Here is a 72089-nt window from a genome sequence, read left to right as displayed (position 1 = left end):
TGGAATAAAACAGAGTATTTTTTTTTACTAGGTAGTGTTTGTTACTATTCAGCAATCTGTGATTACATATGTTGTTGTCCTCTATAGATAATAAAGATTGTTGCTCTATTCCACATAGGAGGCACATCTTGGCCCTGTTTAGATGTTCTAAATCATGTGTACTGAATGAACATTGCGGTTTTGAGATCACCCTTCCCCCTAGTTCCTGTGCTGAATTTAGTGCGTTCATTAGGGATGTACGAAAGTCACTTACCTTTTTGTGGCTTCTGTTCATGGTGGTGGGGGAGGTGCTCCATCCCTCTCCCCAGAATCCTCGATGGGGGGGAGGCGATCCAGTCCTCCCCCCCCAGAATACTCGACAGCTGGCTCTGCTCCGCAGCGTCTCCGCAGAGCAGCTGGCCAGGCCAGGGCCGTCTGCAGCCAGATTTCCGGCCGCGGACTGGCTGGTGCAGACGCAAATGTCTGGGTAAAAAAACCCAAACACCTAGGGATGTCAGAGAATTCCGCCACGGATCTTGGGGAGGCCGAATGCTAGCACATTCGGCCCCCCGAAATCGGTGGCAGAACAGTCTGCCCCCCCGCCCCCCCGGGACGAGACTTACCTGGGGCAGATCTTCCTGGCAGCGGTGGCTGCGGCGGCAGTTCGGCGGCGGCTGCTGCGGCGGCCCGTCTTCCGAGCGGCTGCCGCCGCCACCATTTCCAGTTTTTTTTAAAAAAGACGTGATAGGCTACATAAAGATTTACGTAGCCTATCACGGCTAGGTTTTTTTTTAAAAAACGTGGTAGGCTACGTAAATGTTTACATAGCTTATCACGGCTGACTTAAAAAAACCCCAACAACAACGCGCGTACTCAAATGGCGGCGGCCACGGCCGCCGCCATTTGCATTCCTTATTTTGGCACGTCTTAGTCTACGTCAAGATTTACGTAGACTAAGACGGTGAAAATAAGGGGAACGCAAATAGCGTAGCATCTGCTATGCTATTTGCGTTCCCCTTATTTTCGCCATCTTAGTCTACATAAATCTTGATGTAGACTAAGACATGCCAAAATAAGGAATGCAAATGGCGGCGGCCGTGGCCGCCGCCATTTGTGTACGCGCGTTGTTGTTGTTGTTGTTTTTAAGTCAGCCGTGATAGGCTACGTAAACATTTACGTAGCCTATCACAGCTGACTGCAGGGACGCAAACAGCGGCGGCTACAGCCGCCACCATTTGCATCCCTGCTAGCCAGCAGCCGGATGTCCGGCTGCTGGCGGAGCCAGCCGGTGGCTCCGCAGAATCCCTGCAGAGCACAGCCGGCCGGCCAGGATTCTGGGGGAGAGGAACGGAGCACCTCCCCCACCGTCCAGGATTCCGGGGGGAGGGACAGAGCGCCTCCCCCCCCATCAACATAATCTGTGAAAGGTAAGTGACTTTCGTACATCCCTACAAACAACTATCACGTCTGGGTAAAAAAAAAAAAAAGGCGTACTCAAATAGCAGCGGCTACGGTGGCTGCCATTTGCGTTCCTTATTTTTCGCCGTTTTCGCATACATAAATATTTACGTAGGCTAAAATGGCAAATAAAAAAGGAACGCGGATAGCGCGCACGATGCTATTTGCGTTCCCCCTTTTTTCGCCGCAATAGTCTACATAAATATTTACGTAGATTAAAACGGAAAAAATAAGGAATGCAAATGGCAGCTGCCGCAGCCGCCGCCATTTGCATATGCCGTTTTTTTTTTTACCCAGACATGGTAGGCTACATAAAGACTTACATAGCCTATCACGGCAAAGACCAGGCTGCAAATGGTGGCCACGGCAGCCAGTCGAAAGACCAGCCACTGCCGCCGCCTCCGAAGCTGCCAGCAGAGCTGCCGCCGTCCGGAACATCCGCCTCAGGTAAGTCTCGTCCCGGGGGGGATCCACGAGGTGGTGGTGGGGTGGCAGGCCGTTCCACCACGGATTTCGGGGGGCTGAATGCCAGTGCATTCGGCCTCACTGAAATCCGTGGCGGAATTCTCCGTCATCCCTAGCAGTCATTAGACAATTCGAACAGAACCATTTGTTGTTGTTCAGTCGTTAAGTCGTCTCCGACTCTTCGTGACCCCATGGACCATAGTAGGGATGGACGAAAGTCACTTACCTGTCCTCAAAACTTTTCGCGGTGGGGGGGAGGCACTTCGCTGCTCCCCCCGCGAAGTTCAGGCCGGGGGGGGGAGGCTTTCCGCCTCGCCCGGCTGAAATTCAGGCCGGGGGGGAGGCTTCCTGCCTCGCCCGGCTGAAATTCAGGTCGGGGAGGAGGCGCCTCGCCTCGCCCGGCCGCGAACTAAAAAGTTTTTTTTTTAAAAAAAACGCAGCCTATCACGGGTGACTTAAAAAAAAAAAGCGTGTACGCAAATGGCAGCCCCCATAGGGAGCCGCCATTCGCGTTCCTTATTTGGTCGCTGTAGTCTACGTAAATCTTTACATAGACTACAGCGACCAAATAAGGAACGGGAATGGCGGCTCCCTATGGGGGCCGCCATTATCCGTACGCGCTTTTTTTTTTTTTAAAGTCACCCGTGATAGGCTACATGACGATTTACGTAGCCTATCATGGCTGACTTTGCAAATCTAGCCGTGATAGGCTACGTTAATCGTCATGTAGCCTATCACGGGGGCGTTTTTTTTTTCTTTGATTAGAATGGCGGCGGCGGCGGCTGGTCGAAAGACTGGCTGCTGCTCCCGCCCCGGACGAAGACCCAACGAACCGCCGGCCGGACCCGCTGCCGGGAGGGACATTCGCCAAAGGTAAGTCTTGTCCCGGGGGGGTGCGGGGTGCGGGGGGGTGCGGAGAATTTCTCCCCGAAACTTGTTTGGGGGGCCAAACACGTTGGTGTTCGGCCCCCCGAAGTTTCGGGGAGAAATTCTCCACCAACCCTAGACCATAGCACACCAGGCCTTCCTGTCCTCCGCTCTCTCCCAGAGTGTGCTCAAGTTCATATTCATTGCATCGGTGATGCTATCTGTAGAGATGTACAAAACATCTACCTGGCTCCGTGCCGGGCAATCCGCGGTAGGGGGGGGGAGGCGCTCTGTCCCTCCCCCAGAATCCTCGATGGGGGAGAGGTGATCCGGTCCTCCCCCCAGAATCCTGCCCAGCTGGCTCCGCTCCACGGCCAAGCTGCGGAGCCGCCGGCTGGCTCTGGCCTCCCGCAGCCAGACATCCGGCCAGTGGGCAGCCCTGCAGGGACGCAAATGGCGGCTGTCGTAGCCGCCACCATTTGTGTCCCGGTATTGAGACGTGATAGGCTACGTAAATATTTACGTAGCCTATCACGGCGGGGGGGAGAACCCCAGCGTACGCAAATGGTGGTGGCTACCGCCATTTGCGTACGCTGGGTTTTTTCCCCCCTGCCGTGATAGGCTACATAAATACTTATGTAGCCGATCACTGCAGGGGAAAAACCCCCAGCATACACAAATCGCAGTAGTCGCCGCCATTTGCGTACACTGGGTCCCCCCCCCCCCCCGCTGTGATAGGCTACGTAAATACTTACATAGCCTATCATGGCCTCTGCAGGGATGCAAATGGAATAAATATGTAAGTATTTACGTAGCCTATCGTGGCTATGAAGAGGAGGAAGTGAATGGTGGCCGCAGGACGGCTGCAATTCGCAAAGCAGCGTGGACGGGAGCAGGTAAGTGCTCCGTTTCACCCACCTATTGTGGGTTGGGGGCGGCGGGGACTTCGTTCTGTGCACCTTTCGTGGGTTGGGGGGGCTATTATCCCGGTTATTTCTTGACTTCCTACTTTAGCATTCCAATCCCCTATGACGAAGAGGACCTCTTTTTTTGGTGTTAGTTCTAGAAGGTGTTGTAGGTCTTCATAGAACCGATCAACCTCAGCTTCTTCGGCCTCAGTGGTTGGGGCATAGACTTGAATTACTGTGATGTTGAATGGTTTGCCTTGGATTCATACTGAGATCATTCTATCGTTTTTGAGATTGTACCCCAGTACTGCTTTTCCCACCCTTTTGTTGACTATGAGTGCTACTCCATTTCTTCTGAGGGATTCTTGCCCACAGTAGTAGATATAATGGTCACCTGAATTAAATTTGCCCATGCTTGTCCATTTTAGTTCGCTGATTCCCAAGATGTCAATGTTCAATCTTGCCATCTCATGTTTGACCACCTCCAGCTTACCTTGATTCATTGATCTTACATTCCAGGTTCCTAAACAATATTGTTCTTTACAGCATTGGATTTTCTTTTCACCACCAGACACATCCACAGAGCTGAGTGTCCTTTCGGCTTTGGCCCAGCTGCTTCACTCTTTCTGGCACTACTTGGAAATTCCCTCTGCTCTTCCCCAGTAGTATATTGACACCTTCAGACTTGAGGGGCTCATCTTCCGGCGTCATATCTTTTAGCCTTGTGATACGTTCCATGGGGTTTTCTTGGCAAGAATACTGGAGTGGGTTGCCATTTCCTTCTGCAGTGGACCACATTTTGTCAGAACTCTCCACCATGACCTGTCCGTCTTGGTGGCCCTGCACAGCATAGCTTATGGCTTCATTGAGTTACACAAGCCCCTTCGCCACAACAAGGCAGTGATGCATGAAGGGGAAACAGAACCATACACACATACAAGTATATGCGCATACACTTTTCCATCTGATTGGGGGCCCTGAAAAAGCAGGGTGCCTGACGGTACCTACAGAGACTATCCATGTACAGTTGCGCATAGATCATGCTATGTTAAGACTTCAGAATGCTCTGAAGATGGTTGAGGACAAGGAAAGTGGGTGTTATCTTGACCCAGCACCCATTCATGTTCAGTCCTCATGATTTTGGATATCTGAACAGGGCTCTTATTCCCAATCCAGAATCCCATGTGAGATCTGCTGTGCACACACAACTCCTAAGTATGGGGCAAACCCATGAAGAAGGCAATTCCACATATATACAGGTACTGAGTGCCTGAATAGGACTTAGACCTCTGGACTTCACATTTTTACTTGTTGCACCTGTCATGGCAAGTGTACTGCTGCCATCTCTGAAGTATGATGAACCAGATAGAGCTCTTTTTTTTTTTTTAAACACGTTGGAGCTGCAGAGGTGGGTGGGGATCATCCTGCCATTTGTACAACAATCCCCTCCCTCTTCCCAGCTCTACGGGTGGAGGCTGTTTGTTGCCTTGCTGAGATGCCCAGAACTCCCTTAGCCTAGAGCACTGTGGCGTGAAGCAGCCAAAGGAAGGAACATGTTTAGTTTGGCTGCCACAGCCAGCCAAAAATGGTGGACCCCTGCCAGAGCAGTTGTGGTGACGCCTTGTTGACAAAGAATGTATGGGGAAATTACACTCTGAAAAGGAAAGAAAGGCACTGAATCCAGCAGTGTAAGGTTAATATTCATAGGTGATCTCTAACTTAGCTTTTTTAAAGTGCTGTTTTCAAGTGCCATTTGAAATATGAAGGCACAAAGCCAGTTCTCAATTAGGTAATAAATAATGCATGTGCCCATTATGTTTTTGTTGCATAGTAACAGAGCGAAGGTCCCTCTCTGCATTCAATGATTATTATTTTTTAAAAAGCAGTTTATATTCTGGCATCCCGACAGATAACTCTGCCTCCTGTTAAGTCTCTACTGAAAATATAAAAGCCGTTTCCCTTCCCTTATTTCTCTATTCCTTTTGGGATCTTAACTTGCTTCAGCTGGGATACACTAAACGTTTGGTCTCTGAATTTTAAATCCTTTTTTGGGAAGAAAACATTAACATTTTCTGACTTTAGCAAATACATTAAATACATATCTAGCCCTTTCTTGAAATGTTGCTCAGGCAGGCTTGATACAGTTTGTCTCTAGAAGGCATTTCACAGATAATGTTATTATGCCAGGGTGTGTGCTTTTTAATTTTTTTTAATGTAGCATCTTTTTGGAAAACAATACTTCACATTCCTTGGGAAATTATATCACTGCACATAGAGTCAGTTTTTTAGGCAATGCAATAGCCTGATGTGGTGTGTCTGAATTGCAACCAGTGGAGGCTGGTGGCTCCGATGTCAGTGGGATAGTGAATCTGCTCCAGCTTTCAGTCAGAACTCTAAGGGAGCTATCCAAGGTGCTTTGCCTTGCCTCCACTGATTACAACCTTACATTGGACAGGGACGGTTCCAGTCTAGATGCCAAACCCACATGTACTTCTGATGTATCGCACAGGTAGTGCTACACAAATGCAGTTTCTGTTCCCCTGCATGCATATGCGTGCGTACCTGTCACGAGTTCCTGGGACTCAAACTGTGCAGCCTGCCCTGAGCAAGTGAGCCACCAAATGGCAGGTTGCAGCCATTTACAGACAGTGAAGTTCCCTTGGACCTTGGATGGACACCGCTCTCCCAGGTTTGCCCCTGGACCTGCCTGGACAGGAAGGAGTGTAAGAGGGCTTGGATTTCAAGTACTGGCACAGTCTCATTCATAGATTTTGTAATGACAAGTGAAACAGAGTTGGAGGGTGGGGAAACCCCTTTTGTAGGAAATGGTGTCAGTTTTAACAGCACTTCCTACAGCTAATGCTTCCTTGAGGATGAGGCTGTCAGAATGTTTCATAACTCAAATCTCTGTCTTTGGATTGCGTTTGCTGCGGGAGGGAGCCACTGGTGGGACGGATTTCCCCCTTTCCCTCTGCAGACCCACACACCTCCCCCCCAAACTGCTCAGGAATGTTGGGGGACCCCTGAGAGCAGATTTGTGGTGTGCACAGGGGCTACAGATGGAGGAGACTATGGGGAAGTCCTGTTGCACAAGTAGAAGTCCCTTTACGCAGGGCATGCTCATAAAAAGAGATGATTTGTTCGAAAGCATTTTCACAATAGGGCAATAATGGCTGCAAATAAAATTGCATACTGCCTTACGCAGTTTTATTTTCCACGTTGCTTCTTTTCAGCGTGCTCGTTGATGATGTAATATTGAACAATTATTATGCAACTATTAATTTAGCTGCAAAAATAGATTGCTTGTCAGTAGTTATATCAATGTGGCACTTGGATTAAATAATGACTCAGCCTGTGACTGTGTCCACTACTATTTGCAAAGTGAGTGAAACTGCATTTTGGATATTAACTAGCCCATACATTTATCAAATAATTAGAGACAATGAAGCACAGAATCTGAGAGGGAACATCCAGAGCAATGCTTGAATTATTGTCACTGGCCAAGATAGTACAAATAGTTTCACCTTTTAATGGAAAATGGATGGAATCAAATTAACCTCTCCCTAATACGTCTCTTGTCTCAGACAGCAGCTTGTACTTCTCTTCCCTGTCATATGTACAGAGGTGCCATTCCCTAGCAACTAGAAAATGCTAATTCATTACTTTGATTAAATTGTCTAGCTAGGCTAGGCTAGGTCTCAAAACTGCCTTCGAATGCCTAAGACTTATTTCTTCAGCAAGAAGCCTCTGAACAGTTCATCTCTGCATCTCAGACCGACCACCAAACTTAAGCCCACCTTAAATGTAATTTAAGGAAGAAGAAGAAAAAATACACATAATCCTGCACATATTCAAAGTCGTCAGCTACTGCATAATACAGAAAAGTTCTTCATACATTTAAGGATTCACAGATGCTTCTGTGAAAAATAATCAGAGGAAAATAATCTTGTAAGCATTTGTTTAGCATTAGGAATTGTTTTTAAAGATGTGGCTATTTTTCCGGCTGCTTATTTAGCCCCTTGAGTGTTATAACAATCATCTGTCGCTGTTACTACTAATTTACACTGGCTGTAGTGGCTCAGGAGAAGAAATTTCCCCTTGAGAAATTAAGATCGACTTTAAAAAATAGTGTCTCTGTTGATTAAAAAAAAAGATTGAGGGAAGAACCTCATTCCTTTCCGCACAGCTATTATAATATTTTGAAAGCTACCTATGTTTCTCAGATGTTTTAACAAGTGTCTCATTACTATATTTCCTGATGGATATAATTGCAGCCACATTCATTAAGGTTAATTATGATTTTACACATTTTTGCCCCCAAAATATCAAGAAAAGAACAATGATTTCAAATTATTTAAAATAATGTGGTTTGTTATGGAGTAACTAGATAACCATGGCAGCCATTCCCAACCTGGTGCCATGTTGATTGGGGATGATGGTAGTTGTAGTCCAACTCATCTGGAGAGTACCAGGTTGGTGAAAACTGTCTTAGGCTGCAATCCTATTGCTACTTCCCTGGGAGTAAGTCTTATTTAACTCAATGGGGCTTACTTCTGAGTAGGCATGTGTAGGCTTCTATTGGTAAGGAGTCCTGCACTTCCAGTGTTCTACCATTTTAAAGTATAGACCTTCTGCCTTACAACATAAGAACATAAAAAGAGCCATGCTGGATCAGACCAAGGGTCTTTCTAGTCCAGCACTGTGTTCACACTGTCCAACCAGCTGCCCATGGGAAACCCACAAGCAGGACATGAGTGTAACAGCACCCTCCCACCCATGTTCCCCAGCAACTGGTGTACATAGGCATACTGCATCTGACACTGGAGGTAGCATATAGCCATCAGGACTAGTAGCCATTGATAGTCTTTTCCTTCATTAATGTGTCCAATCGCCCTTTAAAGCTATCAAAATTGGTAGCCATCGTTACAGCTTGTGGAAGTGAATTCCATAGTTGATATGAAATAGGTGATATGGAATTCACAAACTTGATATGATCTGTCATATCAATATGGCATAGAGAATCTTCTTGGTGAGGCATACAAGCTGTTCAATTTTTTTTATGTGGGTTGGATCCATAATATCACTTCCGCAAACAGAATGGCAACTTCCATTCATGGAAGGGACTGAGATTCAGTGCAGCCTTCCACTAGAAAAACAGAAGAAACCGATATTTGTCAAGCTACACCAAAACATATGCCAATATAACTAGCTGGGGCCACCTTATGCTTCCGCACACCCACACAAAATATCATGATAACAGTAAGGGGGAAAGGAGTGAACATAGCAACAATAACAGCTAATCCCTCAGTGTCCCTGACAACTATGTCATCACACATGAAACATGATGATGTTTATTAATGAAGTCCCAACATTACCCATGCATAGGTGGCACTAATAAAAATACAGTGCAAAATGCATTGTACCCATTCCACATACAACTCACAAGCACACTTCACTGAGTAAATAAAAGTGCCTCCCACCCCCCAGAGTCTCCCATGGCAAGAAGCGTCTTTGTCCAATCCAGATGTTGGACTGGCTGCCTATTAGCTACTGAGCCATTGACAAGGTTATGTTATTATCATATAAAGCCTTAAACAACTTGGGACCAGGATACCTAGCAGACCGCCTTTCCTTATACATACCCAGATGAGATTTAATATCTTCAGAGGAGGTCCTGCTGGTCATTCCAAAAACAACGGAACATCACCATGAAGAACCTCTATGGTGGGCCTTCCCTGTAGCACTACCCACCCAGTGGAAAACTCCTGGGCAGTTTGGGAGACAGAAAATGTAATGTCTTTTAAACACCTCCTGAAAACACACCTTTTCACACAGGCTTTCCCTGGGCTGTAACTGCTGCTAGGTTTTACCTTGGTTTTACCTGGTATTTTTAAACTTTTGACAATTTTATATTATGTTTTTCAAGTTGTATTTTATGGTTTTATTTGTGAACTGCCCAGACAGCCTCAGCTATTGGGCAGTATAAAAATGTAATAAACAAATAAAATAAATAAAATAGATATTACAGGCTATACAGGACACGAGCCTTGCAGAGCCAAGGGTTCCACACAGCTAATATTCATAACACATGTAACACCTCTGTAATATTGATGTTTTCTGAGAACAAACATCTGGGAAGGGAATTAGCCAATAAGGAAGAACTGAAGCTACAACAACAAGGACACAGGAAGCAACACCATCACCTTGTTGGTGGCTCAGTGGGAACACCCCCCCCCCGAAGTAATGGAAAGCAGAAGTGGAGGGTTGGATTCCCATCCCTGGGGAGATGGAAATTGGGCTTTCACAAGAGAGAGCTCACCTTTTAGGTGTCCTGCCAGTTACAATAATTGCATATGGAAAGGCACTCAGATTAGGACCAGCATGGAAGTTTGAACGTTTGGCTTGAAAACTACTCTGTATGTGTGTGAGAGAAAAGAGGTGTCCAGTATGGGTGTGGATTTTCCTCCCCAAAAGATTTGGATAATGGGGGCTTACTGTTCGTGATGGCAGTCTCTCTCCCCACCTTACTACTTTATCTTTTCCACCACCTGTGATGGTAAATAGAAAAAGTTAGCTTTCCCTGTCTTTTCAATGCATAAGCAAAGCGGGAATCATAATCCACTCAAAATTAGCATAGTCAGTATGGAGCAGGGATGTGTACGTTCATGTCTCATTTTTTGGTTTAATTAATGGAGGGAACAAGAATTCTGTCTTGCCTTTATGGTATTTGATAGTGTACATGTGGAGAGATCACACATGGATTATAGTTCATTGCCACTTCCCTCTTGTATGAGCGCATTAATTACAGGACTCGTGTTGAAAGAAAATGTTCTAGAAAGCAGGAAAAGAAACTAATGTACCAAATTTGGTAAGCTATCAGGAGCTGTCACCTACTTTGGCTTGTTAATTGGAATACTTGTCTGCTGTGACTGTTTTAAATTTCAGTGTAAGTGTTTTGTCAGCTTCAAAAATGTCTCTCATTAAATCATTACCTGGCTAGCAATTAGTTCACCACTTCATGTACAACAAAGTGGATGGCAGTTCGTTAATAAGAAGGATACTTTTAGTAGAAATAGAGATAATGGTATCCTTTGCAGGAAGACATTTGTGGGTGACTTATTGCCTGTTGACCTATCTGTGAATTAGATGAACAGAGTTCATTTTTATATAGAAAAGTTCATTCTTTGATTTTCTTGCAGCAAGCCATTTATGAAAATAAAATTTGTTCTTAGGATACTCACTAGCTATTGAAGATGAAGACTATTAATACTTTCATTGTTAACTTACATATTTATTGTGATCAGTCATCAAAAGCCCTTGTCACACAAATATCTAGGGTAACTGAGTGTGTGTGGGAATACGTGAGATCATGGTGACAGGCCCTATTGTACCATTCCCACTCCATTTGTCTTTTCTTACTCAGAACAGTCAAGTTAAGTCTCACATAGCCACTCAGTGCAAGTAAAGCTAATGCAGAGTAAGGGAGTTGTCCTAATTCTAAACTAGTTTATTTACCCTCAGTGACATAATCATGAATCCAAATCTCATGGGCTTCACTGTCATGAAAGAGATGCATTGTAGGTGGGGCTACCTTTGAAAATGGTTTGGAATCTTCAGCTAGTCCAAGATAGAGTTGCTGTATTACTAACCAGGACTGGTCAATATGATCTGGTGACATCAGTGCTTCATGAGATGCACTGGCTTCAAGTCCATTTCCAGGCCTAATTAAAAATAATGGCACTAACTGTTAACACGCTGAACAAATTGGAGCCAGAGTACCTAAAGGAACGTCTCCTCCCATATGTATCTGTCCGGCCCCTTAGGTCATCTTTTGAGGCCTTCCTTGGGATGCCCCCACCAAATGAAATTAGGTACATGGTTACAAGAAAGAGGGCCATCTTGGTTTTGGCACCCCGCTAATGGAATGCCCTCTGGTGTTATCTTTTTGGCACCAGGCAAGACATTTTTCTTCTTCCAGCACATTAAATTGTTAGTTTTTTTAGTAATGTATTCATTGTTGTTAATCTGTTTTGACTTGTTTTATGATGTGAGCTGCCCTGGCAACTTTTTATTGGGTTGTATATAAATATAAAATAAATAAATAAATAAATAAATAAATAAACAAACAAACATTGATATGAAAAAATGTGTCAATGAAGGGTTTCAATGAAGGGTATGATTAGAGCTGCAAAAAGACTATTTTGGGAGAGTGCTGCCACTGGAGGGTACATATTGCTGCTGCCCAAATGGTACTGGGGACAGCCTATTGTTCTTTTTCTGAGGAGGGGCACTTACTGGGGACAGTATAGCTGCCTGGGAGGTGTGAATACTTTTGATCCCTTTCAAGCTCCCCAAATGATCAACAAAAAAGGGGCCTGTACAGGGCCAACTATAGATTTGAGAGGGGGGACAGCAAAGTGACCACTGGTACCACCTCACTGCTGCTCCCTAATCATACCCTCCAGTGCTACATTGGGTACTCTAGCCATCGTGGGAAATTTAACATGGTGGGAGGCTTCCTAGACTCAGATGTTGAAGCCAAAGAAGCCAAAAGCAGAGGGGAATGGATGGGCAACAGCACTAGCGGGCCCTGTCGGGGTGACTTGGGCCCTGACAGCTGCTCAAGGGAATGTATAGGTGGGGAGCCGCTATCTGGATCTGTCCATTGACATTAACAGTTGTGTTGTTGTAAGCTATGTCTCCTCTTCTGTAGAAGTAAAGTTATGCCATTGCAGGGTGCATGAATGGGCCCTGAGTGAACATGAGATTAATTTCATTTCATTTTCATTTATTAAATTTCTATACCGCCCAACAGCTGAAGCTCTCTGGGTGATTTACAAAGATTAAAACCTTACAATACAATATTATACATAATATAAAAACCATTTACATGCAAATATAGAAACACAGCACACACACTCACACACACACATATCTAAGCAAGTATAAAAATCAACAATCAACTTTGAATACTCTAAAGTGTCAGCAGCCTTCCCCAAACTGATGCCCTCCATAATGGGAGTTGTAGTTTAACATCTGGAGGGCACCAGGTTAGGGAAGGCTGAATGAAGGGTACAAAAATCTAGTCACTCAGTTGCCAATGGTATCTGAATAGTTGTGGTTCTTGGATGATTGAATACGGCAGAAAGCTGTTTTTCTCCTTCTCCCATGTGTGCTGCTGTATGTGTGACTTTGCTACCTCCTCTTCTAATGACTTCCTCAGCTGCTTATCACAATCCACGGTTTGTCACTTGAGAAAAGGCTCCCAAGTGATTTTTCCGGTTGAGCCCTGGTTGGCACCTCTCAGTGAATGTGTGTGAAGAGACCTGAACACACCAGCCAGAATGGGATGTCTCTTGTCATTGGTATTCTCACATCACCGTCTCTTCCCCTTTCTAACCTGGCACTTAGAATGTCTTGCTGTTGCTGACTCCTACGTTTTCCAAAAATGTTGGCATCCCTGTCTAAAGCTCTATATACTGTAAATGCTGAGTATTATAACATTACAAGAATGAGTAAGAATGCATGCTTAATTTTTTCCAATAAAATAACTTAAGTGAACTCAATTGTTATTTTGTAATGACCCAGTTTAGAACCGAAATATGAAATGGAATTATTTCCTGCGAGCTGTTTTTAGGATTCTTCCTAAGCTCAGCTTTTCTTTCACCAAACCACCAGCTCTGCCCAGTTTTCCCCTTAGCACCAATGCAAGTATAATGGTTTTTTTTCCCAACCAGTATATCATCTGCCAACATAAGGGGGTTTAGGAATGTTTGTATCTCAACCAACAGTTGTAACTGAAGGACCAGAGTTGCTAGGTTTGATTCTAAGCACACAGTCACTGAAGTAGCCACTGTATTTAGGATTGGGACATTACACTAAAAATAAGCTATTCTAATTAAATTATGTATGCCTGCCCAAAATACAGCATCAGTTAAAATCTATTCCAGAATTAAGTATTAAGCCTTAATACTTTATGGCTGCTTGAGTTACAACAATAGTAGGACAGAATATATTAACAGCAGATATGAGTCATGAGTTGGATCCTGCAACTCATTCACAGGCAATACACTCATTGATCTCAACAGGAGATGTGCTTTTGTAACAATGGCACAATCAAGCCCATTATGAGCAGTGAGTCACCCAAGGATTGTAAAACCAATCAGTATATAAGATGGAAAAGGTTATGCTTTTTTTTTTTCATATCTAGATACTTCTCATGGCCTGTCTTAGAATGTTTGTTGACTTGATGTCAACACTTGGGCAAACTGAACAAAAACCTATAAAAACCAGCTCTCCAAAGCTCTCCTCAGATTAACTCAGAAATGATTCAAGTGTTCTAGAAAAAACATCACAGAAAAACTGAGATGATTTTTCTGAGCCAATCCAAGGACTCAAAAAAAAAAAAAAAAGGCCCTGCCCATCCCTGCCAGCCCTTGCCAGCCCTGAAACCCCTCCCTGTCAGCCTTCAATTAAAGAGGGTCAGGGCTGCAAGCTCAAGGTCACGTGCATTGTCTCCACACACACAGGTCCTGCTCAGCCTCCAAGAGGACAACAGGATGTGTACAAGTACACTCATTTTCCCCTTCTCCTGTACCTATGGCAGAGAGGGGGAGGCCGATCCACAAGCACTGCTTGTGGTGTTGAAGTAGCACCATTCACACTTTCCCATCAGCTCGACCACACTCTATCTATGCATGCCAACACCTGCACAAAGTGTCACCGACTCTGGCTGCTAGTTGCTGTTTTCCCTCCCTCTCCCTCTTCTCTCCACAAGCTTCTGCCCAAGAGGTACCCTCTCACATTGCCATAGGCTGCATATATGTGCATATGCCACGGGGATCAGGAGGCTTCTGTCTCTTCCAGGTGTGGCTGTCAAACACCTCACTCCAGCCACACCTTTGCCACCCCCATGACAGTTAGTTATGCCATAGGTGCAGCAGTCCATGTTGTGCTTCAGAAGTACAAAGGCACTCTGCACCTGCCACCTTGCTGCCTGTCTGGGCGTTGTCCAAGGCACAGGAGCCCAGCTGTGGGCAGGCCTTGACAACCATCCATGTTTTTCTTCCCTTACGGAGGTAACATGTTTCCCACTGTTTCTCCATAAAGAACACTGACATGTGGAGCATCTCTACACCAGCTTAAAATCCTGCATTTAAAATGGGGTTTTCTGCTTCCATTTTAAATGAAGGCTCACAACAGGCTCCCTTTACATGTGCTTCCTTCCCCCCTCCCCATCCCCCCTCCTTCTCCCCCTTATCTGAGTCTTCCATATGTTTCATTGGTCCAGCTCCTCCTCTTGCGGCTTTTCCTTTTGCATGGAGGGAACTCAAACAGAACACAAGCGGGGTAGTTTGATAACTCATTATCTCCGATCTATTTAAAAATGGAATAAAGGTCATTTAGTGCAGGAGACGCCCTGGAGGTTCACGACATCATCTAAAGGGCCCACAAATTTCCACGAGTGAGCAATCTCAATAGCAGGATAAAAGCTCCATGGGAAGAAGCCCATGATGCATCTTTATGGCTTTCAGTGTTTCTTTTATTTGCTTTCAGAGCCTAGCAAGGATCAGAACCTTCAGACCAGTCCTCCCCACATTGGGTCTTTCCACATGGGGTCATGGCCCCCACATTGCACTGATAGCAGGGGTTGACCTGCATGTCTGCATGCCATAGAGACCTTGAAGGCTCCTGTCTGCTTCAGCTGTGGCTCTCAGACACTTCTGTGGCTAGTGTAGGCCCTCTACATCAGTTTACTAGGGAAGCATGTGTGGGGGATTTCATTCAGAGGGAGGAATGGGGAACTCTTTGGTTTCCTACCTGGGCTAGTTTTGTATTCCGAATGTGGGTTTGTTCTTGCACACCTCTCCATAAATAAACACATGATCTTTTGCACTGCAAGATATTGTTCTGTCTTGTCTTTGAAGTATGATGTGTGTGTGTGTGTGTGTGTGTGAGAGAGAGAGAGAGAGAGAGAGCAGGGGCTGGATCAGTGTTTTCATGAGGCTGGGGGATAGAGTTTCTTGTGTGATAGGGTGGCAAGAAACCTGTAGGATTCAAACTGGCAATAACTTGGTATTGCGTGTGGCTACATTACCAGGCTGCACCACTGTGGTGCTTGGCTTCCTGCCAGTCTCCCAGGACTTTTGTCTACTCTGTAAGCAGCATGTGGGGCTGGGTGATGCCACTGGTGTGTGTGTGTGTGTGTGTGTGTGTCGTGATTTGTGGTCTTTCATTGGCTGGCTGTGTTACTATGTGGGCCATGGGTGAGTTGTGGGTGGTGGCTTCTGGTTGGTTGCTGGCAGTGCCATTTCCATGGACAGTGCAGGTGGGGGTGTTCACCGCCCTCTGCTAGCACTGGGGATTTTTTCCCCTGGTGGCTGCCCCTTCCATCCAGAGCCAAAAGGGTTTGGATGCAAAGGATTTTCTGCTTGTTTAACTGGGGTGGATCTGGCCCCTGGCGAAGGATTGCTCTGTCCAGTGTCTAGCTTCTGACATTGATTTATATGAGACTGATAACAGTGTCACAGTCTTACATTTTTGATTGTCTAAACCAGCCACTGTTGCTTCACAAAAATAAAAGAAGTAGTTGATCGCAAATCAATAATACCTTGAATGCCGGACAAAGCCGATGTGGTTTTAAAAGCACACCCTTTAATATAACAAATTCTAAACAAGTAGCTATGATAGCAGATGTCAGCTATGATACAAAATAACGGTATTTAAGGTGTCACAGGACACTTAGGGTGCAACGCTAAGCATGCTGGCTGGAGACTGCTGGGTGTTGTGGGACTTTTTTTTGCTGGGAGTTGTGGGAGGGCACCAAGTTTGGGAAAGCTGAAATAAACCAACAAATTCAGGGAGGCATGAAGGGCATAGCAATGAAGAGTCAGGGAAACATCTCCAGGCATTATCTTTGCCAGAAAACACAGGAAAAGGCTCGCCTTGATGCTGCCTTTGGGAACTGAGCCAGCCTTGTAAATAAGCCCACAAAAGCCTGGGAAAATGAGGTGATGGTGGTTACTGGTTTTGTTGCACTTGTTAATACCCAATGGGCCAAGATCTGTCAGTTCTAATCTCATCTTGTCAAAATGAAATAAGAACCGTGAAGTGCTTTGATCACAAACAGCCTGATTCAGGGGTCAACGTACCTTCACGTGTTCTGGGGACTCTGGTGGACACACCAAGCTTCTCCACATATAAATAATTAACTCCAGCGGCAGTCCATTCCCTTTTCATAACATTGAAATGGATCGGAGCATCTACTCAGACAAAAGCTCTGTGCTGCTTGCTCATCAGAGCACTTAGGAGTTAGGACACAATCCTATGCATGTTTAGACAGAAAAAGTCCTACAACTTCAAGCATTCCCAGGCAATGCTGGGAGTGGCAGAACTTTTTTCTATCTAAACATGCATAGGACCGAACCCTTAGCATAATAGCACAAACATAAGACAGGCCCAAATCAATCATAATCTGCAATTGATTACACTGCAGCTGCTTTGTTGTGACTGTCCAAGAGGATTCGCATGTAATGACAAGTCACCATGGGAGAATTTCCCCATGGGTTTTTTGTTGTAGTGGTAGCCACCATTTTGAATATTTGTGCCATGGTGGGGGTGCGCTGTAGCTTGTTGTTATGTGCAAACCTGGTGATGGTGAGTTATTGGGGTGGCTGAGAAGCAACTCGCAACCCTGCATCAGCCCATGGGTTCTGGGTGGCTTGTCCAGCACCCAACAACCCACCTTTGCAAGGTTCATATATAACAGTAAGCTACAGCATGCCACCACCATGGCTCAAATATTAAAAATGGCAGTTGCTGTGGCAGTGAGGCCCCACAGGGAAGTTCCCCCATGGTGGCTTCTCATTATGTGTGAACCCGTTCTCTGAAGGAAACTGAATAAGATGTAATTTGTAAGCAAGTAGAATTTTGGATGCCATTACTATTGGTTCTTGCTCATGTGTTTACTTCTTGCTAGCAGTTCCTGGCCCTAATTCAGGAAGGAGGTGAAAGACTAATTTCTTCATTTTGTCAGTGCTTCTATATGCTGGCAGAAGAGAAACAATGAGGTTCAACAGAGGCAAGAAAGGGAGATAACGATGAAAATACACACTCCTGCTACCTATTTTGCACACCAGAATTGTGGTTTTAATTTATATGCAACATGCTTCAGTACGGCTTTACATTTGAATTACATCAGTGAATCGATGTACGTACAATGTAAGCATATGTTAGAATTGCTCAAGGTCATGTTTGGAATTGATTGGATTCTGGTATCAGATTGCAGAGTTCACATCCACTGGTTCACCCACCTTAAGGTGAGGCCTCATAAACTGTTATGCTTTCAGGGAAAAGTGGGAGAATTCAGCATCTCCATGGGGGAGTACAGAAAAGGTGCATTTTGGTCATGTATTAGTGTTTTTAAAAGGCTATAACTAGGTTTGCCATATTCCAGTTCCCCAGATAAGGGTGATTTAATCTGCATGTTATACAGATTATTTGCTAATTATGCAAATCATGTGGTGGATTGGGAACAGGTTACACAACCCATCCACCCCTTGCTGATAGCCCACTTGAAATCACCTCTTTCAAAGTTGCTTCGTAGGACAGAAACAGATGCTGTGGTTGTCTAAGATACTTTTACATGTAACGTGCATTTGAACCCTCAAAGGCTATATAAAAATTAAGACAATTACATACTGTAAGAAGTATAAAGCTGTAATCCTATGCAAATTTTCCTGAGTAGCTATGAAGCTCAATCAGAAGTTCAATCAGTAACTCACTTCTGAGTAAGCATGTATGAGATTGTGCTACTGGTGAGCACCAACCACAAGATTCGGCTTGGACCCAGACTCAGTGATTTGGAAAAAACCTGGGGTAGGATCCAATGGTGCCCTACTGCCAGCGGCGAGCACTGCTGGTTCCCGTTGTGTGCGCAGTCCGCTCTGGCAACAATGGCTTCCAGAAACATCTGTTTCTGTACGCTGCTTCCAGAAACAAGTGTGCTGCTTCCAGAAACTTGTGTTCCTGGTCATTTGGGAGCTTACCCCCAGAACTGCTATATCACCAATGTTGCCAGTGCTAGGGGCTGCGTGTGCACCACAAACTGGCAGTGCTCAGCACTAGCGGTAGGGCACTGTTGGATCCAGCCCTATAGATGCTTCGGACCAATTCCGAGGATGTTCAGTTTGACTCTGCATCTTGATTTGGAAATCTGAGGCTTTGTGCCTCCCACCAACTATCACTGCAAATCAACAAATGTTTGATGTCTTTGCTCTATGAAAATTGGATGAACTTTGCAAGCCTAGAAGCCCCTTCTGTTGGGGATCTCCCTAACAAAGAAAACAAAGAAATGCAGGAGTTTTTGCGTTAGGTGACTTTAAATTAGGTTTTTTGTTTTTCTTTTTTAAAAAGGAAACTGCCAGTAACTTCATTTCTTAAAAGAATTCAATGAAATTTGCAGGCATAGTTTCTCCTTCAGAAACGCTGAAGGGTTTCAAGTTTCAAATGAATAAATGCAGGGGTGCTGTGAAGCATTTACAGTTTGGGTCCTCCACCTCCCATACTGCAGGTGAAAAGGTAGTGTACTCATTTACATTTACTATAAATGCATTAATATTAATGATAATAATATACTATTCATATTTCTTATAATTAGACTATGGTTAATTAATGTGTACACATGGGTTTATTAAATTTTATAGTAATTTAATGGAGACAGCATAAAATATTCATAATACGACAGAGAGCCCCAAGGACAGTCATTATTAATAGATGAGGCATTCAGATGAATAGCTTAAAATTCCTGTTGTAATGCTCTGATTTGATAATAATTTTATTAATTATTTTCTTGTTTTTCTTTTTTATATACATATATAGGGCAGTATCCAATCCTCCTCTATCTGTTGCACAAGCAGGACCCCAACCCTTGTGCAACAGCAAGCTAGCTGTTCAGAAAGCAACCCTGGAAACTAGCAGAAATGCTTATTTGTATGGGCAGCACTTAGTTGGGTCCGGGTGGCGAAGGGAGGGATACAAATTAGACACACAGATGTAGCTGGGATAATAAATTGGCCACAGCTTTATTGAGTTTCACTTGAATAGGCTGCTGGTGACATAGGGCGTGCGTCCTGTTGTTGGCCAGCCTGCCTGTTGTGTGATTCCCCCTTCCTGGCCTGCATGCTGGGAGCACAGGTTAGGGATGGACGAAAGTCACTTACCTGATCCCGAAACCTGCTTTGCGGTGGGGGGGAGGCGCTCCGTCCCTCCCCCCGAAATTCTGGGCAGGGGGGGAGGCGCCCTGTCCCTCCTCACCGAAATTCTGGCCAGGGGGGAGGCGCCCCATCCCTCCCCGCTGAAATTCTGGCCGGGGGAAGCGCCCCGCCTCCCCGGCCACGAAAGTTCTTCTCCTGCCAGGACGCAAATGGCGGCGGCCATAGCCGCCGCCATTTGCATCCCTGGCCTGCAGTCAGCCGTGATAGGCTACATAAATCTTTACGTAGCCTATCACGGCTGACTTTGAAAAAAAAAAAGTGTGTACGCAAATGGCGGCGCCCTTGGGCGCCACCATTTGCATATGCGTTTTTTTTTTTTCAAAGTCAGCCGTAATAGGCTACGTAAAGATTTACGTAGCCTATCATGGTGTTTTTTGAAAATCTAGCCGTGATAGGCTACGTAAATCTTTTTGTAGCCTATCACATTTGTTGTTGTTGTTGTTGTTTTACTTTGAAATGGCGGTGGCGGCAGCCGGTCGGAAGACCAGCCACCGCTGCTGAACTGCCGCCGAATCGCCGCCGGGAGCTGCCGCTGCCAGGGACATTCGCCGAAGGTAAGTCCCATCCTGGGGGGGGGGTGGCGGGGGGGTGGCGGACCGTTTCTCCACCAATTTAGGGGGGCCGAATGCGTTGGCATTCGGCCTCCCAGAGATTCGTGGAGAAATTCTCCGACATCCCTACGTGGTGGTGGATGGCAGGCTCAGGGGCTCACCACAGCACAGACCGCTAATGTGAACCCCTTTCTACCACCCCAACTAGGAATGTACAAAAGTCACTTACCTTTATGTTGATGGTGGGTGGGGGAGGCGTTCCGTCCGTCCCCCCGGAATCCTCGATGGGGGGGGAGGCGATCTATTCCTCCCCCCCAGAATCCTCCATGGCTGGCTGTGCTTCACAGCAGCTCTGCAGAGCAGCCGGCCAGGCCCCGCCAGGCCAGAGCTGTCCGCAGCCAGATTTCCCGCTGCGGAGGGCTCTGGGGAAAAAAACACACAAAAACCTGCGTACGCAAATGGCGGCGGCTATGGCCCCCGCCATTTGCATTCCTTATTTTTGGCCGTCTTAATCTACGTAAATATTTACGTAGACTATGACGGTGAAAATAAAGGGGAATGCAAATAGCGTTGCCCTTATTTTCGCCGTAGTCTACGTAAATCTTTACGTAGACTACAGTGACCAAATAAGGAACGGGAATGGCGGCTCCCTATGGGAGCTGCCATTATCCGTACGTGCTTTTTTTTTTTTTTTTTTAAGTCACCCGTGATAGGCTACGTGACGATTTATGTAGCCTATAACGGCTGACTTTGCAAATCTAGCCGTGATAGGCTACGTTAATCGTCACGTAGCCTATCACGGGGCCGTTTTTTTTTTCTTTGATTGGAATGGCAGTGGCGGCAGCCGGTCAAAAGACCGGCTGCCGCTCCTGCCCCGCACGAACACCCGCCGAACCGCCGGCTGGACCCGCCACTGGGAGGGACATTCGGCGAAGGTAAGTCCCGTCCTGGGTGGGGTGCGGGGGGCAGGGGGGTGCGGAGGATTTCTCCCTGAAACTTGTTTGGGGGGCCGAACACGTTGGCGCTCGGCCCCCCGAAGTTTCGGGGAGAAATTCTCCGCCATCCCTAGGGGGGAGGCATTCCGTCCCTCCCCCCGGAATCCTTGACGGGGGGGAGGTGATCCATTCCTCCCTCCCAGAATCCTCCATGGCTGGCTGTGCTCCGCGGCAGCTCCGCGGAGCAGCCGGCCAGGCCAAGCCAGGCCAGAGCTGTCCGCAGCCGGATTTCCGGTCCCGGAGGGCTCTGGGGAAAAACACACACACACACCGCATACGCAAATGGCGGCGGCTACGGCCGCCGCCATTTGCGTTCCTTATTTTTGGCCGACTTAATCTACATAAATATTTACGTAGACTATGACGGCGAAAATAAAGGGGAACGCAAATAGCGTAGCGGGCGCTATTTGCATCCCTTTTTGATTCACCATTTTAGCCTACGTAAATATTTACGTAGGCTAAAACGGTGAATCAAAAAGGGACGCAAATAGCGCCCACTACGCTATTTGCGTTCCCCTTTATTTTTGCCATCATAGTCTACGTAAATATTTACGTAGACTAAGACGGCCAAAAATAAGGAACGCAAATGGTGGCGGCTGTATCCGCCGCCATTTGCGTACGTGGGTTTTTTGTTTTTTTTTTAAACCCAGCTATGATAGGCTATGTAAATCTTTACGTAGCCTATCATGTCGTTGTTTCTTTTACACAAGACAGCAAATGGCAGTGGCAGCAGCCAGTGGGAAGACCAGCCGCCGCTGCCGCCGCCACTGGAGCCACCGCCGGAGCCACTGCTGCCTGGAAGATCGGCCCCAGGTAAGTCTCGTCCCAGGGGGGATCGGCGGGAGGGCGGGGGGTGGCAGGCCGTTCCGCCACAGAGTTCGGGGGCCCGAATGCACTGGCATTTGGCCTCACCGAGATCCGTGGTGGAATTCTCTGCCATCCCTAACCCCAACGTGGCCAGCTTGCAGCCCCCATGCTGGGCTGATTTTGGTGCCACGTCCCCGAGATCCCTTATGGGAATCCCCACTGTGGGGGAGCAGGGAGCCCAGTCCCACTGCCCCTCACCAGTGGATCCAGCCAAATGCTGATCATGCCTACGTAGTTCGACAACTGTTATAAAATGAAGCATCAACAAAGAATTTACTGACCAGATCAACTTATTTACAATGCAGTTACTCTTGCAATGGGGAAGGCAAAAAACCCTGCACCATCTTTGCCAATTAGCTTGCAGGTAAAATTCCTTTGCAGCCCCATTAACTGCCGACTACTTCTGCCACTGCAAGACATATTGCCACTAGGGATGTCAGAGAATTTCGCTACGAATCTCGGGGAGGCCGAATGCCAGCGCATTTGGCCCCCCGAAATCGGTGGCGGAACGGTCTGCTCCCCCCCGCCCCCCCGGGACGGGACTTACCTTGGGCGGACCTTCCTGGCGGCGGCGGCGGCGGTTTGGCGGCGGTGCGGCGGCAGCGCGGTGGAGGCGCGGCGGCGGTGCGAGGGTGGTGTGTCGGCGGCGGCGGCAGCCGGTCTTTTGACCGGCTGCCGCCGCCACCATTTCCAGTTAAAAAAAACAAAAAACAAAAAAAGTGATAGGCTACATAAAGATTTATGTAGCCTATCACGGCTAGATTTTTAAAAAACACGGTGATAGGCTACATAAATGTTTACGTAGCCTATCACGGCTGATTTAAAAGAAAAAATACCCGCGCGTACGCAAATGGCGGCGCCCATTGGGCGCCACCATTTGCGTTCCTTATTTTGGCACGTCTTAGTCTATGTAAACATTTACGTAGACTAAGACGGCGAAAATAAGGGGAACGCAAATAGCGTAGCATCTACGCTATTTGCGTTCCCCTTATTTTCGCCGTCTACATAAATGTTTACGTAGACTAAGACGTGCCAAAATAACGAACGCAAATGGCGGCGCCCATGGGTGCAGCCATTTATGTACACGCGTTTTTGTTTTTGTTTAAATCAGCCGTGATTGGCTATGTAAACATTTATGTAGCCTATCACGGCTGACTGCAGGGACGCAAACGGCGGCGGCTCCGGCCACCGCCATTTGTGTCCCTGCTAGCCAGCGGCCCGATGTCGGGCCGCTGGCGGAGCCAGCTGGCAGCTCTGCAGAATTCCTGCGGAGTGGAGCCAGCCAGCCAGAATTTCGGGGGGGAGGGACGGAGCGCCTCCCCCCCGGCCAGAATTTCGGGGGGAGGGATGGAGCGCCTCCCCCCCACCACGAATGTCACCCTTCGAAAAGGTAAGTGACTTTCGTACATCCCTAATTGCCACCCAAACTGGGTGGGTGGGGAAGTCAGTGACTGTAATCATGCTGCAGCCACATCGGAGCCCTGCTTTTAGGGCCTTAGTTGAACTGGAGTGAGAACAAAGGAGAGAGATCTCACTCTGGTGGGTCCGCCCCTTTGGCCCCACCCCATCAAGCCTATTGGAGTGCTGATTGGCTCAGCAGGCCTCACCCTGGAAAGGTGCTGATGTTGCGGCTGAACAGCTGCTCCTCGCTACCCTTTCCTCCCTTGGCTGCCGGCCAGCATACCCGCACAAACCACAGCTCCCCAGTAAGTGGGGAACTCAGCTTCTGGATCAGGACAGGGCAGTGGAGCTTCCTTCTGCAACCATTTCCACTTGTTTTGAGTTGCTTTTCGAACTGCTAGCTCCCTGTTGTGCTACCAGTGGGTTTCACTGGCGCATAGGCAGACTTGAATACTGCCCATAGTATTTTTAGTAATTGTATTTGTAAATGTGATTTGTTGCATCATGTATCTTTGTGTTTTGAATGTTTGCAAAGGCCTTTGGCCCTAAGCAATAAAAGTTTGACCTGACCTACTATTTAGATAACACTACATTTAACAGAGATACATGGGGGAACTCACCATGGATTCAGATAATGGATGACCTATATTTTAGAATAATGGGTGTTTGACTTAAAGTACATACAAGGTGTATATATACACAGAAATCTCCACTGAACCTTTAATATGAAAATTGCTACCATTCCTCTATAATATATGGGCATGTCACACATTCAAATATTCATACACTTTTTAAATGATTGATATTAAAAGAAAGTGAGATTTTAGATGCATTTAAATAAAAGACAAATATCTGGTTGACATTAATGGAACTAGGATTTCTCCCTTAGGTATTTTCACAGGTTTATTACTTTATGTTGGCATTTTCTCATAAAATTTGCATAAAGAAAACATCATTCTAAATAAACATACCTGCATGAATTTAACAAATAAATCAAATTACGGTGTAGACTGAAACACTGATCTGTTTTGACTGAAATTATTATTCACTTCTGTGTCTTCCTTTTCCTTGTTATATGTATGTATACATATAAAATTGTTGCTTAAAAATCCAGCTATAATTGGAGTGTGCTTATCTGAGGATGCTCTAAATTTCAATCCAGCCTTCAATTATTCATACTTAAATGCCACTTATTTCAAAGTTGTAAATGTTTTCTCTTTAGGGTCTTAAGAAATGAGTGAGGTAATCAAGAATAATCTTAAATACAATCCCACCTAATTTTTTTGTGCACATCACAATGGTCATATTTTCTTCTTTCTTAGCTTTGTTGTTCGAAGACATGTGCTTGCCACCATCTTTATGATGAGGAGAAAAGCGCTATCCCCCTGCCCCCATAACCAAGTATGTTGATGGCCAGAGAAATATCTCAGGTTAGATGGGGAAGAAGCTTGCATTGTAATCCTAGTATTTCCTTGACCTCTTTTATTCAGGTTCTAAGGTTGGTCCCAGAGGCTCTGCTCATATGTCCGCCAGTAAGTTTATTAGGTTGATGGGCACAAGAGAGAAGGCCTTTCTGTGGTGGCCCCATCCTTATGGAATACCCTCCATAGGATGGGCACATTAGTCCTTCCCTGACTATTTTTAAATGGGTCCTAAAGACTTTATGTTTCACTCTGCTTTTAAATGAATGGTTGCATAACTTTATTTTATAAAATTCAGTTTTCACTGTTGCTGTTATTTGAAAGTTTTATGCTGCTGTTTCCATTAAAATATTTTATATTTTATTGTTTTAATTTTTTTCTGTAAACCATCTTGAGGAGGCTTCACCTTGAAAGGCAATATAAATTATTTTAATACTTTACTGTTCTTGTTCTTACCGCTGGACACCAAAGGTGGCTAATTTATTTGTAAGAACCCAGGGCTAGATCTACCCTATTGCTTCATAGCAGTACGGAAGTGCATTGATAACTGTCGGGGCACATTACACATTCGATATACCACTTTTGTAGTGTTATTTCTTGCTTTTTTACACATTATCTAAAATACTGCAACAAATGTCATTGTGTGTCCTATGAGGTATAAATGTGCAAGAGGGATATAGCATTACCATGATGGGATCGCAATGATATGACATAAGGTGTATATCTGGCCCAGGTCACATTAGTATAGTTAGGTAATTTTAGACTCTGGACATAGTGGTCTTACAGACTCTGTCTCTTTAAGTGGTAATGTGTATATTGCTTTACTTGTTTCAAAATGTGGTAAGCCAGTCCTGTTGTGTTTCAGGGGCCCCTGCTCATTCTGCTGAGTGGGGCCCCTGGAGCTCTGCCCTAAAGTCCTACCCTGATTGCATCATTACCAGGACCTATTAAGCCAGTGTGAAACAGATAGAACTTTAGTGGATTTTCAGCGCTGACCAATACTTAGCTTGGCAGCAGCAATGGATTCATAAGCACATCTTTATAAATTAGGAAGGGAATCTCCTTCCATCCCCCCACAAAGAAGAATCCATTGTGGACTGGGTGGCAGTGTGTGTGAGACCAGTGATTTCCTACATTTTATTTGTTATAGCTTCCAAGATGTTTTTTGTTCATGGACAGGTCTATTACATATGGGGATAAGTGCCACTGCCAGTTGGGTCACTATCTAGCATTCATTCACCACTTCTGAAAATGGGCTTATTTTTGAAGTAGAGTAGCGTCCAACCTGCTTCAGGCCGCTTCAGGATGTTCCCAACCTGCTCAGAACCAGACCTCTTCAGCCTGAATCACCCCAATCTGCTTTGGGATTCGGGCTGAAGTGGTGCATAGCCCTAGTGATAAGTGCCATCCCTATTGCCAGTACCTAAGGTCTGGTTTAGTATCCAAACCTTCAGCTGATACTGCTCTTACATTTTAAAAACTTTTCTCTTCAGTTACAGGTGAGCAAGTTCTTGGCTCTTTTTGGTAACTCACAGTGTGCTATAGACTGCATGTGTGTTTTATGTAGTTGTTTTGTTCATAGATCCTTGTTATACATTTCCCCCCAGTATATTTATTCTAGGTACAACAAAAACATTATACAATACCAGCTACTAGTCAGGAAGTCACTCAAATGAACCAGTCCATGTACACTGTATATAGTTTAATTATCTTAATGCAGGCCTACACAACAACATGCAACTCATCAAAACAAAATATGCAGCCCACTAAACCGTAATGTTGCTGCTTGTTTGAGGTCAGGGTGGGGGTGGGGGTGGGGGTTTCCACTTGCAGGATGCAAGACATGACTGTTGTGACCCGCCAAACCTATCCTAATGCAATGCTACCAATGACTGCACAAGTTCATATTTGATACCACACGTATGGCTGTTTGGTAGTGCTAACAAAAGCATTAATTTAAAAAACCCCCTCTCTTTAGGTCTGATGCTAACTTGATTGACTACAAAAGTCATTAATAATGGTTACGATAAACAAGGTGATGAGTAAAGCAATTCAATCAAATGTTTTCAAATGTCTTAAGAAAACTGCTAGGGACAACACTGTTGATACACTTTTCTTCTACAATGGTAGAGGGTTGTTTTTTAAGACAGTCAGATATGCATTGCTATTGCTCAGCAACCAAACTAAAAGGCTGTATGTGAATATGCTGTTTTGGCATCTTAAATTCTCCAGGGTATATGGATTGATAATAAGCAATATTACTTTCTGCTTCTGGGACTAGTAAAACCGTATTATCCCACTTCTCGCCATATACCTGCTGTGCTGAAATGGCCTGCTGAAGATGATGTTCTTACTCCTCTTCCTTCTCCCCTGCTCCCCTGGGAATGGTACTGGCGTGCCAGCCCCCAAGCTGGGCTGGAGCCCTGTGGCCCCACCTGAGGGACTCCCCATTCCTTCGGTGGGTGGGAAGGAATTACCCCCTTTCGCCTTGGTTTGGATCCAGCAGCAGAGTGAGGAGGAGCCTGGGCTGTGGCCCCTTGAAGTAGCCAAGGAACAGACTGAGGGAAAACGTACCCCTCCAGGTCACTCCTGCAGCTTCCCACTCCATGGGCCCAGCCAGCACCACTGATTAGGCTGTGGGAGGCACGGCCATGAGCAGCTGGCTGCAACTTTGGACCCCCTCCTTAAGAGCATGCTGCAGCGCAAACTGGGACCCCTGGTGAGCAGGGGACCCGGGCCTCTGCCAGGAAGTGTTGTGCTCTACTCTAAACATGCCCTAATCTTTTTCTTTCCTTAGCCCAGCACCTTATTTACTAAACCTAACCATGGAAAGATTTAGGTGAGATGTTTCATTTGCTAAATTGAATGACCTACCATCTGCTCGATTGACTGGTTGTCTGGCAGGAATTTCTGCGGCAGAGTGTCAATGTGTGTGTGGGCCTGAGGAAGTGGAATATCTGACTCACATATTTTTTCAATGTAATTTCTACAGTAGTTTACATAAAGCATTCATTGTACCTTACCCAAGAAGGTCTTTTAGTTTTTATGTCAAGTTTCTATTTGCAGATACCAGGCCTTGTGTTACAGGGAAAAACCAGCTATATTTCTGACTGCTGCTATTAAAACACATTGCAAATGTACATCAGATTATATATATATTGAAATTTATTGCTTTTTTATCCAATCAGGCCATCTGCATACAAAAACAATTCTCCTATCAACCAAAAGGGAAACCAAAATACAAATTGTTAATAAAATAATTAACAAAAACAAATTAAAAACATTTTAAAATCCTAAAACAATATTTGCCAGCATGTTATTATGATGTTTACAGATCTACTTTTTTAAAACAGTCAATGACTCTCGCCTCTCCAGGGCTCGACTGACAAACTTAGCAGTCCTATATGATGTATAATTATCTGTTCCAGCTAATAATAATCGAGTTATACTTGCACCGGGAGTATCCTCAAGCGCAACTAATAGGAGCTCAAGGTATTGCTTCCTCAAATCGATGTACAATGGGCATTCTGCTAGAAAGTGCATCATGTCCTCTACCTTGGTGCAACCAGCTGGATAATCTGCACTCATGCCATGATGAGTCCTATAACATACCTTCACCTCCATCAATTGGAGTGAGTTCAGTCTGCACCTAGTCATGAGCTATCTCAATTCATGTGAGGTGATGGAAATCAAATACAGGAGAACCTTCCCCGGAGAGGTCATGATGCTTTTATAGATCTTGTTAGAGTGAGTTTCAGAAGCAACAGCCATTGTTGTTTGGATATCAGCATCTTGTAATCTCTTTGAGATCTCCTCCCTAGCTCTATCATAGCCCCTTGCAAGCAAATATAATTGTGAAAAGCCCAGCTCAGAAATAGATGTGGTTATCTTGTCTGCCCATGAGCCCCTTCCCATTGCTTCATATGCTAATAAGACCAAAGGGGAGGCCAGTTGGAACACTATCTTTAACCAGAAAAAAGTGGCAGCTTTTTGGACAAGCATTCCCACTGAGTTACAGGCTGTTTCTAGTCGGACAATGGCCTTAGAAGTGGATCTAGGAACCCCGAGTCCTCTGGATAGAAATTTATGCTGCACTGACTCCAATGAAACAATATTAACATGGGTCCAGGCAGGTGCCCCATATAATATTTGGGGAAGTAATTTGCCCTTGCATAGCTCTATTAAAGGGGCCACCATCTTACCACCTGGTCCTGCAGCAAAACAAAGAATGGCATTACTAGTTGCATTAGTTGTCACTAGGGCTATTGTTTTCAAGTGCTCAGACCAAGATCCTGAACTTTGAAATGTCACTCCTAGGTATTTATATTTATTAACCTGGTCAATCCAATGGCCATTGGTATTTTTTCCTCCTTTTTCCAAATACTAAGATTTTAGTTTTTTCATAGTTGACTTGAAGGGCTTATCTCATACAATATGAGCTTAGGGCTCTTAAAAGCCTACGCATCCCCACCTGGGTATATGACAGGAGAACAGTGACATCTGCGTATAATAACACTGAAATAATCCTGTCCTTTAAGAGAGGTGGGAAGAAGTCTGGGCTAGATAAGTATCATTAAGATCTAGATTAAATAATAGAGGTGCAAACAAACATCCCTGGCACACTCCTTTATTAACAATAATGGGGTCTGAAAGATCACCTGAAGACACTCTCACACACAAGATAGAATTCTCATACAGCCCCTGTATTCTGAGCAATTTATGATCCACATTTAAAATTGTAAGCTCCTGCCAAAGACGGGGTCTAGATATAGAATCAAAGGCTGCTCAAAGGTCTACAAATGCAGCAAAAAGTGAGTGATAAGGGGGAGATGTATATTTCCCAGCCAAATATTTTAGTATAAAACAATGGTCTACTGTATATCTGCCACATCGGAAGCCTGCTTGTTCTTCAGCTAGGAGATTCTCCAAGAACACCCAGTTTTCTAGCTTATCTAAAAGATGTCTTGCATACAACTTACTTATAACATCCAGTAGGCTTATAGGGAGATAATTCTTAGGGTCTGACTGATTGCCTTTTTTATAAATAGGCACTACAATAGCCACTGCCCACTGGGGAAATTTCCCAGTTCTATCAATAAGTGTAAATAAAGTTGCTAACATTGGGATCCACCAATGAGGATAATCTATCAAGAAATCTGGTGAAATGCCACTCCTTCCGGAGTTTTTTCATGCTTCACCTTCCGTATCAGCATAGCTATTTCCTCACAGGTGACTGGGGGTCAACTAGGTGATTCTTGGTCTTCCTCCTGCAATGGGAGAAGACAGACCATCTCATCATAAAAGAAGGAATGGAAGTGTCATTCCCATTCATGTGTTGTGATAACAGAGTCAATGGATGGAGTCCCATAGTATCTTAAATCTGAAGTAAGGTGCCAAAATCTAGGTCTATCATTTCTTTCAAGTGCTGATGCTAGTTCCACCCATTGCAACCTGGCATGCTCTTGCTTTTTTTCTTTAATTGTATTTTTATAGAATTTATGCAGTGCCAAATAGGACTGTGGTAAAGGGACTATACCTCTATCTCTTAGGAATCTATGTTGTCTTTTGATTTCCTGCTTAAGTTTCCTACAGTCCACGTCAAACCATGGATTGCCCTCTTTTGGCTTCTGGTTCTTTGACTGGCCTTTCCAAAATAAGAGAGGTTCGACTGCTGCTATAATCTGGGCATAACATTCTGGTACTACTTCTGTCTCTTTGGAAGAGGACAAGGTGTTCAACAAGAGTTGTACATTCTCAGAATGCCATAAGCATTCCAAAGCATTTAAATTCACATTTGCCTATTTATGACGGTATGTTGCAACCCTCGTGCTTGGGACTGGGAACCTATTTTCGTGATTTGCCAAGTCATTTTTAAGACATTCCAGCTGGACAATCAATGGTTGGTGATCACTACATGGATATGAAGATATACACTCTAAAGAGCGTAATTAGCCCAACACAGCTGGAGGGACTGCAATATAATTAACTACGCTAGCCCCAAGATAGTTGATGAAGGTAAATTCCCCTGTCAAATCCTCGGACAGAGAGCCATTCAGAATGCGAAGTCCAGATTGAAAGATCATTTGAATAAACAGCTTCCCTTGGGTGTTAATTGTGTGGTCCTTTGACTGTCTATCCTCTATCGGTGGGAAGTCATCCAAGGAAAAATAGGGGACTGGCTCTATTGCATTCCAGTTAGGGCCAATCCGGGTATTAAAATCACCAACTAATATCAAGTGAGCTTCAGATACTTCGGTCTGCAGGCCAAGTATATAATCTGTAAGGCTTTCCCAAACATTTTTGCTGTGATGAGTTGATTTCCAAGAAGGAATATATACATTTACCATAATATATGATTTTGAATTGATTTTGAAAAATACAGCCAAAGCCTCACAGCTGATAAAAACTTAAACAGATTAAGCCTTAGAGCAGCCAAAACATTACAATTGCCTGGTGTGCACTACAATAAGAGAAGTTTAAACTGATGAATTAAAACTTAAAACACATTGTGATAATTTAAAACAATTAAAATTTTAAACAAACAAACAAACAAACGGAGGAGCCGTAAAAAATCTGCCACTGCTTGTGCCCACCGGAACCCGGAACCGGAAATCGGTACTTCCTTATGTTAAACAGCCACATCAGATTATATATAAACACTCTGAGTCAATAGCAAATTATCTGAAGTATGTAAATCATTCTCATTAACCCTGAAGGCTCTGTGCAATTGATCTGTAGACTATATAAACAATATAATTGATTGATAGATTAATGCACACTGTTAAGTTCAATCCATCAATACAAAACCTGATACCCACCCTGCAGGTTCACTTTCTGAAAAGTTTGCTCTTAATGGTTTAATATATGTTTTTATTTCATTTCATTTTAAAAATGTATAACAAGGATGTATGAACAAAACAACATGTTGGCCGTGGCATATTGAGCAGAGCTGGAGTGGCAGAAGAGAGAAATCGGTGCCCCAGCATTGCCATGCCAGCCGGTGCTGCTTGGACCTGCCTCAGAGCGAGCTCTGCCCCGTTGAGCCCCGGTCCCTCCATGAGAGCATTCAACGAGGTCCAGCTCTCAGCTTGGAGCACTCTCGTTGCCTCCCTTCCCCTTAGCCGGAGCAGCGGCTGCTTAGGGGCAGCCGCTGCTGACTAACATGAGCAAACTGTCATTCCAAGACCGGGCGCTGGATGCGTCTAAACCGCTTCCCATCTTCTGCTGCAAGGACTTGCCTGACCTGGCCGAGTATGCTTCCATCGAATGGGCCATGCCAACAGACCAATACATAGCATTGCTCTCTAAAGTAGTAACCATTAATTCCTCCGAAAGGCCAATAGTAACCAATTTAGATCATCAGGTCTTCAAGACAGAACACACATGAGTCTGCAAGCATTACTTGCAGTAGTGCCTGTGGCTGTAAGCACACTAAATGCAGCCAATATTTTAGAGGGGCCATCCATGCTGATGTTTCAACATTTGATAGACCGACTTCCAAATGTAGAACAGCATTGGCTCCACCTTGTGGTACCCCAAGGTGGGTTCTCAGAAATCTGTTCTGGACTCTTCCTAAAATACTGATTTTATCATTCGTCTAAACTGGAATCTCAAACAATAACTGAGACACAGACTTTGCTCTAAAAACTTTAACTCTTGGAGGAATTAAATAACCTCCTGTAGACTACTAAAATGGGCAACAATAGCTGCAGTAGTATTAAAGGTAAAGGTGTCCCCAACCAGTTGTGTCCGACTCTAGGATGCGGTGCTCATCCCCGTTTCTAAGCCGAAGAGCCAGCACTGTCCGAAGACGCTTCCGTGGTCATGTGGCCAGCATGACTGAACACTGAGGTACATGGAACGCTGTTACCTTTCCCGCCGAGGCGGTACCTATTTATCTACTTGCAATTTCTTGCTTTCGAACTGCTAGGTTGGCAGGAGCTGGGACTGAAGACGGGAGCTCACTCCGTCACACAGCACTCGGGTCTCGAACTGCTGACCTGCCGACCTTCCAGTCTGCAGTTCAGCGTCTTAACCACTAAGCCACCGCGTATTAGTATTAGCTTTGGCTAAAACCTTATTATGGTACTTGAAAATTTTAATGTACTGGTTGTCGTGCTTATCCAAAAATCATTTTTAAACAGGATTTTTTTTGTTTTTTTGGAGAAGACCATTAATGAGATCTATAATAGTTCATTATAAGTTGCCCACTAATGCAACAGGTATGTGAGATTAGCCTTTTCAGATCAAGCCGCAGCCTTGAGGGCAAGGCAGAATCATCAGTGTAAAATAGGACTGGCAGTGATCTAGAGAAAATTTGAGGAGAATGAGGCACTAGAATGCCCCTGATGCCTTGTGATGTCAACCTCCCTTTTTCTCTGTGTGCCTTCTCCCAGCATGGGGAAAGGGACTCAGCTAGTGCCTGGAGCAGCAGCTCTTCCTCCTGGTGTTCGCCAAGTCCCTCTCTTCATGCAGTGCCCAGCATCTCTGTGGATACTGTGCACCACATTTTATTTCTTTATTTAAAACATTTGTATCCTTCCCTATATCATTAAGCAGGTTCAAGACATGAACCTACTTGGCTCATGCCATGGAGAGCAGCCACTCTTTCTGGCTCAGGTTGAGCCCTGCCACCTTGCACCCCCCACTTATCTCTTAAATTGGAGGTAACCGCAGGGATGCCTTCCAAGGGGATTTCTCCAAGAGATGGGACTTGGGGACTATTCCACACCTCTGGAGGAACCCCAGAAGGCTCCACAGGCTGGAATGGAGTCAGTGATTCTGCATTTGTTCATTAGATCATTAATATACACCTTTAAAAGGATTGGTGTCAGTATACAACCCTGTTTTACTCTGTGAGAAAGGCTAGCTGAAATGGTCTGGTGGCTGTCTTTGCCACAGTGGGCCTGAAGGGAAGATTTTTAATTAAAAGAAGAAGTCTGGTGGTTGTCCATGGTGGTCATTGCCATTTTATTCCATACTTTTTCATGAGGTATCATATCAAAGGTAGATTTAAAGACAATGAAACCAGCAAACAGTTGTCTCTCTAGGTCCTCTGGTATACTTCTCAAGTAGATGGGATAGTAGAAAGCAATGTCTAGAGCCAGCTTGTTCATGAAATAGAACATTTTTGCATCTATCCAGTCTATTACTTTATCATATATTTGTTGGAGCATATAATTTACTAATTATACTTAGAATTATAGAAGACTTACTGGCCTGTAACAGGCTGTATTACTCCTAAGCCCATTCTTAAAAATTGGCACCCACCCTGCTGTAGTCAGTTGGCATGCCTCTTGTTTAGCTCATGTAAAAAGAGCTGCCAGAATGGGGGCCCTTCAAATGATGTTCCTTCTAAGCCAGGGTCCTCAGCAGGGCTCCTGAGGGCAAAGGTGTGCCCGCAAAGCCTTTAATGGTGCTCTTGAGATGAAGTATATATATACAAGGCATGTCTGCAAACTTCCTGGTTGCTATATATTTTTAAGCCTATGGACCTCTACTTGCAATTTTGACATGTCCCCTTGCTCTCTGATTGGCCAATGGAATAGGTTATGTCATTTTTACTCCCATTCTGTGCCCGCCAGGAGGAGGTGTGAGCAGTGGGTGGCTGTGTTGGAAGGGAAAGCTAAATATTCCCCTTGAGTGCAAACCAGCAGAATGGGGGTGGGACAAGCGGGCTGGGATCCTTTCCATCTGAGAAGGCAAAGACAGGACATTTCCTGCCTGCTTGCTTACCCGCCTACCTGCATTTTTGGGAGAAGGGGATGGTGCTTGGTCTCCAACCCTCTATTTTTGTGTGTTGGGAGGTGCGGTGCTGGTCCTCTGTGCCCTTCTCTTTGTTGGTTGTGGGTGAGTGGGTAAAGCAATGGAATTTCCAGCCAGTTCACTCATCTGCCCACGTTGCTTTACCTCCAGGCTTTTGTGTTTGGGGTGGTGGTGATGCGGGGGCATTTCCCATTCTCCCCCATGGCTGTCTGCCTTGTGTTTGCTGTGGCACTCTGGATGTTGTTTGGTGCATGTGGGGAGCATGTGCAAAGTGAAGAATTTTGCCGTGTGCTCACTCACATGCATGCACTGTTTTTGTTCATTGTATGTACTAGATTTATGGGCTCCTAGGCTGCCCCACCCAGCCCAGTTTGTTTGTTTTGTGATGCTCAGTGATGGAGGCCTTTAATGGGAGAGGGGGGAACCCAGAGCCTTTCTCTGCTTGCTTGCCCACCTGACTCCTTTCTGTTTTGGTGGTGCCTGTCAGGATTGGCAGTGAGGAGGTGGCATGGTGAAGCTAGGGTGTTTCCCCACCATCTTCCCTCAGTTTTGTTTCTGTCCACTCCACCACCCCAATTTTCCTGGCCCTCCTCTGCCTCTTCTTAAGTCTGTCCTCCAGTGGCAGAGGGGCATCCCTGCTTCAGCTCTATCCTTTCACCATCATGTTTTTGGAGACTCCTCAACGGAACATCTCTCTCTCTCTCTTTCTCTCATCGGTGTGTGTGTGTTTCTGTGTGTGCGTGCGCTTATGTGATATGGAGTGTCTCTCTGTGTGTGACTGAAGTTAGTTATAGCCCATGAAATCTTATGCCAATTATTATTAACATGTTAGTAGTGTTTTTAATGGTGTCACACAAGCCTCATTGTTGTTTTTAAAGTTGACTTGTCCAGAAGGATTAAAAATGGGCACTCTGTTACTCATGACTTCTACATGTGATCTCCCCCAAACCACCTTAAAATTACAGCTCTGCAATGTGATCTGCAATTTCAGGTTCATTTGAGAGAGATCCCATAAAAAATCATGATGATCCATGCCTCTGATCCTTCTATAATGCTGTGGTTGTGCTGGTAAGTTTGGATGTTTGTATTTCTATGGCAGGACTATTTGGATGTTTGTTGTTTGTATTTCTCTGCCAGGAATATTTGGATTTTTGTATTTCTGCTATAACTGTTGATAATATGTGGGTGTTTTTATTTCTGTTTTATTTATTTGTTAGTAAATTATTTCATACTTGAACTATTTTGCAGTCGTGTCATCTTTCTGACCTGATCCCCCTCCCTGTGGTGGCCATCTTGTAAGCAGCCACACACCGCTCCATGGGGGCCATTTTGTGAGTAGCCATTCCTACATGGTGGCCATTTTGTCACTGGTGCCCATGGCACTTTGTCAGGATTCCAAATGCGCCCACAGGCTGAAAAAGTTTGGGCTTAGACTAGGGGTGTACGAAACCCTGCTTAACTGGCTCCGCTGGGTTCCGCTGGGGGGGGGAGGCGCTCTGTCCCTCCCCCCAGAATCCTCGCCGGGGGGGAAGGCGATCCGGTCCTCCCCCCTGGAATCCTCGAAAGCCAGCTGTGCTCTGCGGCGGCTCCGCAGAGCTGCCGGCCAGGCCCAGGCCAGGGCTGTCTGCAGCTGGATTTCCGGCCACGGAGGGCTCTGGGTAAATATTTACGTAGACTAAGACGAAGAAAAATAAGGAATGCAAATGGTGGTGGCTGTAGCCGCCACCATTTGCGTACGACTTTTTTTTTTTTACCCAGACGTTTTAGGCTACGTAAAAACTTACGTAGCCTATCACGTCTGGGTAAAAAACAACAACAACGCATACGCAAATGGCAGCGGCTACGGCCGCCGCCATTTGCGTTCCTTGTTTTTCTTCGTCTTGTTTTTTTTTTTTTTTACAGAGACATGATAGGCTATGTAAAAACTTACGTAGCCTATCATGTCTCTGTAAAAAAAAAGAAAAAAAAAGACAAGACTGCAAATGGCGGCGGTGGCGGCAGCTGGTTGGAAGACCAGCCGCCGCAGCTGCTGCCACCGCTGCAGGCACCGCCGCAGCTGCCGCTGCCACCTGGAACATCCGCCCCAGGTAAGTCTCATCCCGGGGGTGATCCGCGGGGGGGGGGGGTGGCAGGCCGTTCTGCCACAGAGTTCAGGGGGCCAAATGCACTGGCATTTGGCCTCACTGAGATCCGTGGCGGAATTCTCTGACATCCCTAGCTTAGACCCCTGCTCTAAGCAGTTCTGCCACAATTAAATCTTAGCCAGGAGCTTTACCAATTTCAACTGTCAAATAAGGGTTTCCCCCTCTGTTGCGGAAACTGGGGGTCATAGAGGGAAACTGTCAAAATCCAGATCTAGAGGACTAGCCACATTGACATCACTTTTAAATAATTAAGAACATTGTAGAAACAAGCTTCCCAGTTACTAGCAGAAAAACAATAACAAAGTGAAGCTAAATTGCCATAAGGAGAGACTGAGTCTCTCTCATGAGTGATACACAAGAGAGAAAGGGAAGTTTTCCTTGCAGTAGTGTTTCCCTCCAATAACCAGGGGTCTTTATAGTTTCTCCAAAACTCATAGAAGGTACATGGTATTTGGTTTAAATTATTTTTTCCTGGACTGATGATCAGGGTACCTTCATTTTGCCTAAAAGCAGCATATTCAGAATAAAACTGATAACTATTATAGGATAGACTTCTTTCATTCCATACTGCTTCCATTCCTCAAGATATAAATATATGCCCCCTTGGGTCTCGCTAGTCTCTCTCATTTACAGTGAAAGCTTATTGAATTTTCTATCAAGTTGAACTCAATGAAATCCTGCATAGTTACTGTATCTTTTCTTAGACTGATGGGTGTCACCCATATAATCAGTAATTTCATCTTCTGGGATCACATGACTGGATGCCTACAGGATCAAATCTTCTGGGCCCAACCTAGCATTTAACTCACATTCTAAAATATTGCTCAAATTTGTTCCAGATCCCTTCAGCTTTAGATTAAGTCTCTGTGGTGGAATATAGATGTTAATGGCAGCAAACCACTATGGAGTGGTAAAAACCCCACATTTATCTGTGACTGGATCTGCTTTTCTTTTCTTTTTTAACCTAATAGGAATTAAGAGGTAGAGGGGACTAAAACAAGTCAGGGCTGCAGTGTGGAGGATATTTTTAAAGCCCTTTTCCTAGTGCTGTTTCCCAATATAAATCAACCTCTCCTTCCAAGCTGCTGCTTTGCCCGGTATGGATTGTATCCAGTGGCAGGGAACTTGGGAGGAGAGTGATTCCCCCACTGCAGGCCTCCGTGCACCCTCCTTGCATTCTCACAATCTGCTCCAGCACAAAGGGCTGCAGCCGGGGGGAGGAGAGAGGGGGAAGTCCCACTGCACTAGCAGACTTAGGGCTTTTCTACGTGAGGCTTTTAACCCGCCACTTTACTGAGGCTTCTGTTTCTGGATTCTTTGCAGGATTAAGAATGGCTCCTTTACATGTGTTTTTTCTCCAGGGGTTTTCTTTCCCTTCCTTATGTTCCATTACACAAGTACTAGGTGGCACTGACTGTGGTATTGTGGAATTGCGCAATTACACTAGGCTTTATCCCACGATTCACAAATAATACCAGACTTTCCTTGTTACAAAAAAAAAGCCCCACTAAAATGGTTGTAAAGCATGGGAGAGGACCTGGAGGATGATGTAAAGCACCCTCATACTACTGTTAAGTGAGAAATCCCTAGCACACAATAAATTCCTCATGTAGAAAAGGCTCTTACGCTAGTGTAGCATTAGAGTTAAATCTTTGTTTCCCACAGAGGGCAAATAGCAGGTTTGGGGGTCAATTGAGATTAGGAAAATGGCACAGGGGGAAGCGTTAATTCCCCCATGTCTCCTTTTAAGTTTAAAAGATCAGATCTGATCATAGACCTCCTGCTGTCTTTTCTAGTTTGACATTTGGTGTGTAGAAACAGTGACTTGGCTAATGATCATCATCATCATTTACACATACGTGTGTCTGTGTTTACTATATTAATGTCTAGCATGCTAATCTGAGGGATTATATCACACTATTGTAAATCAATAATATTTTAGCTGCTGGAGCCAGAGAGTATGTGTTAGCTATGTGGTAACAAGAGATAGCTTTACAGATTGTAGGACTCTGCATCAGGTCATTCATTAATACAGAAACAAAGTTGTAAATCTTAGCTAGACCAGACAAAAACTGTGAAACTAGAAATTTGCAGTAGGCAGAAAGTGAAACATGCAATAAAACAGCAGCTATGAAAAGGGAGAGAAAAATATCGACATTAATTACCATACTAGAGAGACAGCAAGAGCGAGAGAGCGCACAGCACATTTCATAAATGCAAATTAAACTCTACGGTTTGTGGATCTGGAGGATTAGTCCTGAGGTGCAATATTTGATCAATATTAGTATTGCACTATTTGCAATATTCATGCAATTTCTATGAAAAGCTGACATGGGTCTCTGATTTGAATTTGGGGTGCCACAGCCCACAAGACCATTTTGCTAGCTTGTTTTCACTTTACATTAGAACAAGGACCTGTCAAAGCCTATGCCAGCCTTCCCCATCCTGGTGCCATAAACAGAACTACAACTCCCAGCATTCTCCAGCCGGCATGGAGTTGTAGCTCAAGACATCTGGAGGGCACCAGGTTGGGGAATGCTGGCCTATGTTCTAGAGGCTGGCAGCTGGCAGCTCTTCCTCTGCCTCTCCACTTGGTATGAACCCTTCTTTAAGGATTCGGGAACTTGTTACGCATAAATAAAATACTTGGAAGCTTACATATGCTTATGTTGGCTTTTGTAAGGCTTGAATCCATCTCTGCTAAGGTGGCAAACTCTATTCTAGTGTTACACTAACTTTCTAATGTTATGGTTAGCATGATGGCCAAGAAAATGTTCAGGGAAGAGTGGTAGTAAAAGTGTGAATGAATAATAGTGGGCAAACACTGGTGGTATAGTTAAGTAAATTACAGACTAAATCAGCATCATTTTTTTTAAAGCTTAAGCCACAGGACTAAATTAATTCAGTAAAAGGTCAGTGTAGACAGCTAATGCTATATATTTGGAAGACATTATTGTATTCCCTCAACTATGCAATATTCTTCCACGGATGACGTGTTTGATCCTTTTCTAGACATGGTTTAGGAATCTAATCCTAACCACACTTAGATTGAAATAAATCCCATCAGTTTCTGTTAGACGTATTTCCAAATAAATATGCTTAGGAGTGCAGCCATGTAGTGTGCTTCTAAGCATATCTACTCAGAGTCAGAGGTCAGTCCATGAAGCTGCACTCCTACATACATTTATTTGGAAAGAAGTCATACCGAATGCCATAGAACTTATTTCTGAGTAGAGTGTTGTGCTCTACGTTTTAAATTTGGTTGGCTCGTATGGTTAGAGATAGAATGATATGTAGCTGGAGTTTTAATATTTGTACTGTCTCTTTTAATTGTGTGTGACTGTGAACATGTGTATGTTTTTAAAATAGTGTTAAATATAACGTTTTAGGATGGCTCATATCTACCAATAAAGCTTGTTGTTGTTGTTGTTGTTGTTCAGTGTTAAGTCGTGTCTGACTCTTCATGACCCCATGGACCATAGCTACCAATTGAATAAACAAACCAGGACCTTTTCTTTTTATTATTATAAACATAGCACCGTAAGAAGATTCAATGTAATGATGACAACTCAGTATATATAAGATAAAAGTATACCCCAATGCAATTGTCCTATTTTCAAGACTTGATTTCCTTTCATGGTTATGATGTTCATTTATGTAATATAAGGCAATCTTACTTTCAGCTGCCACATAAGGTTATTATGATGATCTTGATGTTACTTGTTATGGACAGTAGGAGGGAAATGCTGGAGTGTTTAATTTCTGAAAATTTGTGGGGCAGGCTCAAATATTCCAGGTGATCCTTGATAAATAGATTGGGTTGGATCCAGAGTAGCATTTAACAGAGTTCCACTCATGCTTGAGAAAAGGTGGAGAGGTCATCTTCAAGCTTCCTCCTTCTGCCTGTACCTCCTGAAAAGCTGCTCTGGAGGGCTGGGGGTTCCTCTGGAGCAGCATGAGAGGCAATGCAGGGGGCTGCAGGGGGAAGTGGCAAAGATTGCCTCTCCACCCCCTTCCTCCAGTGGGGAGCCTCTACTGGATCCTCGTGTCTTCCATGAATGGAAGGAGCTGTTCTGTTCATGGAATGGTCAGTCTTGATCCAACCCATTGGGTGGTAGGACTCTGAAATTAATCTTGAGGCAAAAATACAACAGAATTAATTCAATCAGTTTGTTTAACCATGACTAGGGATGGGTCTTTCAATTTAGTTTTCTCTCTATTTTCATTTTTCCAGTCTTAAGTTTGAAACAATATGCCTCCACATCAGTTTGAATTTTTTTTTAATTAAAAGTTTGCACAAACACTTGTCACATTTTCATGCATGTTTCTCCTAATATATGCATCTTTTGGTATGCAGTTTTGCCTGATATACACATTTTTGCAAGGAATTTTCCCTAATACATTTCTCCCACATCCTTTTACTAATATATGCATTTTTATGCACACATTTCCCTCATGATTTGAAGAACTGTACCACAAAATGTGGAGAAGTGAAAATACCAAAGGATAATGATGTTTTGGTTCATGTATTGGTTCAGGAAGTGTGAATTAAGTGGATTTGCATTAAAATGTGAACAGAATTAATTTCTCCCCCATCCCTAACTATGACTGCTCTGTGCTCACTCTCCTAAAACTAAACTACTGGGACTAGTCACAAAACAGAGCAGTTTTCAAATATTCACCATTGTGAACTGAATTGCAAACTATATAGTGGTGTATTGTCTCCATTTGCATTTTAATTGATTAGTTACATAAGCCATCCGGTTAAAGAACATAGACAATAGCCCAAATTATTAACCAACACAGTGTTGATGGAAAGTATTCCCCAGAAAATAATATGCCGATGACTTGGAGATCAAATGTTTTTCAACTGCTAATGTGTAATTTATTTCATTTATTTGCACACAGTTCTGACTCAAAAAGGCAAACACTATGAAGATTGCAAATCTTTCCCTGAGAGTTATTCATGACACAGAGATAGAAATGCCACCGTGGTGGTAAAACCACTCATGTCGAAACATGCCTCAAGACAGCTTTGTATAAGAAGATTATAAATGAGCCTCAACAGAAGTGGAATCCTCAGAGTAATATTTGTTCTATTTCTGGAGGTTAACACAAAGATAAACTATCTTCTTGTCTGGTGCAAATGATAACGTCTGGTGATTTCTCAAAAAGTATATACATAAACAAATGGCATGGGAAGAAAGTGGCAGGAAGGGAAAATCTCCTAAATGTGTTTAAAAATAGCAGTGCAATGTTGCAGCGTGGTCCTAAAATGTAACATTCTGAATAAAGTGTAGTTACGGAACTTCATGGGTGAACTTCATTCCATCAAGTTTTTTTGTGCGAATTTACCAGATTTGTACCTCCCAAGCCAATAAGCAAGTTGAGCTGGGCAATGCAGTTTGGGGGAAAATATTTTATTTTATTTTTATTTTATTTTATTTATTTCATTTCTATACTGCCCAATAGCTGAAGCTCTCTTATGTGCATATTAGTGGCATGTGCACACAAAATGCACATATTAGAGAAACGTACATAAAAAAATGCATTATATTAATGGAAATGGCCAACCAGATGCTGATGGGAAGCCCACAAGCATGATATGAATACAATGTGGCAGTATACAAGCAGTTGAGCTTATCAGATGGAATTTGTCATGAGAAAACTACCCTTGCAGAATAGTGAAATGCTAAGAACTGTGTGTACCAAAGCGAACTCATAATATATGTTTAAATAAGACTGTATTTGAACATATGAAGCTACCTTATATCAGATCAGACTTTTTGCCATTTAACCCAGTATTGCCTACCCTGGCTGGCAGAAGTTGTCTGGCATCTTAGGAAGAGGTTTTTCCTATCACCTACTTCCTACTGGATTCTTTTAACTGGGGCTGCCAAGGATTGAACCTGGGACCTTCTGCACATACATAGAAGCTCTGTTGAAGAACTAAAACAAATGTGCTCCTCAAATTCTCCTTTATGGATTTTGATATCAAATTGATATCCCTTGATCATTCCAATATTCTCTGAATATGTGACAATATACTGAGTCCAGGTTTCCGGTACGTAGAACCATTGCAAAGGTTAAAGATCAGTTGTGAAATTATTAATTTTAGTAAGTAGCTATGTGGAGTCTTTTTTGACACTGGATGGGCCAATCTTTCTAATATTGGTCCCACCCTTGCAAAGGAAATGTTAACAATTTGCATAATCAGCAGAACCAATATCTCTAGGTAAGAGGCAACAAGCCAAACTAGGCAAGGCTTGTTGCCTCTTTAAAATGGAGTGGGGGGGCATGTGGCCCTCTAGATGTTGTTGGACTACTGCTTCCATTATCCCTGACCATTGGTCATGCCAGTTGGGGGTGATAGGAGTCTGAGTCTGACAACATCTGGTGGGCCACAGGATGGCTATCATTAGTTTAAAACCAGTGGTTAAAACCAGTGGTTTAAACCAAGAACTCTATTACCAGTTTCAGGCAACATCTACTAAAGTTAGTCCTTAATCTACTATAAATTGAGAGACTGCATATGCTTATTGCCTAGACAACTTTGTTATTGGGTGGCATGTTAATATTGTTAATAATAAATAAATATGAATGGATGAATGAATGAAAGAATAATAATACAGCTTAGGGGGTAAATATTGTGATACCTTGATGGAACCTGCTTCATACTCTGGGCTAAATGGAAGATAAGTTTATAAATGGCTACTAGTCCTGATGGCTATATATTGCCACCAGAATCAGAGGTAGTATGCCTATAACAACGGCTGGAGAAAGTAGGGATGGCGGAGAATTTCTGAGAATTTCTCCACGAATCTTGGTGAGGCCGAATGCCAACGCATTCGGCCCCCCGAAATTGGCGGTGAAATTCTCCGCCCCCCCGGGACGGGACTTACCTCCTGCGAATGTCCCTCTCAGTGGCGGGTCCCGGCGGCGTTTCGGAGGCATTTCGGTGGGGGCGGGGGCAGCAGCCGGTCTTCCGACCAGCTGCCGCCGCCGCCATTACAAAATAAAGTAAAAAAAACCCCAAAACCCGTGATAGGCTACGTAACGATTAACGTAGCCTATCATGGCTAGATTTCCAAAGTCAGCCGTGATAGGCTACGTTAATCATCACGTAGCCTATCACGGGTGACTTTGGAAAAAAAAAAAGCGCATACGCAAATGGCGGCGGCCCATGGGCGCCGCCATTTGCGTTCCTTATTTTGGCACGTCTAGTCTACATAAACATTTATGTAGACTACAGCGAAAATAAGGGCAACGCTATTTGCATTCCCCTTATTTTCGCCGTAGCCTACGTAAATGTTTATGTGGACTAGACATGCCAAAATAAGGAACATATGTGAATATTATATGAACATATATTATATGTGAACATATATTCATATGTGAATATGATTTGGAAGTGTTGGTATGAAATAGTACTGTGCTAGCTTTCTTTTCAGCATTCACATGTGACAAGGACCATTTTTCACCTCTTAAAGCTATCTTTTCTTTGTGTGAAAAACTGATAGTGAGAACTGGAATTGATTCCCTTTCTTCAAGACCTGTGAAACAACAAGATCTAGTATAACTTTAGTGGAAGCCATCTCTCTCTCCGAGCTGATTTGTTCATTGACACGTCTGTGATCTAACTTTGTCTTTGGATAGCAACCTCAGCTTAAAACTGAGCGGCTTTAAAGATCCACAATTTTTAGCCAACACATGAAAAGCATTGTCTGTTACACAAGGAAGGAAGCAATCATGGGAATCTGCTACCCACCCCCTGCCCGGGGCAGGCCAACCATAGTTTCAGTAAACACTGACAGTGCCATATCCCTGCTGAGAGAAACTGAAGGGTACTAGTTGAAAGCCAACTTTCTCATCCTCACTGAGGTGATAATAGTTGCCAGGAGGAAAACCACTGAGGAACTAGCAGGAGGTGTGATCAGTCTTTGAAAGATGGCACATCTTGTTCCAAGGATGTGTGTAACACTACAGATGTGTTTTATCATTCATAGATGGCCATACAAAATACAGAAATGTGTTTTTTTATGTTAGTCTGACCAAGGAGCTTTAGTTAAACCCTCAAACACTTTTATATGGCAAGGAAGAGTAGAGGATTTGTGAAGCCGGGTCTGGGCGGCAGCAGGCCAGTGGAAACACAAGTCATGAACCTGCAGTAAAATTAAACCTATCAAAGTGACTTGTAGTTATTCAAAACAAGTTATGCACATTCCAGTTTACAACAGTAAGGGTCAAAGAAGACATTGCTTTCAATCTGTGTCTACTAGCTGTGTCTTGTTTTCATTTTTTACTCTAGAGTAGGTGCAGGGACCCCAATCAAGATCTTTAAAGCCCTCTTACCCCCCCCCCCCGCTAGGATTCTGATCCAAATTTGGGGCCATTTGCCTACTCTAGAATAAAAATAATTTTTAAAAGATGTTTAAAATAATGTCTGGTTTGGCACCAAGAGTAATAAAAATGCACTCTAAACATGTATATGCCAAATGGTACCTCACTCAATTTATTGTATTTGTATTCTATCTTTGCTTTGTGATGGAACCCAACATGGCATACATACAGTATACAGGTCATGGCCTATACAAGCACTGATCAGATCTAGAGAATCCTGCAGTGCATGTGCCTTTGGATCATACCCTTAAACATGAAGAGCATGATAAAGAGCATGAGGCCATTGCCCAGGATAAACATTTTCCAAATTTGTTCAATGTGATAGTTGAACATTTATGGTATTAGTGGTGGTATGGACCACAGTAGGTCTCTGTAAGTTGTGACTCCCCAATAGCCCACCAACACATATAACAGCAGGCCACCAAAAGATTAATACAGCTCCTATGTTTGCTGCCCACCTGGTATTTCAAAAACAGGACTTGCCAAGTGATTTACAATACATGGCTTGTGGGCTTCATTTGGCTTGGTGGGTAGATGTTGTGCAGATGTGCTATAGAAACTTTTGCAGAATCTCCAGTTGCTGTCTCCAGCTGTTCTCCTTGTGAAGATTCCATCTAACCAATCAGGCCAGACCAGTGGAAGAGGGAGAGAGCTTTCCCTTTTTTTAAGGGATGAGTCATATAAATGGGTAAAAAAATGGATGAAACTACCATCTATAAACTGCCAGCAATTTGTTCCAACTTCTCTGCAGTTTGTGCCATGCCCCCTGTGGCCCTATGCCGTTAGGACTTGGGTAGTAGAAGAAGGTTTCTTACAACTCTTTTGGGGTTGAGTACTGAAAAACGTAGACTGTCCAGTCCAGACAGAATGATGAACATAGCTCCTTTTGTCAGAATGCACTCACCTGGCAATCATGGAAACAGAGTAGAAAGGGATCTTACGAGATCTCAAGTCCAACCCATTATAAGAAGTTGGAAACCTACCCAAAGCTATTCTGTTCAAAGGACCATGCACCCACACTTTCACTGATAGTTGCTCTTGAGTATATGACAAAGTGTCAAGTGAATCTCCAATGATGATGATGATGATGCCCTAGGGACTGATCTGCAAACCATACTCATCCAGCCAAAATCTGGTCTGATCTCCTCTTAAAGATAATTGGTGATGGAGTTTGCACCATATCTGCAGCCAATCTGCCCTAATAAATGTTCTTATTAGCATGAAACATACCAACTTGATCAGATGTTCAATTCTATCAGGAGTGTGGAACCTCTGTCAGCCTGAGGGCCAAATTCCATTTCAGAAAAGCCCTTGGGGGCCACATTCCATTGGTGGGTGGGGCCAAAGGCAAAAGGGGTGGGGCCAAAATGCCAAAAAATACCAGCATATTATAGCTCTTACTGCCAGGAAGTAAATCTCAGGAGAGGCCTTTCAGCCTTTTAAAATGGGGCAGGGGGGAAACTGACATTCAGTTGACATCTGTTTTGCTGAAACTGCCCTGAATATTTTTTTTTCTTTAGGCTGCTATAGTTTATGAAGCTTTTCTTCAGTGCTACTTACTGCTATTCTTCAATTCCTCTTACTGCTATGTACAACACTCTGGAGGTGTTTTTTCTAGTAACTATTCCTCTGTTTAACAGCATTCTGTAGGTCTTTTCAAAGTAAGGCTTGACTGACATTTATTTAAATGAATAGGAGCAAGTAAATTCCTGGAGTGAATGAAGTATCGATTAAGAGAATTAACAGGATTTCATCCAATCAATACTGATATTTACCAGTGGTAGTGGTTGAAAAGGGCAGTTGGTGATAACAACTAACATTTTCCAGTTAAACCAACAAGCATGAAGTAAAAAGTGAAATGCTGTTTTAATCACTTGTGTAAGCCATTTGGGACTATATGGATGGCACATATTCCCATGATACTGAGGTGGGACATTTGGAATTTTCAGGAAACCTTTTATTTACAGGAAAACTTTCAAACAGCTTGATCTTCAAAGCAGCCCAGAAGTCAGACTCCTCTTGTCTGCATAGATCTAGCATGTGCAGTTTTAGGGCTTGGTGCTAGCTAGCTGGCTGGCTGGGGCATGCTGGGAGTTGTAGGCCTTTTTTCTTTCTAAACATGCATAGGATTGCGCCCTAAGGCAATTAATGCTGTGATTTATTTAGAAATAAGTTGTACCAAAATCAATGTTACTGAGCTTCAAACCTGGATGTAAATTGGCTTAGGAGCAAATCTGATTGTATGCAGTTTTGAGATCACCCTAAGGCAGGTTTCCCCAACCCGGTATCCTCCAGATATTTTGGACTTCAACTCCCACGAGCTCCAACCAGCATGGCCAATAGTCAGGAATGCTTGGAATTGTAGTCCAAAACATCTGGAAGGCACTAGATGGGGGAAGGCTGCCCTAAGGGACCAGGGAGAGGACCCACACTGCTGGCCCTGTGCCTTGGAGAAAGCCTGCAGGTGAGCAGCTGATCGTGTAACCTCTGACTGTTAGGGCCCTATGGGGTTTAATTGGAATCAAACCTGCAAGGATTTGAGTTAAACAAACTTCCTTGAGTTAGATCCACAGTATTACATAAAACAATACAGCAGCTGGCCACACAGAGCTAAATATATAAAGTACATTGTTAACATAAGAACAATACAAACAACTGTTCCTCGTAGTCCAAAGAGAAAAACGTAAGTCCTGCTTGCAAATCTTTGTAGTTAGCCACTCCAACCTTCATCTGGTTCACCAAGGTTCTCCTCAGTTACTTCTCTGCAGAGAGCTTTAGTTCCAAAGCAACAGCACAACAGCAGCAAATGGCAACTTATATATTGCAGCAGCACAAAGGTTACAGGGCTGCAATATCAGTGCAAAATAACAAATACCACAGGTACAAAAATGGATTCCCCATTCCCTTGCACATCAACCATGCACACATGAATTCATCTGACATTATATAAGGTGATAAGAGCCCATTATTATTATTTATCTCCCCTGCAGAATAAGTTGTTTTCCTTCTTCCTTTCTACTGCATGATGACCTACTGGGCTAAACCAGCCACTTCACGGGGGTTACACTTGCATGTCGGCTTCCATGTGATTGGGACTTCCAATTGTATGTGGGTCCTGGTTGTATGGAAACCTACAGATGTCTTCACCAGTGTGTGAACATCCAGTGGGCAGGGCCATTGTGGGGGTAGGACTAGTTGCACAGCCCTGCTACCAGGCATCATGTGGAGCCCTCTTTACACAATTAATGCATGAAAGGGGCCACCGACTATGAATCAAATGGAAGTTACCATTCAGTCAGGCTTCTTAAACTGTTTAGTCAAGTTTAACTGCCTTTGGAAGCAAGTTTTATTTCAGTTTTAATTCAGCTGTGCCTGTTCCATTCTTCTGTAAGAGACAGAATCAAATTCTTGCCTAGTTTCCTGACTGGGGCGTCCCCCGGGTCTTCCACGATAGCACTGATACAATTATCACCTAGGAAGAGGCCTTAAAAGTCACTGTGAGCAGTAACAGGGTCAGTCTGTTCCTGTATTCAGCATGCGTTACATAGATACAAATAGACAACAATATGTTGGGGTTAACAAGGGTCACGATTATTAATATTAAAGGAATCTGCAACTAAAAGTGTCATTAATTTAACTCAATCCCAGTGTGGGCACACCCCTTGGAAGGAGGTTGTGGAGCCCCTCCCCTCCCACCTCAGCCCCGGTTTGGCTTGGGGCCCTTGAGCAGTCGTTGAGCAAAAATGCCCCCCTTGCACAGCTCTATTTACATTTGTGACAGCAGGAGGGCTTTTCAGCTCTTTTGGGTGGAGCTGGGGGCTTGTTTTGAGGGTGGAGGATGTGAAACTCACTGTCTCTCCTCCTGGTATGGCAGCTGCCATTTTCTCCAAAGACACCCCTTGAAATGACAGTACTTCAAGACATAGCATTCTATGTCATTCTAAGCATTTGGGGCAACCCAAAAGGAGCATGGAGGAGCACTAGTGAGTTTTTCCCTGTCTCCAAAATTTGCACCCTGAAATGTGAAAGAGGGGGGTCAATTTTGCCCTTTCTTTTGCTTCACCCCCCTGGCCCCTGCCCAATTTGGCCAATAGGTTAATAATGGTCAGCTCAGCACTGGCACCTTCCTACTTCTAACTCCTCATGGCCTGTACATCCAGTGATATGCCGGGGGGGGGGGCTGTCTGCATCATTACCCTGGGCCTATTTGTTTTTGGGTGGGTGAGTTGGCAGGCCTCACCAAAGGTTCTGATCCCCCTTGTGCCTTATTGCCTTCAGGGATAAGGGAAGTCAGGCTTGTGGGATGTACTTGGTTTTTTAATAAAACCCTGAAATCCACCAATATGAGCTAGGTGAAAAATAATGACCCAGGGGGCTGGCAGACACACTGACTATTCAGCAACAGAGCATGTCTAAGGTATGCTCAGCTAAGAATTAGTTTTCAGTGCCCAAACGTAGCTCACAACCCTTTCACACAAAAGAGCATTCATAGTTCCCACTCCACATGAGCCTTTGCTTCAGCAGCCCAAGATGCCATGGAAGGCTTTTTGTTGTTGCTATTGTTAAACAATTGGGAATCAAGAACCCATGTGGATCTGCTGCAAATCACCCAGTGATCTGCCAGTGGATCCAGATAGGCCTTCTGCCCACTCCTGCTTAAGTGGTGCCTCAGACTGCTCATCTTCATTCCTTAACCACACTGCCAGCTGTGACCTGTTTAAAGAGTGAACAAGCCCTTATTAAAGCTCCATGCTCAGAAAATCGGTACCCACGTACATACTATAATGTGGGTAAGTAGACCCTGCCCCCCCCGCATAAGCCTATAGGCAATCTGGGCCCAGAAAATGTGGAGGGGATTGCTATTCAGCCCCAAGGCAGCCAGCTAATCCCATGCTGCTGCCTCCAGCAAGGATGTGTTCTGATTCTTGAACACTGGAATTGGAGAGATGGGCCTTTTGACTTGATTTCTGGCTGGCTGGTGTCTCCTCCTTGACTGACCTGCTCAAGGCTGGTACAACTGGCCCATTGCCTCATTGGGCTTCAGCAACAAAACTGCCTCCTGTCTAGCACAATGCGAGGGCAGGAGTCAGATTCTGTATCCCAGGTGCAAAAATTTAGAAGGAAAGGATGGACTAAATTCTACTGTGTGCTTTTATTTGAAAAAGCAAAGGGTTTTTGCGAGCGGAGATGGGTTAAAGAAGACGCAGACAACAAGCTTGGGTTGAAAATTGGGCCACATTTTATTGAAATACTTGCAAAGGGGTAACTAGGATGGGCATCTAACTGTGACAGCAGCTAGCTGGCACTTCTTGGGCGAAAACACACCCAGCCTGAGGGGTGGCGGTGATCTCGCCATCCCTCTGGACTGCCCCTTCTGGGGGAGGTAGACCTTCCGGTGTCACCCCCAACCCAGTGCCGCACAACACCTGGGTGAGTGAGTAGAGTTGGTCTCCCAGGCAACCCTTATCCCCCCGCCGAGCCGCACAACCCGTTTGGGGGGCCTCAGGCGTTACCTGTCACCATAAGGTGCCTCTGCATGCACACCATCCCTACTTTCCTGTTTTGCCCATCCTAGCTGCCAACTGGAATGTGACCGATGATATAGACTGTATTCCCTTACAGGACACACTCGACCCACACAAAACAGTGTGACGTAGGCAAAAAAGACTCGCAGTAATAGGCCAATCGAACTGTGAGCCACAAAATTCCTATGTGGCTCCCAAAGGGCAGCCAGCAAGAAACCCACACTGCTTAGGGGAGGGTGGGAGGGAGCTGCGTTGAGCCAGAGAACTGGGATTGGGAGGAGGGCTGAGTTTAAGGCAACTCAGCCTGCCCCACCTTGCATGGTGGTGCCACTGGGATGCACCAATCAGAGGCCCCTATGTCTTGTCACCCCACCCGCCTGCAATGGCCCCCCCTTTCTGCCAGACAAGCTAGTGTCGGGTAGGGCATTTCTCCCCATTGGTGCTCCCTTGTGATTAATCCTGAGCCGATGTGGCCATTGCTTCCCCCATAAACACCAACCTCTGGGAAAGTTTTGGCCTTCAGCATTCTAAACATAAGGAACCATCTACTCTGAGACAACAGCCAGAGCTGTAGTCATTCAGGATTATCCTCTGTTACACAGCATTACTTTATAGTAGTGCTTACTTTTTTGGGGGTGGCAGCAGTAGGGATGTCAGAGAATTCCACCATGGATCTCGGTGAGGCTGAATGCCAGTGCATTCAGCCCCCCGAAATCCGTGGCAGAACGAAGCCCCCCCACCCTGCGAAAGGCGCGCAAAACGGGACACCTATCTGCTGCCATTCACGCTGACTTGCGAATGGTGGCCGCGGCCGCCATTCGCTTCATCACTATAGCTGTGATAAGCTATGTAAATACTTACGTAGCTTATCGCGGCTAATGCAGGACGTCATTTGCGTCCCTGTGGAAGCTGTGATAGGCTGTGTAAGTATTTACGTGGCCTATCAAAGCAAAAACAGTGAACGCAAATGGCGGCGGCTACGGTGGCCGCCATTTGTGTTCCCTTTTTTTTTTGCCATGATAGCCTACGTAAATATTTACATAGACTATTCCAGCAAAAGAGAGGCGCAAATGGCGTAGTGGCCACCATTTGCATTCCCTTTTTCTCTCTCGCCATAATAGGCTATGTAAATATTTATGTAACCTATCATGGCAAAAAAAAAGAAAAAGGAAATGCAAATGGCCGCCGCTGTAGCCGCCGCCATTTGCATTCGCTGTTTTTGTGTGTGGTTTTTTTGCCGTGATAGGCTATGAAAATATACAGGGACGCAAATGGGATGCAAAAAATACAGGGATGCAAATGGTGGCAGCTACGGCAGCCGCCATTTGCATCCCTGCAGGCTGCCCAGCGGCTGGATGTCTGGCTGCGGGAGGCCCCAGCCGGCGGCTCTGCGGAATCTCCACAGAGCAAAGCCGGCTGGAGAGAATTTCGGGGGGAGGGACGGAGCACCTCCCCCCCACATCGCGAATGTCACCCTTCGAAAAGGTAAGTGACTTTCGTATATCCCTAGGCAGCAGTGGCAGTGGTGATGGGGGGGCACGTGGTGGACATGAAGTATAAATTTTACAAATTTGAACTTTGAAGAATAGTCATCAAAAACTACTGTGTTTTTTGGGGGGGAGGGAGATTCAAAATGAGCCATCAACCATCCACAATAATTCCTTGAGTTAATTCATATAACTTTTTGTACTTGTGTATCATCTAGGTGTACAAAGAACCTTCCTATATAGACTGATGCAGTCATATGAATACAACAACACCTATCCAAATCACTAGTTTGTCTTTGATAAGCTTAGTAGTTAATAATAATAATAATAATAATAATAATAATAATAATAATAATAATAATGCTGCTGCAATCATTCCATAATGACCATTCTTTAGTAATGGGAGATTACATAAACTACAAAGCTGGACTCTTAAGATTAAACAACCTTCAAATGCCAATTCCTGTAAGCCAAATAAAAAGTAGAAGTTGTACCCATCATGCAAATATTTGAGTAGCTGATGTGAATGCACGTGCATAATAAGACACAAGACATTAATGTACCAGACAGAGAAATCTTACTTTAAATGAAAGGTCATAGGTCTGATGAGCCAGTGGTTGACCCACTTCAGGGAGCATCCCCTCATACACATTCCAGGTCAGAAGACATAACCTTCCCCTCAACCTCAGACTCTGGGGTTGATGCCCCCACAGTGTCCCCTATCCCCCAGCCACATTGGAGCATCAAGCTACAAAAATAACTGTGGGCATTTAAGGGCTACAGCTAGAATCCAGCATGGGTGGCGCCTCTGAAAGTTCTGGGCCAAGCATTCTTTTTAAGGCCTCAGGTGCTTCTTGTAGTCCATTGTTGGGACAAATGCTCACCTTGTGAGGAAACATCAGTCAGTAAGCCCTATAGTGCACTGTCCTGGGTTCTGACACTTCCTCACCTTGCACTGTCTGCTCTCCTGGACCAGATCCTGCTTTACTGGATGTGACCCCTTTTTTACCTGAAACTGAACCATTTTGTGAGTGCATGTGCCACAGGCTTCTTCCCCTCAGCATTTCGCCTAGCCAGGACGCTGGCAGGACTTCTGTCTGTGCTTTTCCGAGTAGAATAACAAGCAGAAATTCATCAGGAAACTTATCCTATCACTGCATCTTGGGGATGGGGATCCAGTGGCCCTCGAGAGATTGTTGCACTACAGCTCCCATTTTCTCTGCCCCCAGCCATGCTGGTTGGGTTGATAGGAATTGGAGTCCAAAAAATCTGTAGGGTTGCTGTATCTTCATACAAGGAAAAACTTTACCTGCTAAATTTCTTCTTGGCATTAAAAACACAGGAGCCCTGCAGGACAAAATCGTTAAATTTCAAAATGACTACCACTTTTGAGACACTTACTAGCATGCCTTATCACATATGACATTTCAAATATATCATAATTGATTAAAAATAAAAGGAGACCAGTCAGGCTAGAGAGAGACTTTGTAAAATGTAGTATCCTAATAATCTGCTGTTCTCCATATTCTTTTGGCAGCTGCAAGAATGCTCCTCATCCACTGTATTTGGTGTATTTAAGAAGGAAGATAAACCATTATATCAGTGATTCAAATGATACTGGAGGGATATTTTCCATGGATTTGCCCTATAATTCAATGTGAAGCACTTTCAATTACAGTTAATTTTGTAAGATGCAATTGCATTGTAAATATTTCCTCAGTCTTCTTTATACAGATAACATCATTAGTTTGGTCTATTGTAAATAATGGATACATCATAATTTCCCATGTCCAAGTATACACTCAGCTGTCACCTATCCTTCTGTGGAAAGAATGCATGCTTGTGAAATTAAAATATTTATTTTAGCAGTATATACAACATCAGTTCTGTACTGATCAGGACATTTTCCTTTTACAGGTAGGCATAACTTAGCTACAACAATTGATTGTGGTCTGATTTTTTGGTGAACGCTTTTTACTGAGAAATTTTCACAACTCAACATCCTGGAACTTTTCAGATGTCAAGCAGGGACCCCAACTTATGTACTAGACTGAATGCTAAACATATGGAAACTCCAGTACTAGTTCAAGACATTTTGCTGCCTGAGGCAAAGGACAAGATTTCCATCTACCGCCTCCCACACAGGAGCTAACTGGGCTGGCATTTGACTTTTTCTCCATCACTAGTAACAAGACAGCATCCTTCATCACACCTGAGGGCAGGAGGCTAGCATAGGAACGTAGGCCAGGCACCATGGCGCACATAGCTCTGTCCTTCAATATCTAGCCATGGCTTTCTGCTCCAAAGCATTTGCTGTGTGAGGCAACTTCCTGATTCTGACAAATGGTAGGGCCAACTCTGGGAAACTAGAGTACCTTGGGGTCTACCAGTAGAACTCTGCACGGGAATAAAGCCTGAATTCTATTTATTATTTCATTATTTGAAACAGTTGTATCTAGTAATGATGCTGAATTTTGTAATTAATTAGTCAGCTCATTGGTTGAAACTTCTCTGTTCTTAACGCTCACCTTTGTAGCGAGCCAGGATCGATGTATTACAAATTTGCTATTAAGTTTGGAATTGATTGTGAGCTTTGGAGCATGCACAGTAAAGTCCCCCCCTGCAAACTTTTAGTTGTCCTACCACCTAGCCCCCCCAAACATACTTGAAGCAGTCTCATTACCTGCTTCCCCTGTTGTCTTCACTGCCACCGCCATGGATCTGGCTCTGAGGAGGAGAACTTTGTGGATTCATCATCATTCCGGTGATTGCCGACAGTGAGTAATCATCACATGACATCATCACGCAGCCAGGCCATGTGAAAACAAACGGGGGCACATAACGTGGTGACACACAATGTCATCACTGAACGTGAATCCGAACTAGAGCTTTTAAGATGCACTTGATATTGCACATGCATGAAACTCATATTCACTGAACAAGATTTCATATTAAAGGAGGACACTCATCCAAGGCAAGCTAACATGAACAAATTTCCAAGTGAGTAACAAATTCATTCAGGGTAAGTTTACCCATTCCTAGTTGTAGCTTGCCTTTCCTTAAAAAGTCCAAGACAGTTAGGATGGTTATTTATGCTTTGTCTCCCTCAAAAGAGGAAATGCATTGCCAAAAAAGATGACAAAAGAGGGCAGGGATTTGCACAACATTTGCGTATGCTAATTTATATGTATAATTACTCTATTTTTAATTAAAAATACAATGCATTACAGCATAGTGGGGAAAACTGTGACCAGGTGACCTGTGTGCTTGCTCAGCCTATGGTCCAGGTGCTTAGTGTTGATGGCAACATCAAAGCTCCAGCTTTCCTTTCCTGCGGTTCTTTATCTTCAAGGCAGTCTTGGACTGGACAGCCCTTCAAGTAGAGGACACCTTCAAACAGAGGACTGTCATCTGTAAAGTAGGACACATAGCCACCCTATGGGAAACCCACCAAGGCTTGAGTCCTGGCAATATCCTAGAGACAAGTCACTGCCAATATAGGGCCTGTTTTCATTTTAGAGAATGGCAAAGCATAGTGGGCTAGATTTGCACATTCAGTTTCACTTTTCAGGCTAAGGTGCAGTCTATATCATCAGATCACCTCATGTCAATAGAATTCTATTAATGACAATGAACGGAGATGGAATACACCTCATTTGAGTAATTGAAGTCCGACTATGCTAGAAGTGCTTCACCAGAGGTGAAGGAAGAAATGTCCCCCATCATCATGACAAATTTTACAAAATGTATGTCCAGCTTTAGGGTGGCTGCATTAAATACAAGGGAGTGCAAGGAGAGATGAAATGGCTGGCTCCACTCAGAGGCAGCAGACACTCATGTAACATTGAAACAGGGCCCAAAGCTGCTTCCAGGTTACCAAATTCAAGACCTAGTCCACAAAAGTCTTCACTTCAGCCAAGAAACCACTTGCCCCCACTGGACTCTTGTCTATTTTCATCTCCGAAAGTGATTCAGTATAGGCTGCACCATGATGTTGTTTGGCACTAAAGGGCCAAACAAAATGTTCCTCTAATCACACATAGTGGAGCTATGCAGAATTCTTCCCCCTACTCTCCTGTAAGTGTGCACAGCCCCAATTCAGCTCCTTCCCTGACCTATTTCTTGCCCCCCAAATTACATCCCCCATGAGGGGGTTAAAAAAAGAAAAAAGTATCCATTTGAATCAATGGAGGTGCTGGGGGAGGGTGAAATGTGGTATGTGGGGATGGTGTTGAGGGGAGGATTAAATTTTAGGACAAAAACAGGTAGGCAGGGAAGGTTAAACCCTCCTGTGACCTGTCCCAAAGTGCCCATGGTCCCAATCCAAATAGGCGCCATGCATGCTTGCAGGTGAGTATTGAAAACAATCATGCATAGCTACACTAAATGCAATTATCGGAATGCTCAGTTTGGCCCCAAGAATCAGAGAAATTCTCACACAAGCATGTACTAAGAACACTTACAGAGCAATCCTATGCTTTCAGAAGGAGCACAGAATGCACAACAGAAGCGGTCTTCACCTCTCCATCCTTATTTCTTTTTCTTTTCTCACTAGGTGCACTTTTGAGCACATCTAGTGGAGGGGCAGGAACAGGAACTGGGAGTCTTCTGGATGTTGCAGATCCTTGGCACCTCCCTTCCCTGCTCCCTTCCCTCTCATTTGCATCCTCATCCAAGGTCGGACCTCTGACCTTGGGTGAGGAAGCTGCTATGGTCCTTTCCAATGGTGCTGCACATGGTGGCAGGTGGGGGGATGGGGACAATCACCTTTGGATTTCCCCTTCTGAGGGGGTATCGAAAAAATCCTATAGTCTCTGAGATGTTCTCTCTGGGATCATAAAATTTCTCCCTTAATGATTTTTGTAGAGTACTTAGTGTACAATAATCAGTAAGTGCAATTATTAGAATGGTGTAAGTGTGAATATATAAAGAGAATACTCTAAGGAAAAACATGCTGTGTGGTTACTTCTTCAATGCAATTAATAATAACTGGTCACTTCAAGCTAGGACTAGGATAAATGAAAGTGCAAGATAAAGGGTCAAAGTACAAGTGTCCCCCCCTTTTAACCTCCACATGACGAAGTTGGGGGGGAGATTGAGAATCAAATGGCTTTTGTGGGAGGTTTTATCCTCTCCTGCTGGTGCTGTGTTGTTGTTGTTTATTCGGTCAGTTGCTTCTGACTCTTCGTGACTTCATGGACCAGCCCACGCCATAGCTTCCTGTCGACAGTCGCCACCCCCAGCTCCCCCAGGGTCGAGTCCATCACCTCCAGAATATCATCCATCCATCTTGCCCTTGCTCAGCCCCTCGTCCTTTTGCCTTCCACTTTCCCTAGCATCAGCATCTTCTCCAGGGTATCCTGTCTTCTCATGATGTGCCCCCAAAGTACTTCAGTTTTGCCTGCTGGTGCACTGTGGTCCCAAATTCTGAACTGGGGCTGCACGCATCTAGTTGAGAATAAGGAGAAAGGTAAGGCTTATCTTCATGCTACATAATTAATGTAATGTATAGCATGAGACAAAGAAGAAAATATCCAGGTCTTACAGAGGGAAAAAGATTTGAAATAGTGTGGAGTAGGATGAGTGATTGAAATATAGATGGACAAGTAATTCAAGGGCTTGCAGTAATAAATCTCACTTGGAATCACATAAGACAGATAGTTTCACTTAAGCACATGTGTACACATAGTTGCTAAGATATATAGTAGTGGTGTTGGTGCAATGACAAATGCAATTTCAGCAACCGAAAACTGTGTCATGATTTGCCAAACTGAAGCCAAGACCTAGCTGTAATAAAGGAATGGGCAGGAAGAGTATAACGGAGAAGCCCAATGGGGGCTGGGGTGGAAGAAAGAAAACAAATTTTAGATGGGGAATAAAATATCCTCTCTCTTTAATTACCTGCATTTCCTTTTCCCCAATATACTTTAATTTGGGTACAAAATCATCCTGTATGATGTCTGTGTTCTGTATTTCACAATATCAACATTTATAATATGCGAGGAGGTAGATTATTTCAGTGTCTTAGATATCAAATGCCACTCATAATACAATAGCTTGAAATGAATTTTGCTTTCATATTGTAGATATAGAAATTTTATTCCATTTAAAAACATCTAATTCTATTGATCATAAGTACATTGATTGAAAGTACATCCAATCTACATTTTAGGTCTTCAGTCTTTTCCATTTCCAGCCATATAAAATACATTTTGAATAATAAGTTTTGATTTTTCCATGTGTCATATAAAATTTTCTCCCACATCATGCAATCTTCTGTTAACATTAAAAATTTACATAGCATCTACAATATGATGCCACATGAAGATATTGGAGGAATGGCTGTTCTTCAACTTCCATTTGTGTACAACTTCCTTATAACTCATGAAGTCATGAAGTTTAAAGAAATCTTTCACACTTGAGAAGCCCTTTCTGTCCCTCAATACAAAGCTTACAAAAATTGATTTTCACTACACATCTCATTATTAATTGTCGATGAGAATGTCTGCACTTTATTTAAGATTATCCCAAGTTATTAGCACAAAATTAACAATGTTAATTCTCTGTGTTTAATAAGAAGATAAGAAGAACCACGCCGAATCAGACCAAGGGTCAATCTAGTCCAGCTGCAATGTGGGAAACCCACAAATAGCACACAAGTGCAATAGCCCCTCCTGCATGTGTGCCCCAACAACATAGCCTCTGACACTGGAGGTGGCATATAACCATCAGGACTAGGAGCATGTTAAAGCCTTATCCTCCATGAATTTGTGTAATCCCCCTTTTAAAGCATTGAACTTGGTGGCGACTACTACATCCTGTGGAAGTGAATTCCATAGTTTGACTATGTGCTGCCTGAAGAAGTACTTCTTTTTATCTGTCCTGAATCTCCGACCATTCCAAATTTGCCTTTTTCACAGCAGTTCCACACTGGGTTGACATTTTCATCGAACTATCCACTACAACCCCCAGATCTCTTTCTTGGTCAGTCACCACTAGCTCAGATCTCACCAGCGTATAAGTGAAATTGGGATTTTTTGCCCCAACATGAATCACTTCACACTTGCTTACATCGAACTGCATTTGCCATTTTAATTCCCATACTCCCAGTATTCCTGTTCTTTGCTTTGTGAGCAGAGATGGGTAATAAACAGATGGACACAGTGCTTGTATTGGGCCACATTTATTGAATTATCATCATCATCGTCTTTATTACGGTCACTGAGCAGACCTTGAACATACAAAACTACGAAGAGTCTACAAACACATTTGGGAAATATACAGTAAAATCAGTTCTGAAGAGATCTTATTCTCATAGCTAGGGATGTCAGAGAAATCTGCTGCGGATTCAAATGAGGCCGGATTCTTTGGCATCTAGACTCAGGAATCCGCAGCGGATCAGGACCACTTACCTCTGCTCCAGGAGGACTGGAGGTAGAACAGCACTTGGCTGCTTCTTCCAGCCAAAACCATTTGCCTCCTCCCAGTCCCTGCTGATTGCCTTTAAAAAAAGTCTTTTTTAAAAAAAGGCGATTTGGAGGATGTGCCCATAGACTTATATGCAAAATAGAGCCATGACTCTTGCGTGTAAGCCTATGGACACATAGACTTATATGCAAGATTCGTGACTCTATTTGCGTATAAGTTTATGGGCACATCCTCCCAATCGCCATATTTTTTAAAAAAGATTTTTTTTTTAAGGCAATCGGCCGGGACAGGGAGGAGGCGAACGGCTCTGGCTGGCAGGAGGGAAGGTAAGCGCCCCCAAGCCAGTCCCCCCCCCCAGAATCCAAGTGGAGTGGAACCGCTCTGGAGGATTCCGGGGGGGAGGAACGGCTCACCCCCCCCATGGATTCCTCACCAGAACAGACGGTGGGGAATCTGTACTCATAGCATTCAAGAAGAATTTAGCAAAAGCCTCGATTGTATCCCTATCCTCTGTTGTCCTAAAGCAGTAGAGAAGTACATTTATATGTATTCAAATTGGTATTCAAATTGGGCCACATTTATTGAATTATCTGCAAAGGGGAAACCCAGGACAGGCCTGAAATATGTCAGCCGCTATCTGACACTAAAATGGGTGAAAACATTCACAGCCTGTGGAGTGGCCTGTCATCAACATCACCCCACAGGGCTACCCCTTTTGGGGGAGGTGGACCTTCCCCTGTCACCCCCTCCCAGGCTGTGAAATACCAGGTGGGTGAGGTGAACTGGCCTTACAGCTAACCCTTATCCCCCCGATGGGTCGCAAAACCCAGAGCAGGAGGCCTCAGGCGTCACCTGTCACCAGAACTGTGTCTCTGAATGCTCACCATCCCTATTCTCATCCCCATTGCCCATCCTAGCAGCCATCAGGAATGACAAGCCTATGCTTAGTCAAACTTCCCCCACCCGCGCTGAAGGAGTTCCTGCAGGCCCCTTTGCAGATCCGACAAAAATATGTCATTCCCTAAATCAGACAGGTGCATGCCATCCTGTCTATACAGCTCCCCCCTTGTCTGAATAATTTCCAGATGAGTGATGATCCCATCACCGTATTGGCATAGCCCCAAGGCTACCTCCCTGTTCACTTTCTGCCAGGCCCTTTCCATGGCCCTCTGGTTCTGCACTTCCCTCCAATTTAAGTCTAGGAAGTAAACATGACAAAAAAATAGTTATCCCTGGCCAACGTTGCCAGATAACCTGAAAATCAGCCAAAATGAGGCCCATGCCCTTCCAAAAACCCAGGTTGTTTTCCCCAAGATGCAGCACCAAAACCTGCAGGGGTACATGCACCAAACCTTGATGGAACAGCGTGGGTAGGAGGCGCTCCCACCACATGCCATGTCTGCCAAGCCACTGAATGCAGGCATGCCGGGACATTCCAGGCTGGGATCCGCAGCCTGAACCAGAAGCCCTCCAACCAGCCCACAACACCATGCTGTGTCCACATATTAGCACACACATGTGTTCACGTCCATTCCATTGATCTAAAGGGAATAAAGAAAACAGTAAGAACAAGAAAAGGAAATGCTTGCCACCAGTATCAAGGGAAAGCCCGCACATAGGTCCTAAAGGCCTTGGAGCACCATCTACCCCCACCTTTAGCTGATCATGTGAAAAACCCAATGACGCAGCTGTCGAAGCACCCCCAATTCGGAATGAATGTGTCCCGAATTGGAATTTACCTAGATCAAGCGCATCCAATGCTAGTTTAGTAAGAGTCTAAAACTGATATTTGATTAATTGAGAACTGTCAGAATGGCAAAATAATGCCATCAGCGGGGCCCCTCTGTTCCAAGACAACAGCTAATGCCCTGACAGGGCATAACTCCTCCACTTGTGCAGGGAGGAGGGAAACTGTCTTGCCCCATCCATGCTGGTAAGTCTTAGATCTCTGAATCCGAATCCAGACTACATCCATATGGGCCTGGACATCAGAGTATCTCAGGGCCTTCCCAGATATGTCACGCTTGGATGCCCACACCAGCTCAGAAATCCTGTGGAATTCCCTCCCTAGGGAACTCTGCCATTGTTGTTGTTGTTGTTCAGTTGTTAAGTTGTGTCCAACTCTTCGTGACCCTATGAACCATAGCACGCCAGGCCTTCCTGTCCTCTGCTCTCTCCCGGAGTGTGCTCAAGTTCATATTCATTGCATCGGTGATGCTATCTAGCCATCTCATCCTCTGCTGTCCCCTTCTCCTTTTGCCTTCAATCTTTCCCAGCATCAGGGTCTTTTCCAGGGAGTTTTCTCTTCGCATTAGGTGGCCAAAATATTTGAGCTTCAGCTTCAGTATCTGTCCTTCCAATGAGCAGTCAGGGTTGATTTCCTTTAGGATTGACTGATTTGACCTCCTTGCAGTCCAGGGGACTCGTAAGAGTCTTCTCCAGCACCACAGTTCGAAAGCATCAATTCTTCGGCACTCAGCCTTCCTTAAAGTCCAGCTCTCACAGCCATACGTTGCTACTGGGAAAACCATAGCTTTGATTATGCGGACCTTTGTCAGCAAGGTGATGTCTCTGCTTCTTACTATGCTGTCTAGGTTTGCCATAGCTTTCCTCCCAAGGAACAAGCGTCTTTTAATTTCATGGCTACAGTCACCATCTGCGGTGATCTTGGAGCCCAAGAAAATAAAGTCTGTCACTGCTTCCATTTCTTCCCCTTCTATATGCCAGGAAGTGATGGGGCCAGATGCCATGATTTTAGTTTTTTTAATGTTGAGTTTCAAACCAGCTTTTGCACTCTCCACTTTCACCCTCAACAAGAGGCTCTTTAGATCCTCTTTGCTTTCTGCCATTAGGGTGGTATCGTCCACGTATCTGAGGTTGTTGTTAATTCTCCCGGCAATCTTAATTCTGACCTGTGATTCATCCAACCTGGCATTTCTCATGATGTACTCTGCATATAAATTCAATAAGCAGGGCGACAATATACAGCCTTGTCATACTCCTTTTCCAGTTTTGAACCAATCAGTTGTTCCATGTCCAGTTCTTACTGTTGCTTCTTGACCCTCGTACAGGTTTCTCAGGAGACAGGTAAGGTGGTCTGGTACTCCCATCTCATTAAGAATTTGCCACAGTTTGTTATGATCCACACAATCAAAGGCTTCAGTGTAGTCAATGAAGCAGAAATAGACGTTTTTCTGGAACTCTCTTGCTTTTGCCAAGTTCCAGCGAATGTTGGCGATTTGATCTCTAGTTCCTCTGCCTCTTCGAAACCCTGCTTGTACTTCCGGTAGTTCTCGGTTCACATACTGCTGAAGCCTAGCTTGTAGGATTTTGAGCATCACCTTGCTGGCATGTGAAATGAGCGCAATTGTACGGTGGTTTGAACACTCTTTGGCATTGCCCTTCTTTGGAATTGGAATGTAAATTGACCTTTTCCAGTCTTGTGGCCACCGTTGAGTGTTCCAAATTTGTTGGCATATTGAGTGCAGCACTTTAACAGCATCATCTTTTAGGATTTTAAATAGCCTAGCTGGTACTGTCATCTCCGCTAGCTTTGTTGTTAGTAATGCTTCCTAAGGCCCACTTGACTTCACTCTCGAGGATGTCCGGCTCAAGTTCAGTGACCGCACTATCATGGCTATCAGGGACATTCAGATCTTTCCTGTATAGTTCTTCTGTGTATTCTTGCCACCTCTTCTTAATCTCATCTGCTTCTGTTAGGTCCCTGCCTTCTTTGTCCTTTATCATGCCCGTCTTTTCACAAAATGTTCCCTTGAGATCTCCGATTTTCTTGAAAAGATCTCTAGTCTTTCCCATTGTATTGTTTTCCTCGATTTCTTTGCATTGTTCATTTAAGAAGGCCTTCTTGTCTCTCCTTGCTATTCTCTGGAACTCTGCATTCAGTTGGATATATCTTCCCCTTTCTCCCTTGCTTTTTGCTTCCCTCCTTTCCTCAGCTACTTGTAAAGCCTCATCAGACAGCCACTTGGCTTTCTTGCATTTCTTTTTCTTGGGGATGGATTTCGTTGCTGCCTCCTGAACAATGTTATGGACCTCCACCCATAGTTCCTCAGGCACTCTGTCTATCAGGTCTAATCCCTGAAATCTATTCCTCACCTCCACTGTATATTCATCAGGGATATGATTTAGGTCATACCTGAATGGTTTGGTGGTTTTCCTACGTTCTTCAATTTAAGCCGAAATTTTGCAAGAAGCAGCCCATGATCTGAGCCACAGTCAGCTCCAGGTCTTGTTTTTACTGACTGTATGGAGCTTCTCCATCTTTGGCTGCAAAGGACATAATCAATCTGATTTCGATATTGACCATCTGGTGATGTCCATGTGTAGAGTCACCTCTTGTGCTGTTGGAAAAGAGTGTTTGCTATGATCAGTGTGTTCTCTTGGCAAAACTCTATTAGCCTTTGCCCTGCTTCATTTTGTACACCAATGCCATGCTTGCCTGTTATCCCGGTTATTTCTTGACTTCCTACTTTAGCATTCCAATCCCCTATGATGAAAAGGACATCTTTTTTTTAGTGTTAGTTCTTGAAGGTGTTGTAGGTCTTCATAGAACCCATCAACCTCAGCTTCTTCGGCCTCAGTGGTTGGGGCATAGACTTGAATTACTGTGATGTTGAATGGGTTGCCTTGGATTCGTACTGAGATCATTCTGTCATTTTTGAGATTGTACCCCAGTACTGCTTTTCCCACCCTTTTGTTGACTATGAGTGCTACTCCATTTCTTCTGAGGGATTCTTGCCCATGGTAGTAGATATGATGGTCACCTGAATTAAATTTGCCCATGCTTGTCCATTTTAGTTCGCTGATTCCCAAGATGTTGATGTTCAATCCTGCCATCTCATGTTTGACCACCTCCAGCTTACCTTGATTCATTGAACTTACATTCCAGGTTCCTAAACAATATTGTTCTTTACAGCATCGGACTTTATGTTCACCACCAGACACATCCACAACTGAGTGTCCCTTCAGCTTTGGCCCAGCCGCTTCACTCTTTCTGGCGCTACTTGGAAATACCCTCTGCTCTTCCCCAGTAGTGTATTGGACACCTTCTGACCTGAGGGGCTCATCTTCCGGCTCATCAATACAGTAGTGTATTGGACACCTTCTGACCTGAGGCGTCATCTCTTTTAGCCTTGTGATACGTTCCATGGGGTTTTCTTGGCAAGAATACTGGAGTGGGTTGCCATTTCCTTCTCCAGTGGACCACATTTTGTCAGAACTCTCCACCATGACCTGTCCATCTTGAGTGGCCCTGCACGGCATAGCTTATGGCTTCACTGAGTTACGCAAGCCCCTTCGCCACAACAAGGCAGTGATCCATGAAGGGGGAACTCCGCCATGCCCCATCTTTAATGAACTTCTGACACGCATTGAAAACTTGGTTGTTCAGGCAGGCATTTGGGGTGGGTTAGGGTATTTTTAGACTATGTTTTAATGTGTAATTTTACTGTTTTAAATTGTACTGTTGTACATCATTCAGAGTGGCTGGGTGACTGGCCAGATGGGCAATTAAGAAATTTAAGAAAGAAAGAAAGAAAGAAAGAAAGAAAGAAAGAAAGAAAGAAAGAAAGAAAATACGGAGTTCATCATGGAGTTCTGCTTCCATCCGCCAATTTCCCATAGTACGGCAGACATGGGGTCTGGCAATGGAAGTGCCCAAGGTGCCAGTTCCTGGAACTTGCTGACCTGGTTCCGCGACAAAGAGTCGGCAATCGAATTGTCCAGGCCAGGTGTGTTCTGTGCGTGGACCCAGATATTATGCCGCAGGCAATGAAGCGTGAATGCTCTTACCAGTGACATAACTCTGCAGCTCCTTGAACACAGGGTGTTAATGACGTCAATGGTGGCCTGATTTTCACACCAAAAGTGAACTACTGAGTTGGCCACTTGGTCTGCCGAAATATGTACTACTACATATATGGGGAAGAACTCAAGAAAGGTTAAATCCTTGCAAATCCCGTCCACTGTCCAACTCTCAGGCCACTGCCCTGTGCACCAATGATCCCGCCATATCACCCCCAAAACCCAGTGACCCAGCAGCATCTGAATGAAACTGCAGCTTGGCCTTAAGGAGCAAATTGCGCCTCCAGAAGGAGACGCCATTAAAGTCCTGTAAAAACTGAAACCAAGCTGCAGACGCATAGCTGAGGTAACTCTGGTTCAGTGATGGGGTTGCCGCAGGCTGTGCATAGCCCAGCATAGCTGTTTCAAAAAGGCTCGGCCCAGAGCCACCACCCTGCAAGGAAAATTTAAATGTCCCACCACTTTCTGCAAGGCATGCAAGGTAACCTTACGGGAATGACTTATTGCCAGGATTTTTTCACCCAGGACGGAGACCTTATCCTTTGGGAGCCGGCAACACATATTGACCGTGTCCAACTTGATTCCCAGAAACATTAGCACTGAAGATGGACCTTCTGACTTCTCATGAGCCAATAGGACTCTGAGCTCTTCCACTAAGGTGCCAAAGTCCCGTATCAAGTCAGTACACAATGTGGAATCCCCAGGGCCGTTGAATGAGAAATCTTCCAAATAATGGACCACACTATAAGCCCCTGTCCTGTCGTTCACCACCCACTCCGAAAAGATGCTAAACCTCTTGAACATGGCACTAGGGATGTACGAAACACTTACCTGGTTTCGTCCAGGGACATCCGCGGTGGGGAGGAGGCGCTCCGTCCCTCCCCCCGAAATCCATGATGGGGGGGAGGCGATCCGTTCCTCCCCCCAAGAATCCTGCCCGGACAGCTCCGCTCCACAGCCAGGCCAACCCACAGCGGGGCCTCCAGCTGCTGCCGGGCTGCTGCGGACGCAAATGGCGTCCTGAGTAGGGGACGCCATTTGCGCCCCTATGGTAGCCTGTGATAGGCTACGTAAATATTAACATAGCCTATTACAGAGAAAACAGGGACGCAGATGGCGTAGGGGATGCCATTTGCATCTGCAGCAGCCCGGCAGCAGCTGGAGCCAGAGCCGGAGCTGCCGCCGCCGCCAGGTAGGCTCCATTTCAGGGGGCTTTCTCGGGGTGGTGGGGCGGGTTGCTCCATTCCGCCATGGATTCTGGGGGGCTGAATTCACTGGAATTCGGCCCCCTGGGATCCGTGGCGGAATTCTCTAACATTCCTACATGGCGCATGAGATGGAACACCCCATGGGGAGAGCCCTGTCAAGATAAAACCTACCTTGGAAACAAACCTCCCAAAGGTAAAAAAAATTAAGGGATTGATGGGCAAGATGTGGAAAGCGGATTTTATATTGCATTTACCCATCAGGGCCCCACGTCCAAAAGCCTGGACCATAGACACTGCTGCATCAAAAGAAGTATAGCGCACAGAACACAAGTGGTCTGGGATCTCGTCGTTCACTGACCCACCTCTGAGGAAGGAGAGGTTGTGAATTAACCTATACTCCCCCAAAATTTTCTTCAGGACAATGCCCGGGGGGAAACCCACAAATTAGGAATTGATGGTGTGGTACACGGTCCAAGAACTCTTCCCGCGGTTACCTCCTTGTCAGTTTTGGCTCTCATTAACTGCTCCATGCTATGGACAGAATTCTGGTTTCTAGAAAATTGGGCCCTCTGTTGACCCTGAAAAGGAATCCTAAAACTATCTCTGAATCCTTGCTCAAGGTAAATTGCATCTTCCCTCTGTGGGTACCGCCTCAACAGCTACCGAAGGGGCCCAGTCTTAACTGGACTGGGTCCCTTTGGGAGGAGGGTATTGCCCACCCCTGGGTTTCCTACCAGTCTGTCAATCCAGCATGGGGCCTCACCAGCCCTTAGTGGTGGGACAAAAGGTGCACGGGTGCTGTCCGACACAGAGAGAGCATTTGTGGTGGAAATGGCATGAGTTTCGAGAGCAGGAGCCTCTTGAGCTATACTCCCAGCAAAGCGAGCAGTGTTGAACTGCCTGCCCTGCATTTGGCTTAACTGCCGGTGCAGGTAGTTGCTTGGCTAAGATGTGACCACTGTCTATTGCCAAATCCTGGCCTGGCAATATTTAAATATTTACATAGCCTATCATGGGCTTGTGTAGGGATGCAAATGGCATCCCCTATGCAGGACGCCATTTGTGTCCGCAGCAGCCCGGCAGCGGCTGGAGGCCCCGCTGCGGGTTGGCCTGGCCGGCGGCTGTGCAGCCTGGCTGCGGAGCGGAGCCGGCCGGACAGGATTCCGGGGGGGGGCAACGGATAACTTCCCCCCACCTGCGGAACCCGGCAGAGCCAGGCAAGCAGGGTTTCGTACACCCCTACTGAAAGGTTCTTTCAGGACCTACTTTCAGAGACAGGACATACTTTTGTGGAAACTATGTTGATTCTTTTTCAGAAAGACCTGTCCTTCTATATGCTTGATCAGTTTTATCTTTAATCATGCTTTCTGCCAATTTACTGGGAACAGACACTAGATTAACCAACCTGTAATTACCTGGATGGTCCATGGATCTATTTTTAAAAATTGGTGTTACAGTAGCATTCTCCTTACTATTCATTATAGATTTATTAGATACTGTCTTGGATTAGCTTTCCTTCTTGATCTGTGGACTTGTGATATAGATTCAAGGGTATATAGCATTAAGGTTAATTGTAACAACATAGTTTCTTTACTCTGTTCTATACAGTTAATTAAACTCCTTAAAATGATTATACATGAAAGCTGCAATCCTAAACATACATACTGGAGAGCAGATAATCAGAAAATCAATTATTTGGGTTTTTTGCTTTAGCTCCACGTTGAAATGCTTTTGCTGAATTAAGATTTAATGTTGTGCCCTCTGCTTTCTTAGAAGGCTATTACAAGAAATTATCAATGAACAGCATTCTGTGTGTTTTGTAAAATTATTATTGAGGATATTGTCCATTATGTTACCCAATGTCCTCTTTATAAGGATCCATGTGAAAAATAATTGCCTGAGTTCTGGCTCAGGAATAATTTTGTTACATCTAGTGAATGTGTATGTTTTCTGTTGTGTTTGATAATGAAAATGGTTACTTCGTAGGTTTCCTTATTTGTGCTGGTGGCTCAGCCTTGAATGTTCCTTTTGTTTTTGTTATGGCTTATAGCTAAACAATAAAATTATTACTCACTTATTTTCATGGGAAATAAGCCCTTTTAAGCCGAGTGGATTGCAGTGTGAGTTTTACATTTGTTGACTAAAGTGTGTGAGGAAAACACAAAGCACTTTAAGCTGGGGACTTGAACCATATTTTAATCCTTATTTGGAATCTGACCCATTTTGCTGCCATGCATCTCAGAGGATCTGGGTTACATTTATAGTGTAAACTGATTCAAACAACCAGCATGCAGAGTTGCCAAGTAGACAGAATTTTGAAATTAGGTTGTCTGAAGAAATGTAACTCAATAATACACTCTGCAGGGGCCATTCATTGGCGAAAATACATTTTCACTCCTTGTGCTCCCCTTCACAAAATTTAATCCCCTTCCCATTCTGACAACGAAGTCAATTGTGAAATCCATTGATTGCAAAATCTACATACTGCTTCAGCCCTCCTGAAGTCTTATTTTTAATTGCAATATGAGGCCCACAACTGTTAAGACATATAGTGCTCCAAATCACTGTGTCAGTCAGGGATGTCAGAGAATTTTGCCACGAATCTCAGGGAGGCCGAATGCCAGCGCATTTGGCCCCCCGAAATCGGTGGCGAAACGGTCTGCCCCCCTGCTCACCCCCAGGATGGGACTTACCTTCGGCGAATCCTCCTAGTGGCAGCGGTGGCGGCTCCGGCGGCGGCGCGGCGGCGGTGGTGCAGCGGCCGGTCTTCCGACCGGCTGTCACCGCCGCCATTTCTGGTTAAAAAAACAAACAAACAAAAAAGTGATAGGCTACGTAAAGATTTACGTAGCCTATCACAGCTAGATTTTTAAAAAACACCCGGATAGGCTACGTAAATCTTTACGTAGCCTATCATGGCTGATTTAAAAGGAAAAAAACCCGCGCGTATGCAAATGGCGGTGCCCATGGGCGCCGCCATTTGCATTCCTTATTTTGGCACGTCTTAGTCTACATTTACATAGACTAAAACGGCAAAAATAAGGGGAACGCAAATAGCGTAGCGGGCGCTATTTGTGTCCCTTTTTCAGTCACCGTTTTAGCCTACGTAAATCTTTACGTAGGCTAAAACGACGAATCAAAAGGGGACGCAAATAGCGCCTGCTACGCTATTTGTGTTCCCATTTATTTTCGCCATCATAGTCTACGTAAATATTAATGGTAAAAAGAAGGAACGCAAATGGCGGTGGCCATAGCCGCCGCCATTTGCGAATGCGTTTTTTTTTTAAACCCACCCCCAACCATGATAGGCTACGTAAAGATTTACGTAGCCTATCACGTCTTTTTTTCTTTTTTTTTAAACCTAGCCATGATAGGCTACGTAAATCTTTACGTAGCCTATCATGTCTTTTTTTTTTTTACACAAGCCTGGAAATGGCGGTGGCAGCAGCAGCCGGTCGGAAGACTGGCCGCTGCCGGAGCCGCCGCCACCCAGAAGATCCGCCCCAGGTAAGTCTCGTCCCAGGGGGGATCCTTGGGGGGGGCAGGGGGAGCAGGCCATTCCACCACAGATTTCAGGGGGCTGAATGCCCTGGCATTCGGCCTCACCGAGATCTGTGGCGGAATTCTCTGACATCCCTAGTTGACTGCTGGAAAATAAAGTACTAATGGAGACCTATTCCATCCTACCTGGCTCACACAACCAGTTGTTGTCCTCCCATTCATGCTATGAAATGTTATAGTTCTTTTCCATCTTTCTTCCTCTGGAAAGGTTTTGCTTACATAGGGATGCTGACAATTAAATGAAGTATTGATGGACCCTCCAGTAAGGCTGAGCTCTAGTAGGAACCCTGTCCAGCAATTCTATCTGGGCTCAGGTACTGCTAGGCCATCCCATATCACCCCATTTCTGCTTAGTAAGATATGAAGTGACTTGTAGCATCTCCTTTCATTTCTTGTCATATTGGAGTGGGAGATTAGGAGTCACACAAACGAATAGAAAATATCCTAACATGATTGTGGGACAGATATGATCTGGAAGTGATAATGTGTCCCCATAGGTCTAAAAGCCTCAGATTTGGATTAGCACAATCAGAAGAGTACTACAGTGAACAATGGACAAGTTGTTTGATAAAAGCTAGCAAAACTCACAGGCTAGTGAAAAGACTTTGCATTGCTACAGATCACCCTATCACAATACTACGTGTTGCTTTTCAAAGACTCACTGAAGAGCAATGCCCAATTGGCTGGTTGAAAGATTGAAAAGACAAATAATGGGCTCCTCCCCCCAAACCATGCTTGTAAAGAGTTAATGGGGGTCATTAGAATTAAATACGTTGGCTACAGACTTCGTAGCATCACAGAAAACATTGCACGCATGTTTGATTTTAGGGCTCTGCTTGGAATGTGAATAGAAATGCACTGGTTAAATTAGTTGGAAGAAATATGGCATTTCTATGGAACTCAGTAGTAACTGGAACGGATTGGCTAGAATTATGAACTTGTGTGGGCAGCTCCAAGGAACATAGAGTTCATGCAAATGCCCAAGGCTTATTTTCTTTCCTTATGCCAAAAGATTAACAATGTTATTCACTCAGCCTCTGAGGCACAGAGTGAAAATGGATCATTATTTCTCCGTAGGTTGATGGGGGAGGGAGGATGTTCCCAATATAAAAGAATAAAGGGGAAAACTACATGAGGATTTCTCCCTGACAGTATACCCCTTGTCCTTGATAGTATCAAATATATGTTGTGTGTTCATTATCCAAGGGGAGAGCAGAAAAATGTTATAATCACTTTCCTTAGTGACTTGAAATTGTGTGGTAAGATTTTACAATCATGGGGACAGAAAATCCCTTTGCTGATAGGGCAGACTTCATGAAAGCATGTATACTCTCATCTGGTGGGGATTTGCCCGCTAAAACCAAATAAAAAACCAGTTATGAAAGTAGAAAGCCAGCAGGGGGGCGGGGGCTATCCAGTGTATTGCACTGAGTGCCACATGTACGACTATCTGCCTGCTGAACAGAAGTTGTGGGAGTGCTTGGTGTAATGAGCTCCTGGCTCTCAGGGAACAAGTGCGTTCCCTTGAGGCCAAGGCTGCTGACCTGGAGAAGCTAAGAGAG

The sequence above is a fragment of the Heloderma suspectum genome, chromosome 4 (genome assembly GCF_057233095.1).
Source record: "Heloderma suspectum isolate Gila_16-S chromosome 4, 16-S_ref, whole genome shotgun sequence".
Lineage (NCBI taxonomy): Eukaryota > Metazoa > Chordata > Lepidosauria > Squamata > Helodermatidae > Heloderma > Heloderma suspectum.
Note: the sequence above shows the minus strand (reverse complement) of the source record.